Source organism: Oncorhynchus keta, unplaced genomic scaffold (assembly GCF_023373465.1).
Source record: "Oncorhynchus keta strain PuntledgeMale-10-30-2019 unplaced genomic scaffold, Oket_V2 Un_scaffold_180_pilon_pilon, whole genome shotgun sequence".
NCBI classification, from domain to species: Eukaryota; Metazoa; Chordata; class Actinopteri; order Salmoniformes; family Salmonidae; genus Oncorhynchus; species Oncorhynchus keta.
Genome location: NW_026290834.1, coordinates 390102 through 462190, shown reverse-complemented (window position 1 = coordinate 462190; position 72089 = coordinate 390102). Strand labels below are relative to the sequence as shown.

The 72089-nt window shown below is 45.4% G+C and overlaps 2 protein-coding genes and 1 long non-coding RNA gene across 53 annotated transcripts in view; 2 read left to right on the top strand and 1 right to left on the bottom strand.

The window, feature by feature from the left end:
- Positions 1–33262: 33262 nt before the first annotated feature.
- LOC127927851 (tetraspanin-8-like) lies at positions 33263–48640 on the bottom strand. The gene is made up of 9 exons (XM_052514569.1): positions 48447–48640; positions 48056–48124; positions 47420–47536; positions 46984–47058; positions 42426–42521; positions 40353–40469; positions 36843–36899; positions 36467–36550; positions 33263–34162 (listed from the first exon to the last, which is right to left on the bottom strand). The coding sequence occupies exons 1-9, from the start codon at positions 48504–48506 to the stop codon at positions 34001–34003; spliced, it is 837 nt and encodes a 278-aa protein (XP_052370529.1). The 5' UTR covers positions 48507–48640; the 3' UTR covers positions 33263–34000.
- LOC127927852 (uncharacterized) lies at positions 34178–36285 on the top strand. Of its 50 annotated transcripts, none has more exons than XR_008129258.1 (8): positions 34178–34357; positions 34413–34522; positions 34578–34797; positions 34852–35073; positions 35185–35295; positions 35350–35516; positions 35572–36066; positions 36183–36285. It is a non-coding gene; the product is annotated as an uncharacterized LOC127927852 (long non-coding RNA). The 50 variants fall into 50 exon arrangements; XR_008129286.1 differs by having other exon boundaries at positions 34413–34577; positions 34633–34797; XR_008129277.1 differs by having other exon boundaries at positions 34413–34632; positions 34743–34797.
- Positions 48641–68757: 20117 nt separating the features above from the next.
- The window catches only part of ptprr (protein tyrosine phosphatase receptor type R), a 144082-nt gene continuing 140750 nt past the window's right edge, over positions 68758–72089 (top strand). For both annotated transcript variants that reach the window (XM_052514554.1, XM_052514553.1), the window contains exon 1: positions 68758–69091. In XM_052514554.1, the coding sequence (XP_052370514.1) occupies positions 69028–69091 (64 nt within the window). In that variant the 5' untranslated portion in view covers positions 68758–69027. The remainder of the gene's footprint in view (positions 69092–72089) is intronic.

Sequence of the window (72089 nt, the reverse complement as noted above, 5' to 3'; positions counted from 1 at the left end):
GTTCCTCAGTTATCCAACTCTAACTAAAATGTTCTGTTCCTCAGTTATCCAACTCTAACTAACATGTTCTGTTCCTCAGTTATCCAACTCGTAACTAACATGTTCTGTTCCTCAGTTATCCAACTCTAACTAACATGTTCTGTTCCTGTTATCCAACTCTAACTAACATGTTCTACTCCTCAGTTATCCAACTCTAACTAACATGTTCTACTCCTCAGTTATCCAACTCTAACTAACATGTTCTGTTCCTCAGTTATCCAACTCTAACATGTTCTGTTCCTCAGTTATCCAACTCTAACTAACATGTTCTGTTCCTCAGTTATCCAACTCTAACTAACATGTTCTGTTCCTCAGTTATCCAACTCTAACTAACATGTTCTGTTCCTCAGTTATCCAACTCTAACTAACATGTTCTGTTCCTCAGTTATCCAACTCTAACTAACATGTTCTGTTCCTCAGTTATCCAACTCTAACTAACATGTTCTGTTCCTCAGTTATCCAACTCTAACTAACATGTTCTACTCCTCAGTTATCCAACTCTAACTAACATGTTCTGTTCCTCAGTTATCCAACTCTAACTAACATGTTCTACTCCTCAGTTATCCAACTCTAACTAACATGTTCTGTTCCTCAGTTATCCAACTCTAACTAACATGTTCTGTTCCTCAGTTATCCAACTCTAACTAACATGTTCTACTCCTCAGTTATCCAACTCTAACTAACATGTTCTGTTCCTCAGTTATCCAACTCTAACTAACATGTTCTGTTCCTCAGTTATCCAACTCTAACTAACATGTTCTACTCCTCAGTTATCCAACTCTAACTAACATGTTCTGTTCCTCAGTTATCCAACTCTAACTAACATGTTCTGTTCCTCAGTTATCCAACTCTAACTAACATGTTCTGTTCCTCAGTTATCCAACTCTAACTAACATGTTCTACTCCTCAGTTATCCAACTCTAACTAACATGTTCTGTTCCTCAGTTATCCAACTCTAACTAACATGTTCTGTTCCTCAGTTATCCAACTCTAACTAACATGTTCTGTTCCTCAGTTATCCAACTCTAACTAACATGTTCTGTTCCTCAGTTATCCAACTCTAACTAACATGTTCTGTTCCTCAGTTATCCAACTCTAACTAACATGTTCTGTTCCTCAGTTATCCAACTCTAACTAACATGTTCTACTCCTCAGTTATCCAACTCTAACTAACATGTTCTGTTCCTCAGTTATCCAACTCTAACTAACATGTTCTGTTCCTCAGTTATCCAACTCTAACTAACATGTTCTGTTCCTCAGTTATCCAACTCTAACTAACATGTTCTGTTCCTCAGTTATCCAACTCTAACTAACATGTTCTGTTCCTCAGTTATCCAACTCTAACTAACATGTTCTGTTCCTCAGTTATCCAACTCTAACTAACATGTTCTGTTCCTCAGTTATCCAACTCTAACTAACATGTTCTGTTCCTCAGTTATCCAACTCTAACTAACATGTTCTGTTCCTCAGTTATCCAACTCTAACTAACATGTTCTGTTCCTCAGTTATCCAACTCTAACTAACATGTTCTGTTCCTCAGTTATCCAACTCTAACTAACATGTTCTGTTCCTCAGTTATCCAACTCTAACTAACATGTTCTGTTCCTCAGTTATCCAACTCTAACTAACATGTTCTGTTCTGTTCTCAGTTATCCAACTCTAACTAACATGTTCTACTCCTCAGTTATCCAACTCTAACTAACATGTTCTAACTCCTCAGTTATCCAACTCTAACTAACATGTTCTGTTCCTCAGTTATCCAACTCTAACTAACATGTTCTGTTCCTCAGTTATCCAACTCTAACTAACATGTTCTGTTCCTCAGTTATCCAACTCTAACTAACATGTTCTGTTCCTCAGTTATCCAACTCTAACTAACATGTTCTGTTCCTCAGTTATCCAACTCTAACTAACATGTTCTGTTCCTCAGTTATCCAACTCTAACTAACATGTTCTGTTCCTCAGTTATCCAACTCTAACTAACATGTTCTGTTCCTCAGTTATCCAACTCTAACTAACATGTTCTGTTCCTCAGTTATCCAACTCTAACTAACATGTTCTGTTCCTCAGTTATCCAACTCTAACTAACATGTTCTGTTCCTCAGTTATCCAACTCTAACTAACATGTTCTGTTCCTCAGTTATCCAACTCTAACTAACATGTTCTGTTCCTCAGTTATCCAACTCTAACTAACATGTTCTGTTCCTCAGTTATCCAACTCTAACTAACATGTTCTGTTCCTCAGTTATCCAACTCTAACTAACATGTTCTACTCCTCAGTTATCCAACTCTAACTAACATGTTCTGTTCCTCAGTTATCCAACTCTAACTAACATGTTCTGTTCCTCAGTTATCCAACTCTAACTAACATGTTCTGTTCTGTTCTCAGTTATCCAACTCTAACTAACATGTTCTGTTCCTCAGTTATCCAACTCTAACTAACATGTTCTGTTCTCCTCAGTTATCCAACTCTAACTAACATGTTCTGTTCCTCAGTTATCCAACTCTAACTAACATGTTCTGTTCCTCAGTTATCCAACTCTAACTAACATGTTCTGTTCCAGTTAGTTATCCAACTCTAACATGTTCTGTTCCTCAGTTATCCAACTCTAACTAACATGTTCTGTTCCTCAGTTATCCAACTCTAACTAACATGTTCTGTTCCTCAGTTATCCAACTCTAACTAACATGTTCTACTCCTCAGTTATCCAACTCTAACTAACATGTTCTACTCCTCAGTTATCCAACTCTAACTAACATGTTCTGTTCCTCAGTTATCCAACTCTAACTAACATGTTCTGTTCCTCAGTTATCCAACTCTAACATGTTCTGTTCCTCAGTTATCCAACTCTAACTAACATGTTCTGTTCCTCAGTTATCCAACTCTAACTAACATGTTCTGTTCCTCAGTTATCCAACTCTAACTAACATGTTCTGTTCCTCAGTTATCCAACTCTAACTAACATGTTCTGTTCCTCAGTTATCCAACTCTAACTAACATGTTCTGTTCCTCAGTTATCCAACTCTAACTAACATGTTCTGTTCCTCAGTTATCCAACTCTAACTAACATGTTCTACTCCTCAGTTATCCAACTCTAACTAACATGTTCTGTTCCTCAGTTATCCAACTCTAACTAACATGTTCTACTCCTCAGTTATCCAACTCTAACTAACATGTTCTGTTCCTCAGTTATCCAACTCTAACTAACATGTTCTGTTCCTCAGTTATCCAACTCTAACTAACATGTTCTGTTCCTCAGTTATCCAACTCTAACTAACATGTTCTGTTCCTCAGTTATCCAACTCTAACTAACATGTTCTGTTCCTCAGTTATCCAACTCTAACTAACATGTTCTGTTCCTCAGTTATCCAACTCTAACTAACATGTTCTGTTCCTCAGTTATCCAACTCTAACTAACATGTTCTGTTATCCTCAGTTATTCTGTTCCTCAACTCTAACTAACATGTTCTGTTCCTCAGTTATCCAACTCTAACTAACATGTTCTGTTCCTCAGTTATCCAACTCTAACTAACATGTTCTGTTCCTCAGTTATCCAACTCTAACTAACATGTTCTGTTCCTCAGTTATCCAACTCTAACTAACATGTTCTGTTCCTGTTATCCTCTAACTAACATGTTCTGTTCCTCAGTTATCCAACTCTAACTAACATGTTCTGTTCCTCAGTTATCCAACTCTAACTAACATGTTCTGTTCCTCAGTTATCCAACTCTAACTAACATGTTCTGTTCCTCAGTTATCCAACTCTAACTAACATGTTCTGTTCCTCAGTTATCCAACTCTAACTAACATGTTCTGTTCCTCAGTTATCCAACTCTAACTAACATGTTCTGTTCCTCAGTTATCCAACTCTAACTAACATGTTCTGTTCCTCAGTTATCCAACTCTAACTAACATGTTCTGTTCCTCAGTTATCCAACTCTAACTAACATGTTCTGTTCCTCAGTTATCCAACTCTAACTAACATGTTCTGTTCCTCAGTTATCCAACTCTAACTAACATGTTCTGTTCCTCAGTTATCCAACTCTAACTAACATGTTCTGTTCCTCAGTTATCCAACTCTAACTAACATGTTCTACTCCTCAGTTATCCAACTCTAACTAACATGTTCTGTTCCTCAGTTATCCAACTCTAACTAACATGTTCTACTCCTCAGTTATCCAACTCTAACTAACATGTTCTGTTCCTCAGTTATCCAACTCTAACTAACATGTTCTGTTCCTCAGTTATCCAACTCTAACTAACATGTTCTGTTCCTCAGTTATCCAACTCTAACTAACATGTTCTGTTCCTCAGTTATCCAACTCTAACTAACATGTTCTGTTCCTCAGTTATCCAACTCTAACTAACATGTTCTGTTCCTCAGTTATCCAACTCTAACTAACATGTTCTGTTCCTCAGTTATCCAACTCTAACTAACATGTTCTGTTCTGTTCCTCAGTTATCCAACTCTAACTAACATGTTCTGTTCCTCAGTTATCCAACTCTAACTAACATGTTCTGTTCCTCAGTTATCCAACTCTAACTAACATGTTCTGTTCCTCAGTTATCCAACTCTAACTAACATGTTCTGTTCCTCAGTTATCCAACTCTAACTAACATGTTCTGTTCCTCAGTTATCCAACTCTAACTAACATGTTCTGTTCCTCAGTTATCCAACTCTAACTAACATGTTCTGTTCCTCAGTTATCCAACTCTAACTAACATGTTCTGTTCCTCAGTTATCCAACTCTAACTAACATGTTCTGTTCCTCAGTTATCCAACTCTAACTAACATGTTCTGTTCCTCAGTTATCCAACTCTAACTAACATGTTCTGTTCCTCAGTTATCCAACTCTAACTAACATGTTCTGTTCCTCAGTTATCCAACTCTAACTAACATGTTCTGTTCCTCAGTTATCCAACTCTAACTAACATGTTCTGTTCCTCAGTTATCCAACTCTAACTAACATGTTCTGTTCCTCAGTTATCCAACTCTAACTAACATGTTCTGTTCCTCAGTTATCCAACTCTAACTAACATGTTCTGTTCCTCAGTTATCCAACTCTAACTAACATGTTCTGTTCCTCAGTTATCCAACTCTAACTAACATGTTCTGTTCCTCAGTTATCCAACTCTAACTAACATGTTCTGTTCCTCAGTTATCCAACTCTAACTAACATGTTCTGTTCCTCAGTTATCCAACTCTAACTAACATGTTCTGTTCTCAGTTATCCAACTCTAACTAACATGTTCTGTTCTAACTAACATGTTCTGTTCCTCAGTTATCCAACTCTAACTAACATGTTCTGTTCCTCAGTTATCCAACTCTAACTAACATGTTCTGTTCCTCAGTTATCCAACTCTAACTAACATGTTCTGTTCCTCAGTTATCCAACTCTAACTAACATGTTCTGTTCCTCAGTTATCCAACTCTAACTAACATGTTCTGTTCCTCAGTTATCCAACTCTAACTAACATGTTCTGTTCCTCAGTTATCCAACTCTAACTAACATGTTCTGTTCCTCAGTTATCCAACTCTAACTAACATGTTCTGTTCCTCAGTTATCCAACTCTAACTAACATGTTCTGTTCCTCAGTTATCCAACTCTAACTAACATGTTCTGTTCCTCAGTTATCCAACTCTAACTAACATGTTCTGTTCCTCAGTTATCCAACTCTAACTAACATGTTCTGTTCTCAGTTATCCAACTCTAACTATGTTCTGTTCCTCAGTTATCCAACTCTAACTAACATGTTCTGTTCCTCAGTTATCCAACTCTAACTAACATGTTCTGTTCCTCAGTTATCCAACTCTAACTAACATGTTCTGTTCCTCAGTTATCCAACTCTAACTAACATGTTCTGTTCCTCAGTTATCCAACTCTAACTAACATGTTCTGTTCCTCAGTTATCCAACTCTAACTAACATGTTCTGTTCCTCAGTTATCCAACTCTAACTAACATGTTCTGTTCCTCAGTTATCCAACTCTAACTAACATGTTCTGTTCCTCAGTTATCCAACTCTAACTAACATGTTCTGTTCCTCAGTTATCCAACTCTAACTAACATGTTCTGTTCCTCAGTTATCCAACTCTAACTAACATGTTCTGTTCCTCAGTTATCCAACTCTAACTAACATGTTCTGTTCCTCAGTTATCCAACTCTAACTAACATGTTCTGTTCCTCAGTTATCCAACTCTAACTAACATGTTCTGTCTCAGTTATCCAACTCTAACTAACATGTTCTGTTCCTCAGTTATCCAACTCTAACTAACATGTTCTGTTCCTCAGTTATCCAACTCTAACTAACATGTTCTGTTCCTCAGTTATCCAACTCTAACTAACATGTTCTGTTCCTCAGTTATCCAACTCTAACTAACATGTTCTGTCCTCAGTTATCCAACTCTAACTAACATGTTCTGTTCCTCAGTTATCCAACTCTAACTAACATGTTCTGTTCTCTCAGTTATCCAACTCTAACTAACATGTTCTGTTCCTCAGTTATCCAACTCTAACTAACATGTTCTGTTCCTCAGTTATCCAACTCTAACTAACATGTTCTGTTCCTCAGTTATCCAACTCTAACTAACATGTTCTGTTCCTCAGTTATCCAACTCTAACTAACATGTTCTACTCCTCAGTTATCCAACTCTAACTAACATGTTCTGTTCCTCAGTTATCCAACTCTAACTAACATGTTCTGTTCCTCAGTTATCCAACTCTAACTAACATGTTCTGTTCCTCAGTTATCCAACTCTAACTAACATGTTCTGTTCCTCAGTTATCCAACTCTAACTAACATGTTCTTCCTCAGTTATCCAACTCTAACTAACATGTTCTGTTCCTCAGTTATCCAACTCTAACTAACATGTTCTGTTCCTCAGTTATCCAACTCTAACTAACATGTTCTGTTCCTCAGTTATCCAACTCTAACTAACATGTTCTGTTCCTCAGTTATCCAACTCTAACTAACATGTTCTGTTCCTCAGTTATCCAACTCTAACTAACATGTTCTGTTCTCAGTTATCCAACTCTAACTAACATGTTCTGTTCCTCAGTTATCCAACTCTAACTAACATGTTCTGTTCCTCAGTTATCCAACTCTAACTAACATGTTCTGTTCCTCAGTTATCCAACTCTAACTAACATGTTCTGTTCCTCAGTTATCCAACTCTAACTAACATGTTCTGTTCCTCAGTTATCCAACTCTAACTAACATGTTCTGTTCCTCAGTTATCCAACTCTAACTAACATGTTCTGTTCCTCAGTTATCCAACTCTAACTAACATGTTCTACTCCTCAGTTATCCAACTCTAACTAACATGTTCTGTTCCTCAGTTATCCAACTCTAACTAACATGTTCTGTTCCTCAGTTATCCAACTCTAACTAACATGTTCTGTTCCTCAGTTATCCAACTCTAACTAACATGTTCTGTTCCTCAGTTATCCAACTCTAACTAACATGTTCTGTTCCTCAGTTATCCAACTCTAACTAACATGTTCTGTTCCTCAGTTATCCAACTCTAACTAACATGTTCTGTTCCTCAGTTATCCAACTCTAACTAACATGTTCTGTTCCTCAGTTATCCAACTCTAACTAACATGTTCTGTTCCTCAGTTATCCAACTCTAACTAACATGTTCTACTCCTCAGTTATCCAACTCTAACTAACATGTTCTGTTCCTCAGTTATCCAACTCTAACTAACATGTTCTGTTCCTCAGTTATCCAACTCTAACTAACATGTTCTGTTCCTCAGTTATCCAACTCTAACTAACATGTTCTGTCCTCAGTTATCCAACTCTAACTAACATGTTCTGTTCCTCAGTTATCCAACTCTAACTAACATGTTCTGTTCCTCAGTTATCCAACTCTAACTAACATGTTCTGTTCCTCAGTTATCCAACTCTAACTAACATGTTCTGTTCCTCAGTTATCCAACTCTAACTAACATGTTCTGTTCCTCAGTTATCCAACTCTAACTAACATGTTCTGTTCCTCAGTTATCCAACTCTAACTAACATGTTCTGTTCCTCAGTTATCCAACTCTAACTAACATGTTCTGTTCCTCAGTTATCCAACTCTAACTAACATGTTCTGTTCCTCAGTTATCCAACTCTAACTAACATGTTCTGTATCCTCAGTTATCCAACTCTAACTAACATGTTCTGTTCCTCAGTTATCCAACTCTAACTAACATGTTCTGTTCCTCAGTTATCCAACTCTAACTAACATGTTCTACTCCTCAGTTATCCAACTCTAACTAACATGTTCTGTTCCTCAGTTATCCAACTCTAACTAACATGTTCTGTTCCTCAGTTATCCAACTCTAACTAACATGTTCTGTTCCTCAGTTATCCAACTCTAACTAACATGTTCTGTTCCTCAGTTATCCAACTCTAACTAACATGTTCTGTTCCTCAGTTATCCAACTCTAACTAACATGTTCTGTTCCTCAGTTATCCAACTCTAACTAACATGTTCTGTTCCTCAGTTATCCAACTCTAACTAACATGTTCTGTTCCTCAGTTATCCAACTCTAACTAACATGTTCTGTTCCTCAGTTATCCAACTCTAACTAACATGTTCTACTCCTCAGTTATCCAACTCTAACTAACATGTTCTACTCCTCAGTTATCCAACTCTAACTAACATGTTCTGTTCCTCAGTTATCCAACTCTAACTAACATGTTCTGTTCCTCAGTTATCCAACTCTAACTAACATGTTTAACATGTTCTGTTCCTCAGTTATCCAACTCTAACTAACATGTTCTGTTCCTCAGTTATCCAACTCTAACTAACATGTTCTGTTCCTCAGTTATCCAACTCTAACTAACATGTTCTGTTCCTCAGTTATCCAACTCTAACTAACATGTTCTGTTCCTCAGTTATCCAACTCTAACTCTTATCCAACTCTAACAACATGTTCTGTTCCTCAGTTATCCAACTCTAACTAACATGTTCTGTTCCTCAGTTATCCAACTCTAACTAACATGTTCTACTCCTCAGTTATCCAACTCTAACTAACATGTTCTGTTCCTCAGTTATCCAACTCTAACTAACATGTTCTGTTCCTCAGTTATCCAACTCTAACTAACATGTTCTGTTCCTCAGTTATCCAACTCTAACTAACATGTTCTGTTCCTCAGTTATCCAACTCTAACTAACATGTTCTGTCCTCAGTTATCCAACTCTAACTAACATGTTCTGTTCCTCAGTTATCCAACTCTAACTAACATGTTCTGTTCCTCAGTTATCCAACTCTAACTAACATGTTCTGTTCCTCAGTTATCCAACTCTAACTAACATGTTCTGTTCCTCAGTTATCCAACTCTAACTAACATGTTCTGTTCCTCAGTTATCCAACTCTAACTAACATGTTCTACTCCTCAGTTATCCAACTCTAACTAACATGTTCTGTTCCTCAGTTATCCAACTCTAACTAACATGTTCTGTTCCTCAGTTATCCAACTCTAACTAACATGTTCTGTTCCTCAGTTATCCAACTCTAACTAACATGTTCTGTTCCTCAGTTATCCAACTCTAACTAACATGTTCTACTCCTCAGTTATCCAACTCTAACTAACATGTTCTACTCCTCAGTTATCCAACTCTAACTAACATGTTCTACTCCTCAGTTATCCAACTCTAACTAACATGTTCTGTTCCTCAGTTATCCAACTCTAACTAACATGTTCTGTTCCTCAGTTATCCAACTCTAACTAACATGTTCTGTTCCTCAGTTATCCAACTCTAACTAACATGTTCTGTTCCTCAGTTATCCAACTCTAACTAACATGTTCTGTTCCTCAGTTATCCAACTCTAACTAACATGTTCTGTTCCTCAGTTATCCAACTCTAACTAACATGTTCTGTTCCTCAGTTATCCAACTCTAACTAACATGTTCTGTTCCTCAGTTATCCAACTCTAACTAACATGTTCTGTTCCTCAGTTATCCAACTCTAACTAACATGTTCTGTTCCTCAGTTATCCAACTCTAACTAACATGTTCTGTTCCTCAGTTATCCAACTCTAACTAACATGTTCTGTTCCTCAGTTATCCAACTCTAACTAACATGTTCTGTTCCTCAGTTATCCAACTCTAACTAACATGTTCTGTTCCTCAGTTATCCAACTCTAACTAACATGTTCTGTTCCTCAGTTATCCAACTCTAACTAACATGTTCTATCTCCTCAGTTATCCAACTCTAACTAACATGTTCTGTTCCTCAGTTATCCAACTCTAACTAACATGTTCTGTTCCTCAGTTATCCAACTCTAACTAACATGTTCTGTTCCTCAGTTATCCAACTCTAACTAACATGTTCTGTTCCTCAGTTATCCAACTCTAACTAACATGTTCTGTTCCTCAGTTATCCAACTCTAACTAACATGTTCTGTTCCTCAGTTATCCAACTCTAACTAACATGTTCTGTTCCTCAGTTATCCAACTCTAACTAACATGTTCTGTTCCTCAGTTATCCAACTCTAACTAACATGTTCTGTTCCTCAGTTATCCAACTCTAACTAACATGTTCTGTTCCTCAGTTATCCAACTCTAACTAACATGTTCTGTTCCTCAGTTATCCAACTCTAACTAACATGTTCTACTCCTCAGTTATCCAACTCTAACTAACATGTTCTGTTCCTCAGTTATCCAACTCTAACTAACATGTTCTGTTCCTCAGTTATCCAACTCTAACTAACATGTTCTGTTCCTCAGTTATCCAACTCTAACTAACATGTTCTGTTCCTCAGTTATCCAACTCTAACTAACATGTTCTGTTCCTCAGTTATCCAACTCTAACTAACATGTTCTGTTCCTCAGTTATCCAACTCTAACTAACATGTTCTGTTCCTCAGTTATCCAACTCTAACTAACATGTTCTGTTCCTCAGTTATCCAACTCTAACTAACATGTTCTGTTCCTCAGTTATCCAACTCTAACTAACATGTTCTGTTCCTCAGTTATCCAACTCTAACTAACATGTTCTGTTCCTCAGTTATCCAACTCTAACTAACATGTTCTGTTCCTCAGTTATCCAACTCTAACTAACATGTTCTGTTCCTCAGTTATCCAACTCTAACTAACATGTTCTGTTCCTCAGTTATCCAACTCTAACTAACATGTTCTGTTCCTCAGTTATCCAACTCTAACTAACATGTTCTGTTCCTCAGTTATCCAACTAACATGTTCTAGTTATCCAACATGTTCTACTCCTCAGTTATCCAACTCTAACTAACATGTTCTGTTCCTCAGTTATCCAACTCTAACTAACATGTTCTGTTCCTCAGTTATCCAACTCTAACTAACATGTTCTGTTCCTCAGTTATCCAACTCTAACTAACATGTTCTGTTCCTCAGTTATCCAACTCTAACTAACATGTTCTGTTCCTCAGTTATCCAACTCTAACTAACATGTTCTGTTCCTCAGTTATCCAACTCTAACTAACATGTTCTGTTCCTCAGTTATCCAACTCTAACTAACATGTTCTGTTCCTCAGTTATCCAACTCTAACTAACATGTTCTGTTCCTCAGTTATCCAACTCTAACTAACATGTTCTGTTCCTCAGTTATCCAACTCTAACTAACATGTTCTGTTCCTCAGTTATCCAACTCTAACTAACATGTTCTGTTCCTCAGTTATCCAACTCTAATCCAACTAACATGTTCTACTCCTCAGTTATCCAACTCTAACTAACATGTTCTGTTCCTCAGTTATCCAACTCTAACTAACATGTTCTGTTCCTCAGTTATCCAACTCTAACTAACATGTTCTGTTCCTCAGTTATCCAACTCTAACTAACATGTTCTGTTCCTCAGTTATCCAACTCTAACTAACATGTTCTGTTCCTCAGTTATCCAACTCTAACTAACATGTTCTGTTCCTCAGTTATCCAACTCTAACTAACATGTTCTGTTCCTCAGTTATCCAACTCTAACTAACATGTTCTGTTCCTCAGTTATCCAACTCTAACTAACATGTTCTGTTCCTCAGTTATCCAACTCTAACTAACATGTTCTGTTCCTCAGTTATCCAACTCTAACTAACATGTTCTACTCCTCAGTTATCCAACTCTAACTAACATGTTCTGTTCCTCAGTTATCCAACTCTAACTAACATGTTCTGTTCCTCAGTTATCCAACTCTAACTAACATGTTCTGTTCCTCAGTTATCCAACTCTAACTAACATGTTCTGTTCCTCAGTTATCCAACTCTAACTAACATGTTCTGTTCCTCAGTTATCCAACTCTAACTAACATGTTCTGTTCCTCAGTTATCCAACTCTAACTAACATGTTCTCAGTTCCTCAGTTATCCAACTCTAACTAACATGTTCTGTTCCTCAGTTATCCAACTCTAACTAACATGTTCTGTTCCTCAGTTATCCAACTCTAACTAACATGTTCTGTTCCTCAGTTATCCAACTCTAACTAACATGTTCTGTTCCTCAGTTATCCAACTCTAACTAACATGTTCTGTTCCTCAGTTATCCAACTCTAACTAACATGTTCTGTTCCTCAGTTATCCAACTCTAACTAACATGTTCTACTCCTCAGTTATCCAACTCTAACTAACATGTTCTGTTCCTCAGTTATCCAACTCTAACTAACATGTTCTGTTCCTCAGTTATCCAACTCTAACTAACATGTTCTGTTCCTCAGTTATCCAACTCTAACTAACATGTTCTGTTCCTCAGTTATCCAACTCTAACTAACATGTTCTGTTCCTCAGTTATCCAACTCTAACTAACATGTTCTGTTCCTCAGTTATCCAACTCTAACTAACATGTTCTGTTCCTCAGTTATCCAACTCTAACTAACATGTTCTGTTCCTCAGTTATCCAACTCTAACTAACATGTTCTGTTCCTCAGTTATCCAACTCTAACTAACATGTTCTGTTCCTCAGTTATCCAACTCTAACTAACATGTTCTGTTCCTCAGTTATCCAACTCTAACTAACATGTTCTGTTCCTCAGTTATCCAACTCTAACTAACATGTTCTGTTCCTCAGTTATCCAACTCTAACTAACATGTTCTGTTCCTCAGTTATCCAACTCTAACTAACATGTTCTGTTCCTCAGTTATCCAACTCTAACTAACATGTTCTGTTCCTCAGTTATCCAACTCTAACTAACATGTTCTGTTCCTCAGTTATCCAACTCTAACTAACATGTTCTGTTCCTCAGTTATCCAACTCTAACTAACATGTTCTGTTCCTCAGTTATCCAACTCTAACTAACATGTTCTGTTCCTCAGTTATCCAACTCTAACTAACATGTTCTACTCCTCAGTTATCCAACTCTAACTAACATGTTCTACTCCTCAGTTATCCAACTCTAACTAACATGTTCTGTTCCTCAGTTATCCAACTCTAACTAACATGTTCTGTTCCTCAGTTATCCAACTCTAACTAACATGTTCTGTTCCTCAGTTATCCAACTCTAACTAACATGTTCTGTTCCTCAGTTATCCAACTCTAACTAACATGTTCTGTTCCTCAGTTATCCAACTCTAACTAACATGTTCTGTTCCTCAGTTATCCAACTCTAACTAACATGTTCTGTTCCTCAGTTATCCAACTCTAACTAACATGTTCTGTTCCTCAGTTATCCAACTCTAACTAACATGTTCTGTTCCTCAGTTATCCAACTCTAACTAACATGTTCTGTTCCTTATCAGTTATCCAACTCTAACTAACTAACATGTTCTGTTCCTCAGTTATCCAACTCTAACTAACATGTTCTGTTCCTCAGTTATCCAACTCTAACTAACATGTTCTGTTCCTCAGTTATCCAACTCTAACTAACATGTTCTGTTCCTCAGTTATCCAACTCTAACTAACATGTTCTGTTCCTCAGTTATCCAACTCTAACTAACATGTTCTGTTCCTCAGTTATCCAACTCTAACTAACATGTTCTGTTCCTCAGTTATCCAACTCTAACTAACATGTTCTGTTCCTCAGTTATCCAACTCTAACTAACATGTTCTGTTCCTCAGTTATCCAACTCTAACTAACATGTTCTGTTCCTCAGTTATCCAACTCTAACTAACATGTTCTGTTCCTCAGTTATCCAACTCTAACTAACATGTTCTGTTCCTCAGTTATCCAACTCTAACTAACATGTTCTGTTCCTCAGTTATCCAACTCTAACTAACATGTTCTGTTCCTCAGTTATCCAACTCTAACTAACATGTTCTGTTCCTCAGTTATCCAACTCTAACTAACATGTTCTGTTCCTCAGTTATCCAACTCTAACTAACATGTTCTGTTCCTCAGTTATCCAACTCTAACTAACATGTTCTGTTCCTCAGTTATCCAACTCTAACTAACATGTTCTGTTCCTCAGTTATCCAACTCTAACTAACATGTTCTGTTCCTCAGTTATCCAACTCTAACTAACATGTTCTGTTCCTCAGTTATCCAACTCTAACTAACATGTTCTGTTCCTCAGTTATCCAACTCTAACTAACATGTTCTGTTCCTCAGTTATCCAACTCTAACTAACATGTTCTGTTCCTCAGTTATCCAACTCTAACTAACATGTTCTGTTCCTCAGTTATCCAACTCTAACTAACATGTTCTGTTCCTCAGTTATCCAACTCTAACTAACATGTTCTGTTCCTCAGTTATCCAACTCTAACTAACATGTTCTACTTCCTCAGTTATCCAACTCTAACTAACATGTTCTGTTCCTCAGTTATCCAACTCTAACTAACATGTTCTGTTCCTCAGTTATCCAACTCTAACTAACATGTTCTGTTCCTCAGTTATCCAACTCTAACTAACATGTTCTGTTCCTCAGTTATCCAACTCTAACTAACATGTTCTGTTCCTCAGTTATCCAACTCTAACTAACATGTTCTGTTCCTCAGTTATCCAACTCTAACTAACATGTTCTGTTCCTCAGTTATCCAACTCTAACTAACATGTTCTGTTATCTCTAACATGTTCTGTTCCTCAGTTATCCAACTCTAACTAACATGTTCTGTTCCTCAGTTATCCAACTCTAACTAACATGTTCTGTTCCTCAGTTATCCAACTCTAACTAACATGTTCTGTTCCTCAGTTATCCAACTCTAACTAACATGTTCTGTTCCTCAGTTATCCAACTCTAACTAACATGTTCTGTTCCTCAGTTATCCAACTCTAACTAACATGTTCTTCAGTTATCCAACTCTAACTAACATGTTCTGTTCCTCAGTTATCCAACTCTAACTAACATGTTCTGTTCCTCAGTTATCTCAACTCTAACAACTCTAACTAACATGTTCTGTTCCTCAGTTATCCAACTCTAACTAACATGTTCTGTTCCTCAGTTATCCAACTCTAACTAACATGTTCTGTTCCTCAGTTATCCAACTCTAACTAACATGTTCTGTTCCTCAGTTATCCAACTCTAACTAACATGTTCTGTTCCTCAGTTATCCAACTCTAACTAACATGTTCTGTTCCTCAGTTATCCAACTCTAACTAACATGTTCTGTTCTCAGTTATCCAACTCTAACTAACATGTTCTGTTCCTCAGTTATCCAACTCTAACTAACATGTTCTGTTCCTCAGTTATCCAACTCTAACTAACATGTTCTGTTCTCAGTTATCCAACTCTAACTAACATGTTCTGTTCCTCAGTTATCCAACTCTAACTAACATGTTCTGTTCCTCAGTTATCCAACTCTAACTAACATGTTCTGTTCCTCAGTTATCCAACTCTAACTAACATGTTCTGTTCCTCAGTTATCAACTCTAACTAACATGTTCTGTTCCTCAGTTATCCAACTCTAACTAACATGTTCTGTTCCTCAGTTATCCAACTCTAACTAACATGTTCTGTTCCTCAGTTATCCAACTCTAACTAACATGTTCTGTTCCTCAGTTATCCAACTCTAACTAACATGTTCTGTCCTCAGTTATCCAACTCTAACTAACATGTTCTGTTCCTCAGTTATCCAACTCTAACTAACATGTTCTGTTCCTCAGTTATCCAACTCTAACTAACATGTTCTGTTCCTCAGTTATCCAACTCTAACTAACATGTTCTGTTCCTCAGTTATCCAACTCTAACTAACATGTTCTGTTCCTCAGTTATCCAACTCTAACTAACATGTTCTACTCCTCAGTTATCCAACTCTAACTAACATGTTCTGTTCCTCAGTTATCCAACTCTAACTAACATGTTCTGTTCCTCAGTTATCCAACTCTAACTAACATGTTCTGTTCTCCTCAGTTATCCAACTCTAACTAACATGTTCTGTTCCTCAGTTATCCAACTCTAACTAACATGTTCTGTTCCTCAGTTATCCAACTCTAACTAACATGTTCTGTTCCTCAGTTATCCAACTCTAACTAACATGTTCTGTTCCTCAGTTATCCAACTCTAACTAACATGTTCTGTTCCTCAGTTATCCAACTCTAACTAACATGTTCTGTTCCTCAGTTATCCAACTCTAACTAACATGTTCTGTTCCTCAGTTATCCAACTCTAACTAACATGTTCTGTTCCTCAGTTATCCAACTCTAACTAACATGTTCTACTCCTCAGTTATCCAACTCTAACTAACATGTTCTGTTCCTCAGTTATCCAACTCTAACTAACATGTTCTGTTCCTCAGTTATCCAACTCTAACTAACATGTTCTGTTCCTCAGTTATCCAACTCTAACTAACATGTTCTGTTCCTCAGTTATCCAACTCTAACTAACATGTTCTGTTCCTCAGTTATCCAACTCTAACTAACATGTTCTGTTCCTCAGTTATCCAACTCTAACTAACATGTTCTGTTCCTCAGTTATCCAACTCTAACTAACATGTTCTGTTCCTCAGTTATCCAACTCTAACTAACATGTTCTGTTCCTCAGTTATCCAACTCTAACTAACATGTTCTGTTCCTCAGTTATCCAACTCTAACTAACATGTTCTGTTCCTCAGTTATCCAACTCTAACTAACATGTTCTGTTCCTCAGTTATCCAACTCTAACTAACATGTTCTGTTCCTCAGTTATCCAACTCTAACTAACATGTTCTGTTCCTCAGTTATCCAACTCTAACTAACATGTTCTACTCCTCAGTTATCCAACTCTAACTAACATGTTCTGTTCCTCAGTTATCCAACTCTAACTAACATGTTCTGTTCCTCAGTTATCCAACTCTAACTAACATGTTCTGTTCCTCAGTTATCCAACTCTAACTAACATGTTCTGTTCCTCAGTTATCCAACTCTAACTAACATGTTCTGTTCCTCAGTTATCCAACTCTAACTAACATGTTCTGTTCCTCAGTTATCCAACTCTAACTAACATGTTCTGTTCCTCAGTTATCCAACTCTAACTAACATGTTCTGTTCCTCAGTTATCCAACTCTAACTAACATGTTCTGTTCCTCAGTTATCCAACTCTAACTAACATGTTCTACTCCTCAGTTATCCAACTCTAACTAACATGTTCTGTTCCTCAGTTATCCAACTCTAACTAACATGTTCTGTTCCTCAGTTATCCAACTCTAACTAACATGTTCTGTTCCTCAGTTATCCAACTCTAACTAACATGTTCTGTTCCTCAGTTATCCAACTCTAACTAACATGTTCTGTTCCTCAGTTATCCAACTCTAACTAACATGTTCTGTTCCTCAGTTATCCAACTCTAACTAACATGTTCTGTTCCTCAGTTATCCAACTCTAACTAACATGTTCTGTTCCTCAGTTATCCAACTCTAACTAACATGTTCTGTTCCTCAGTTATCCAACTCTAACTAACATGTTCTGTTCCTCAGTTATCCAACTCTAACTAACATGTTCTGTTCCTCAGTTATCCAACTCTAACTAACATGTTCTGTTCCTCAGTTATCCAACTCTAACTAACATGTTCTGTTCCTCAGTTATCCAACTCTAACTAACATGTTCTGTTCCTCAGTTATCCAACTCTAACTAACATGTTCTGTTCCTCAGTTATCCAACTCTAACTAACATGTTCTGTTCCTCAGTTATCCAACTCTAACTAACATGTTCTGTTCCTCAGTTATCCAACTCTAACTAACATGTTCTGTTCCTCAGTTATCCAACTCTAACTAACATGTTCTGTTCTCAGTTATCCAACTCTAACTAACATGTTCTGTTCCTCAGTTATCCAACTCTAACTAACATGTTCTGTTCCTCAGTTATCCAACTCTAACTAACATGTTCTGTTCCTCAGTTATCCAACTCTAACTAACATGTTCTGTTCCTCAGTTATCCAACTCTAACTAACATGTTCTGTTCCTCAGTTATCCAACTGTAACTAACATGTTCTGCTCCTCAGTTATCCAACTCTAACTAACATGTTCTGTTCCTCAGTTATCCAACTCTAACTAACATGTTCTACTCCTCAGTTATCCAACTCTAACTAACATGTTCTGTTCCTCAGTTATCCAACTCTAACTAACATGTTCTACTCCTCAGTTATCCAACTCTAACTAACATGTTCTACTCCTCAGTTATCCAACTCTAACTAACATGTTCTACTCCTCAGTTATCCAACTCTAACTAACATGTTCTGTTCCTCAGTTATCCAACTCTAACTAACATGTTCTGTTCCTCAGTTATCCAACTCTAACTAACATGTTCTGTTCCTCAGTTATCCAACTCTAACTAACATGTTCTGTCCTCAGTTATCCAACTCTAACTAACATGTTCTACTCCTCAGTTATCCAACTCTAACTAACATGTTCTGTTCCTCAGTTATCCAACTCTAACTAACATGTTCTGTTCCTCAGTTATCCAACTCTAACTAACATGTTCTGTTCCTCAGTTATCCAACTCTAACTAACATGTTCTGTTCCTCAGTTATCCAACTCTAACTAACATGTTCTGTTCCTCAGTTATCCAACTCTAACTAACATGTTCTACTCCTCAGTTATCCAACTCTAACTAACATGTTCTGTTCCTCAGTTATCCAACTCTAACTAACATGTTCTGTTCTTCAGTTATCCAACTCTAACTAACATGTTCTACTCCTCAGTTATCCAACTCTAACTAACATGTTCTACTCCTCAGTTATCCAACTCTAACTAACATGTTCTGCTCCTCAGTTATCCAACTCTAACTAACATGTTCTGTTCCTCAGTTATCCAACTCTAACTAACATGTTCTACTCCTCAGTTATCCAACTCTAACTAACATGTTCTACTCCTCAGTTATCCTCAACTAACATGTTATCAGTTATCCAACTCTAACTAACATGTTCTGTTCCTCAGTTATCCAACTCTAACTAACATGTTCTACTCCTCAGTTATCCAACTCTAACTAACATGTTCTGTTCCTCACATGTTCTGTTCCTCAGTTATCCAACTCTAACTAACATGTTCTGTTCCTCAGTTATCCAACTCTAACTAACATGTTCTACTCCTCAGTTATCCAACTCTAACTAACATGTTCTGTTCCTCAGTTATCCAACTCTAACTAACATGTTCTGTTCCTCAGTTATCCAACTCTAACTAACATGTTCTGTTCCTCAGTTATCCAACTCTAACTAACATGTTCTGTCCTCAGTTATCCAACTCTAACTAACATGTTCTGTTCCTCAGTTATCCAACTCTAACTAACATGTTCTGTTCCTCAGTTATCCAACTCTAACTAACATGTTCTGTTCCTCAGTTATCCAACTCTAACTAACATGTTCTGTTCCTCAGTTATCCAACTCTAACTAACATGTTCTGTCCTCAGTTATCCAACTCTAACTAACATGTTCTGTTCCTCAGTTATCCAACTCTAACTAACATGTTCTGTTCCTCAGTTATCCAACTCTAACTAACATGTTCTGTTCCTCAGTTCCTCAGTTATCCAACTCTAACTAACATGTTCTGTTCCTCAGTTATCCAACTCTAACTAACATGTTCTGTTCCTCAGTTATCCAACTCTAACTAACATGTTCTGTTCCTCAGTTATCCAACTCTAACTAACATGTTCTGTTCCTCAGTTATCCAACTCTAACTAACATGTTCTGTTCCTCAGTTATCCAACTCTAACTAACATGTTCTGTTCCTCAGTTATCCAACTCTAACTAACATGTTCTGTTCCTCAGTTATCCAACTCTAACTAACATGTTCTGTTCCTCAGTTATCCAACTCTAACTAACATGTTCTGTTCCTCAGTTATCCAACTCTAACTAACATGTTCTGTTCCTCAGTTATCCAACTCTAACTAACATGTTCTGTTCCTCAGTTATCCAACTCTAACTAACATGTTCTGTTCCTCAGTTATCCAACTCTAACTAACATGTTCTGTTCCTCAGTTATCCAACTCTAACTAACATGTTCTGTTCCTCAGTTATCCAACTCTAACTAACATGTTCTGTTCCTCAGTTATCCAACTCTAACTAACATGTTCTGTTCCTCAGTTATCCAACTCTAACTAACATGTTCTGTTCCTCAGTTATCCAACTCTAACTAACATGTTCTGTTCCTCAGTTATCCAACTCTAACTAACATGTTCTGTTCCTCAGTTATCCAACTCTAACTAACATGTTCTGTTCCTCAGTTATCCAACTCTAACTAACATGTTCTGTTCCTCAGTTATCCAACTCTAACTAACATGTTCTGTTCCTCAGTTATCCAACTCTAACTAACATGTTCTGTTCCTCAGTTATCCAACTCTAACTAACATGTTCTGTTCCTCAGTTATCCAACTCTAACTAACATGTTCTGTTCCTCAGTTATCCAACTCTAACTAACATGTTCTGTTCCTCAGTTATCCAACTCTAACTAACATGTTCTGTTCCTCAGTTATCCAACTCTAACTAACATGTTCTACTCCTCAGTTATCCAACTCTAACTAACATGTTCTGTTCCTCAGTTATCCAACTCTAACTAACATGTTCTGTTCCTCAGTTATCCAACTCTAACTAACATGTTCTGTTCCTCAGTTATCCAACTCTAACTAACATGTTCTACTCCTCAGTTATCCAACTCTAACTAACATGTTCTGTTCCTCAGTTATCCAACTCTAACTAACATGTTCTGTTCCTCAGTTATCCAACTCTAACTAACATGTTCTGTTCCTCAGTTATCCAACTCTAACTAACATGTTCTGTTCCTCAGTTATCCAACTCTAACTAACATGTTCTGTTCCTCAGTTATCCAACTCTAACTAACATGTTCTGTTCCTCAGTTATCCAACTCTAACTAACATGTTCTGTTCCTCAGTTATCCAACTCTAACTAACATGTTCTGTTCCTCAGTTATCCAACTCTAACTAACATGTTCTGTTCCTCAGTTATCCAACTCTAACTAACATGTTCTGTTCCTCAGTTATCCAACTCTAACTAACATGTTCTACTTCCTCAGTTATCCAACTCTAACTAACATGTTCTGTTCCTCAGTTATCCAACTCTAACTAACATGTTCTGTTCTCAGTTATCCAACTCTAACTAACATGTTCTGTTCCTCAGTTATCCAACTCTAACTAACATGTTCTGTTCCTCAGTTATCCAACTCTAACTAACATGTTCTGTTCCTCAGTTATCCAACTCTAACTAACATGTTCTGTTCCTCAGTTATCCAACTCTAACTAACATGTTCTGTTCCTCAGTTATCCAACTCTAACTAACATGTTCTGTTCCTCAGTTATCCAACTCTAACTAACATGTTCTGTTCCTCAGTTATCCAACTCTAACTAACATGTTCTGTTCCTCAGTTATCCAACTCTAACTAACATGTTCTGTTCCTCAGTTATCCAACTCTAACTAACATGTTCTGTTCCTCAGTTATCCAACTCTAACTAACATGTTCTGTTCCTCAGTTATCCAACTCTAACTAACATGTTCTGTTCTCAGTTATCAGTTATCCAACTCTAACTAACATGTTCTGTTCCTCAGTTATCCAACTCTAACTAACATGTTCTGTTCCTCAGTTATCCAACTCTAACTAACATGTTCTGTTCCTCAGTTATCCAACTCTAACTAACATGTTCTGTTCCTCAGTTATCCAACTCTAACTAACATGTTCTGTTCCTCAGTTATCCAACTCTAACTAACATGTTCTGTTCCTCAGTTATCCAACTCTAACTAACATGTTCTGTTCCTCAGTTATCAACTCTAACTAACATGTTCTGTTCCTCAGTTATCCAACTCTAACTAACATGTTCTGTTCCTCAGTTATCCAACTCTAACTAACATGTTCTGTTCCTCAGTTATCCAACTCTAACTAACATGTTCTGTTCCTCAGTTATCCAACTCTAACTAACATGTTCTGTTCCTCAGTTATCCAACTGTTCTGTAACTAACATGTTCTGTTCCTCAGTTATCCAACTCTAACTAACATGTTCTACTCCTCAGTTATCCAACTCTAACTAACATGTTCTGCTCCTCAGTTATCCAACTCTAACTAACATGTTCTGTTCCTCAGTTATCCAACTCTAACTAACATGTTCTGTTCCTCAGTTATCCAACTCTAACTAACATGTTCTGTTCCTCAGTTATCCAACTCTAACTAACATGTTCTGTTCCTCAGTTATCCAACTCTAACTAACATGTTCTGTTCCTCAGTTATCCAACTCTAACTAACATGTTCTACTCCTCAGTTATCCAACTCTAACTAACATGTTCTGTTCCTCAGTTATCCAACTCTAACTAACATGTTCTGTTCCTCAGTTATCCAACTCTAACTAACATGTTCTGTTCCTCAGTTATCCAACTCTAACTAACATGTTCTGTTCCTCAGTTATCCAACTCTAACTAACATGTTCTGTTCCTCAGTTATCCAACTCTAACTAACATGTTCTGTTCCTCAGTTATCCAACTCTAACTAACATGTTCTACTCCTCAGTTATCCAACTCTAACTAACATGTTCTGTTCCTCAGTTATCCAACTCTAACTAACATGTTCTGTTCCTCAGTTATCCAACTCTAACTAACATGTTCTGTTCCTCAGTTATCCAACTCTAACTAACATGTTCTGTTCCTCAGTTATCCAACTCTAACTAACATGTTCTGTTCCTCAGTTATCCAACTCTAACTAACATGTTCTGTTCCTCAGTTATCCAACTCTAACTAACATGTTCTGTTCCTCAGTTATCCAACTCTAACTAACATGTTCTGTTCTCCTCAGTTATCCAACTCTAACTAACATGTTCTGTTCCTCAGTTATCCAACTCTAACTAACATGTTCTGTTCCTCAGTTATCCAACTCTAACTAACATGTTCTGTTCTCCTCAGTTATCCAACTCTAACTAACATGTTCTGTTCCTCAGTTATCCAACTCTAACTAACATGTTCTGTTCCTCAGTTATCCAACTCTAACTAACATGTTCTGTTCCTCAGTTATCCAACTCTAACTAACATGTTCTGTTCCTCAGTTATCCAACTCTAACTAACATGTTCTGTTCCTCAGTTATCCAACTCTAACTAACATGTTCTGTTCCTCAGTTATCCAACTCTAACTAACATGTTCTGTTCTCAGTTATCCAACTCTAACTAACATGTTCTGTTCCTCAGTTATCCAACTCTAACTAACATGTTCTGTTCCTCAGTTATCCAACTCTAACTAACATGTTCTGTTCCTCAGTTATCCAACTCTAACTAACATGTTCTGTTCCTCAGTTATCCAACTCTAACTAACATGTTCTGTTCCTCAGTTATCCAACTCTAACTAACATGTTCTGCTTCTCAGTTATCCAACTCTAACTAACATGTTCTGTTCCTCAGTTATCCAACTCTAACTAACATGTTCTGTTCCTCAGTTATCCAACTCTAACTAACATGTTCTGTTCCTCAGTTATCCAACTCTAACTAACATGTTCTACTCCTCAGTTATCCAACTCTAACTAACATGTTCTGTTCCTCAGTTATCCAACTCTAACTAACATGTTCTACTCCTCAGTTATCCAACTCTAACTAACATGTTCTACTCCTCAGTTATCCAACTCTAACTAACATGTTCTACTCCTCAGTTATCCAACTCTAACTAACATGTTCTGTTCCTCAGTTATCCAACTCTAACTAACATGTTCTACTCCTCAGTTATCCAACTCTAACTAACATGTTCTACTCCTCAGTTATCCAACTCTAACTAACATGTTCTACTCCTCAGTTATCCAACTCTAACATGTTCTACTCCTCAGTTATAATAACTACCTGGACAGCCTGATAACTACAAAGCAGCCTGATGCGTTTAGTCGTGTGACTGCGGTGGTCTCCGCAACTCCTTGCTTAGTCTTTGCCCAGTTCACCCACTCTGCTGGTGCTTCCTGTTGACTGCAATGGCCTTTTTTTCGGCCACAAGAGGGAAGTAGATATCACTTTATAAAATCCTACACATCAAACCGATCAACAACAAGCCATGTAATCACTTGTGGGACAAATGCACATTATTTTATATCTGGGTGTCAGAGATGACTGTTTTAGTAGAAACCTATACCCTGGTAGGCCAGTCTCTTAGTGATTTCCTGTCTGTTTCTGTTCATTGTCATGACGATGTGATGATAGAAGAATTGGTCTCCTACTAAAAAGACAAGTCTGAAACATCTTTTTGGGACAATATCTCAGTCCCAAATAGCACCCTACTTCTGACATAGTGCACTATGTTTTGCTCTGGTCAGGGCAAAGGGTTTCATTTTGGGAGGCAGAGACTGTCTCACCTTCTTCCTCTGTGATGTCACATGTCTCAGGCATGATCACACCTGCATGGATATGAACCGGCCTCACTCTCCTTCTGAAGGATACCAATGGTCTCTCTCAAATGTATGTCTTCTGCTATCATTCTACCTCTCTCTGGGGTCATCCTCTCTCTGTGTTCATCCTTCATCTCTTTCTCCCTTTCTCTGTCCTCTCTCCTTTGTCTCTGTCTCACACTGTCTCCCACAACTGTCCTCCTCTCTCTCTCTCTCTCTCTCTCTCTCTCTGTCTCTGTCTCTCTCTCTGTCTCTCTGTCTCTCTCTCTCTCTCTCTGTCTCTCTCTGTCTCTCTCTGTCTCTCTTCTCTCTGTCTCTGTCTCTGTCTCTGTCTCTCTCTGTCTCTCTGTCTCTGTCTGTCTCTCTGTCTCTGTCTCTCTCTGTCTCTGTCTCTCTCTCGCTCTGTCTCTCTCTCTGTCTCTCTCTCTGTCTCTCTCTGTGTCTCTCTCTGTCTCTCTTTGTCTCTCTGTCTCTGTCTCTGTCTCTCTCTGTCTCTGTCTCTCTCTGTCTCTCTCTGTCTCTGTCTTTCTCTGTCTCTGTCTCTGTCTCTCGCTGTCTCTGTCTCTCGCTGTCTCTGTCTCTGTCTCTCTCTCTGTCTCTCTCTCTGTCTCTCTCAATTCAATTCAATTCAAGGGGCTTTATTGACATGGGAAACATGTGTTAACATTGCCAAAGCAAGTGAGGTAGATAATATACAAAAGTGAAATAAACAATAAAAATGTACAATAAACATTACACATACAGAAGTTTCAAAACAATAAAGCCATACAAATGTCATATTATATATATATTTATATATACAGTGTTGTAACAATGTACAAATGTTTAAAGTACACAAGGGAAAATAAATAAGCATAAATATGGGTTGTATTTACAATGGTGTTTGTTCTTCACTGGTTGACCTTTTCTTGTGGCAACAGGTCACATATCTTGCTGCTGTGATGGAACACTGTGGAATTTCACCCAGTAGATATGAGAGTTTATCAAAATGTGATTTGTTTTCAAATTCTTTGTGGATCTGTGTTATCTGAGGGAAATATGTGTCTCTAATATGATCATACATTGGGCAGGAGGTTAGGAAGTGCAGCTCAGTTTCCACCTCATTTTGTGGGCAGTGAGCACATAGCCTGTCTTCTCTTGAGAGCCATGTCTACATACGGCCTTTCTCAATAGCAAGGCTATGCTCACTGAGTCTGTACATAGTCAAAGCTTTCCTTAAGTTTGGGTCAGTCACAGTGGTCAGGTGTTCTGCCACTGTGTACTCTCTCTTTAGAGCCAAATAGCATTCTAGTTTGCTCAGTTTTTTTGTTAATTCTTTCCAATGTGTCAAGTAGTTATCTTTTTGTTTTCTCATGATTTGGTTGGGTCTAATTGTGCTGCTGTCCTGGGGATCTGTGGGGTGTGTTTGTGAACAGAGCCCCAGGACCAGCTTGCTTAGGGGACTCTTCTCCAGGTTCATCTCTCTGTAGGTGATGGCTTTGTTAAGGAAGGTTTGGGAATCGCTTCCTTTTAGGTGGTTGTAGAATTTAACGGCTATTTTCTGGATTTTGATAATTAGTGGTTATTGGCCTAATTCTGCTCTACATGCATTATTTGGTGTTCTACGTTGTACACGGGGGATATTTTTGCAGAATTCTGCATGCAGTCTCAATTTGGTGTTTGTCCCATTTTGTGAAGTCTTGGTTGGTGAGCGGACCCCAGACCTCACAACCATAAAGGGCAAATTCAAGTATTTTTAGCCAGATCCTAATTGGTATGTTGAAATGTATGTTCCTTTTGATGGCATAGAATGCCCTTCTTGCCTTGTCTCTCAGATCGTTCACAGATTTGTGGAAGTTACCTGTGGCGCTGATGTTTAGGCCAAGGTATGTATAGTTTGTGTGCTTTCGGGCAACGGTGTCTAGATGAAATTTGTATTTGTGGTCCTGGCGACTGGACCTTTTTTGGAACACCATTATTTTGGTCTTACTGAGATTTACTGTCAGAAGATCTAGGTGCTGCTGTAGGCCCTCCTTGGTTGGTGACAGAAGCACCAGATCATCAGCAAACAGTAGACATTTGACTTCGGATTCTAGTAGGGTGAGGCCGGGTGCTGCAGACTTTTCTAGTGCCCGCACACTCTCTCTCTCTGTCTCCCTCTCTCTGTCTGTCTCTGTCTCTCTCTCTCTGTATCCCTCGGGTGTTTTAGTCGGGGTTCTCTGCTCCCTCCCTCACCTGTCTCTTCCCTCGGGTGTTTTAGTCGGGGTTCTCCTCTGTTCCCTCACCTGTCTCTTCCCTCGGGTGTTTTAGTCGGGGTTCTCCTCTGTTCCCTCACCTGTCTCTTCCCTCTGGTGTTTTAGTCGGGGTTCTCTGCTGTCCCTCACCTGTCTCTTCCCTCGGGTGTTTTAGTCGGGGTTCTCCTCTGTTCCCTCACCTGTCTCTTCCCTCGGGTGTTTTAGTCGGGGTTCTCCTCTGCTCCCTCACCTGTCTCTTCCTCTGGTGTTTTAGTCAGGGTTCTCCTCTGCTCCCTCACCTGTCTCTTCCCTCTGGTGTTTTAGTCAGGGTTCTCCTCTGCTCCCTCACCTGTCTCTTCCTCACGGGGTTCTCCTCTGCTCCCTCACCTGTCTCTTCCCTCGGGTGTTTTAGTCGGGGTTCTCCTCTGTTCCCTCACCTGTCTCTTCCCTCGGGTGTTTTAGTCGGGGTTCTCCTCTGTTCCCTCACCTGTCTCTTCCCTCTGGTGTTTTAGTCGGGGTTCCCCCTCACCTGTCTCTTCCTCAGGTGTTTTAGTCGGGGTTCTCCTCTGCTCCTCACCTGTCTCTTCCCTCAGGTGTTTTAGTCGGGGTTCTCCTCTGTTCCCTCACCTGTCTCTTCCCTCAGGTGTTTTAGTCGGGGTTCTCCTCTGCCCTCCCTCCTTCACCTGTCTCTTCCCTCAGGTGTTTTAGTCAGGGTTCTCCTCTGTTCCCTCACCTGTCTCTTCCTCTGGTGTTTTAGTCAGGGTTCTCCTCTGTTCCCTCACCTGTCTCTTCCCTCAGGTGTTTTAGGTGTTTTAGTCCCTCACCTGTTCCCTCTGTTCTCCTCTCCCTCACCTGTCTCTTCCCTCAGGTGTTTTAGTCAGGGTTCTCCTCTGTTCCCTCACCTGTCTCTTCCCTCAGGTGTTTTAGTCGGGGTTCTCCTCTGCCCTCACCTGTCTCTTCCCTCTTCCCTCTGGTGTTTTAGTCGGGGTTCTCCTCTGTTCCCTCACCTGTCTCTTCCCTCAGGTGTTTTAGTCTCTTCCTCGGGTTTTAGTCGGGGTTCTCCTCTGCTCCCTCACCTGTCTCTTCCCTCAGGTGTTTTAGTCGGGGTTCTCCTCTGCTCCCTCACCTGTCTCTTCCCTCAGGTGTTTTAGTCGGGGTTCTCCTCTGTTCCCTCACCTGTCTCTTCCCTCAGGTGTTTTAGTCGGGGTTCTCCTCTGTTCCCTCACCTGTCTCTTCCCTCAGGTGTTTTAGTCGGGGTTCTCCTCTGCTCCCTCACCTGTCTCTTCCCTCAGGTGTTTTAGTCGGGGTTCTCCTCTGCTCCCTCACCTGTCTCTTCCCTCGGGTGTTTTAGTCCTTCTCCTCTGGTCTCTTCCCTCAGGTGTTTTAGTCGGGGTTCTCCTCTGTTCCCTCACCTGTCTCTTCCTCTCAGGTGTTTTAGTCGGGGTTCTCCTCTGTTCCCTCACCTGTCTCTTCCCTCAGGTGTTTTAGTCGGGTTCTCCTCTGTTCTCCTCTGGTGTTTTAGTCCCTCACCTGTCTCTTCCTCTGGTGTTTTAGTCGGGTTCTCCTCTGTTCCCTCCCTGTCTCTTCCCTGTGTCCCTCCCCTCACCTGTCTCTTCCCTCTGTGTTTTAGTCGGGGTTCTCCTCTGCTCCCTCACCTGTCTCTTCCCTCAGGTGTTTTAGTCGGGGTTCTCCTCTGTTCCCTCCCTCTCTTCCCTGTTTTAGTCTTCTTCCTGTTCCCTCACCTGTCTCTTCCCTCAGGTGTTTTAGTCGGGGTTCTCCTCTGCTCCCTCACCTGTCTCTTCCCTCAGGTGTTTTAGTCGGGGTTCTCCTCTGTTCCCTCACCTGTCTCTTCCTCGGGTGTTTTAGTCGGGGTTCTCCTCTGTTCCCTCACCTGTCTCTTCCCTCAGGTGTTTTAGTCAGGGTTCTCCTCTGCTCCCTCACCTGTCTCTTCCTCACCTCCTCTGCTTCCCTGTCTCTTCCCTCAGGTGTTTTAGTCGGGTTCTCCTCTGCTCCCTCACCTGTCTCTTCCCTCAGGTGTTTTAGTCGGGGTTCTCCTCTGCTCCCTCACCTGTCTCTTCCTCAGGTGTTTTAGTTCTCCTCTGGGGTTCTCCTCTGTTCCCTCACCTGTCTCTTCCCTCGGGTGTTTTAGTCGGGTTCTCCTCTGCTCCCTCACCTGTCTCTTCCCTCAGGTGTTTTAGTCGGGTTCTCCTCTGCTCCCTCACCTGTCTCTTCCCTCAGGTGTTTTAGTCAGGGTTCTCCTCTGTTCCCTCACCTGTCTCTTCCCTCGGGTGTTTTAGTCGGGGTTCTCCTCTGTTCCCTCACCTGTCTCTTCCCTCAGGTGTTTTAGTCGGGGTTCTCCTCTGCTCCCTCACCTGTCTCTTCCCTCTCTTCCCTCAGGTGTTTTAGTCGGGTTCTCCTCTGTTCCTCCCTCACCTGTCTCTTCCCTCAGGTGTTTTAGTCAGGGTTCTCCTCTGCTCCCCCTCACCTGTCTCTTCCCTCAGGTGTTTTAGTCGGGGTTCTCCTCTGTTCCCTCACCTGTCTCTTCCCTCAGGTGTTTTAGTCGGGTTCTCCTCTGCTCCCTCACCTGTCTCTTCCCTCTGGTGTTTTAGTCAGGGTTCTCCTCTGCCCTCCCCTCACCTGTCTCTTCCCTCAGGTGTTTTAGTCGGGGTTCTCCTCTGCTCCCTCACCTGTCTCTTCCCTCAGGTGTTTTAGTCCTCTCACCTGTCTCTTCCCTCAGGTGTTTTAGTCGGGGTTCTTCCTCTGTTTTAGTCGGGTTCTCCTCCCCTCACCTGTCTCTTCCCTCAGGTGTTTTAGTCGGGGTTCTCCTCTGCTCCCTCACCTGTCTCTTCCCTCAGGTGTTTTAGTCAGGGTTCTCCTCTGTTCCCTCACCTGTCTCTTCCCTCGGGTGTTTTAGTCGGGGTTCTCCTCTGCTCCCTCACCTGTCTCTTCCCTCGGGTGTTTTAGTCGGGTTCTCCTCTGTTCCCTCACCTGTCTCTTCCCTCAGGTGTTTTAGTCGGGGTTCTCCTCTGTCCCTCACCTGTCTCTTCCCTCGGGTGTTTTAGTCGGGGTCCTCTGTTCCTCTGTCTCCCCCTCAGGTGTTTTACTGTTCCCTCACCTGTCTCTTCCCTCAGGTGTTTTAGTCAGGGTTCTCTCTGCTCCCTCACCTGTCTCTTCCCTCGGGTGTTTTAGTCGGGGTTCTCCTCTGCTCCCTCACCTGTCTCTTCCCTCAGGTGTTTTAGTCGGGGTTCTCCTCTGCTCCCTCACCTGTCTCTTCCCTCGGGTGTTTTAGTCGGGGTTCTCCTCTGCTCCCTCACCTGTCTCTTCCCTCAGGTGTTTTAGTCGGGGTTCTCCTCTGTTCCCTCACCTGTCTCTTCCCTCGGGTGTTTTAGTCGGGGTTCTCCTCTGCTCCCTCACCTGTCTCTTCCCTCAGGTGTTTTAGTCGGGGTTCTCCTCTGCTCCCTCACCTGTCTCTTCCCTCAGGTGTTTTAGTCGGGGTTCTCCTCTGTTCCCTCACCTGTCTCTTCCCTCAGGTGTTTTAGTCGGGGTTCTCCTCTGGTCTCTTCCCTCGGTGTTTTAGTCTCTTCCCTCTGGGTTCTCCTCTGCTCCCTCACCTGTCTCTTCCCTCAGGTGTTTTAGTCGGGGTTCTCCCTGTCTCTCTGGTGAGTTCTCCCTCCCTCACCTGTCTCTTCCCTCAGGTGTTTTAGTCAGGGTTCTCCTCTGCTCCCTCACCTGTCTCTTCCCTCAGGTGTTTTAGTCGGGGTTCTCCTCTGCTCCCTCACCTGTCTCTTCCCTCAGGTGTTTTAGTCGGGGTTCTCCTCTGCTCCCTCACCTGTCTCTTCCCTCTGGTGTTTTAGTCGGGTTCTCCTCTGCTCCCTCCCTCACCTGTCTCTTCCCTCAGGTGTTTTAGTCGGGGTTCTCCTCTGCTCCCTCACCTGTCTCTTCCCTCAGGTGTTTTAGTCGGGGTTCTCCTCTGCTCCCTCCCTCACCTGTCTCTTCCCTCAGTTTTAGTGTTTTCAGTCTCTTCCCTCAGGGGTTCTCCTCTGTTCCCTCACCTGTCTCTTCCCTCAGGTGTTTTAGTCGGGGTTCTCCTCTGCTCCCTCCCTCACCTGTCTCTTCCCTCAGGTGTTTTAGTCTGGGTTCTCCTCTGTTCCCTCACCTGTCTCTTCCCTCAGGTGTTTTAGTCGGGGTTCTCCTCTGCTCCCCCTCACCTGTCTCTTCCCTCAGGTGTTTTAGTCGGGGTTCTCCTCTGCTCCCTCACCTGTCTCTTCCCTCAGGTGTTTTAGTCAGGGTTCTCCTCTGCTCCCTCCCTCACCTGTCTCTTCCCTCAGGTGTTTTAGTCGGGGTTGTCCTCTGCTCCCTCCCTCACCTGTCTCTTCCCTCAGGTGTTTTAGTCGGGGTTCTCCTCTGCTCCCTCACCTGTCTCTTCCCTCGGGTGTTTTAGTCGGGGTTCTCCTCTGCTCCCTCACCTGTCTCTTCCCTCAGGTGTTTTAGTCGGGGTTCTCCTCTGCTCCCTCACCTGTCTCTTCCCTCAGGTGTTTTAGTCGGGGTTCTCCTCTGCTCCCTCCCTCACCTGTCTCTTCCCTCTGGTGTTTTAGTCGGGGTTCTCCTCTGTTCCCTCACCTGTCTCTTCCCTCAGGTGTTTTAGTCGGGGTTCTCCTCTGTTCCCTCACCTGTCTCTTCCCTCGGGTGTTTTAGTCGGGTTCTCCTCTGCTCCCTCCCTCACCTGTCTCTTCCTCAGGTGTTTTAGTCGGGTTCTCCTCTGTTCCCTCACCTGTCTCTTCCCTCTGGTGTTTTAGTCGGGGTTCTCCTCTGCTCCCTCCCTCACCTGTCTCTTCCCTCGGGTGTTTTAGTCGGGTTCTCCTCTGCTCCCTCACCTGTCTCTTCCCTCAGGTGTTTTAGTCGGGGTTCTCCTCTGCTCCCTCCCTCACCTGTCTCTTCCCTCAGGTGTTTTAGTCGGGTTCTCCTCTGCTCCCTCACCTGTCTCTTCCCTCGGGTGTTTTAGTCGGGGTTCTCCTCTGCTCTGCTCCCTCACCTGTCTCTTCCCTCGGGTGTTTTAGTCGGGGTTCTCCTCTGCTCCCTCACCTGTCTCTTCCCTCAGGTGTTTTAGTCTGGGTTCTCTCCTCTCTCAGTAGCTCCAGGTTTGTAGACAATAACATCTAGAGTTTTTATTCAACTGAATTGGAACTTAACCTTTTGCGACGAGCAATCCCGTATCCGGGAGCGTAATTATAGCCTCAAGCTCATTACCATAACGCAACGTTAACTATTCATGAAAATCGCAAATGAAATGAAATAAATATATTGGCTCACAAGCTTAGCCTTTTGTTAACAACACTGTCATCTCAGATTTTCAAAAAATGATTTTCAACCATAGCTACACAAGCATTTGTGTAAGAGTATTGATAGCTAGCATAGCATTAAGCCTAGCATTCAGCAGGCAACATTTTCACAAAAACAAGAAAAGCATTCAAATAAAATCATTTACCTTTGAAGAACTTCAGATGTTTTCAATGAGGAGACTCTCAGTTAGATAGCAAATGTTCAGTTTTTCCCAAAATATTATTTGTGTAGGAGAAATCGCTCCGTTTTGTTCATCAAGTTTGGCTAAGAAAAAAACCTGAAAATTCAGTCATTACAACGCAAACTTTTTTCCAAATTAACTCCATAATATCGACAGAAACATGGCAAACGTTGTTTAGAATCAATCCTCAAGGTGTTTTTCACATATCTATTCGATGATAAATCACTCGTTGCAGTTTGGTTTCTCCTCTGTTCAAAATGGAAACATGCGCGCACCTGGAGATTACGCAATAGTTTCGACGGAGGACACCGAGCAGACACCTGGTAAATGTAGTCCCTTATGGTCAATTTTCCAATGATATGCCTACAAATACATCACAATGCTGCAAACACCTTGGGGAAACGACAGAAAGTGTAGGCTCATTCCTTGCTCATTCACAGCCATATAAGGAGACATTGGAACACAGCTCATTCAAAATCTGTCTCACTTCCTGCATGAAATTTCATCTTGGTTTCGCCTGTAGCATTAGTTCTGTGACACTCACAGACAATATCGTTGCAGTTTTGGAAACTTCAGTGTTTTCTTTCCAAAGCTGTCAATTATATGCAGTCGAGCATCTTTTCGTGACAAAATATCTTGTTTAAAACGGGGAACGTTTTTCATCCAAAAATGAAATACTGCCCCCAGAGTTTCAAGAGGTTAATATGCAAAGCATCTAAAATAGAATGTTTTCTCAAAAGAGGAAATCATTTCAAAATTCTAATATATATATATATATATATATATTCCTCAAAAGAGTTGTAAATACATTCCAAATTATAATATATTTGTACAAAAAGAGACACATGTAGAAGACAGATGCTTTATTTAGAAACATAGAGAGCAAAACAGTTGGCATGTTGTATATTTCATATAAGGATTTACAGTTCATAGCAAAACACTTAACGTTGTTCCATTTCATTGCAAAAAGCTACAGGACTTCTGTCAGCGGCAGATATTTATTTCCCTGTTTCTCTTTGTCAACCTTCCCTTTCGTTTCCCTTTTTATTATTGCAGTTTCAAGGCAAATTATTTGACATTCAAAGTCCTATGGAAATGACATTCTGTCCTTACTATCTCAGAGTTGTTCTCTCTTTGTGATATCCTCTTTTCAAAACGCCCTGCCGGCTCACTGTGTCTCATTCTGCAAATAAAACGTAACGTTCTCCAACCATTTTACTCAGAACTCGCTGCATATGTATAAAACCACCGGTGGTGATTCTCTTTAAACGTAGAACTCAAAATCAAAGCAAATTACACACAGAAGGAAGCAGCACCTTCCTTTTTGGTTTGACAGTCAGAAAGAGAGTTAAAGGAGACCTCTCGTTGAAAAACACACAACAACAACCATAAGAAGATGTGGGAGTCTGGACACCATAGAAATAGATCACTAGAAAGACAATCCCCATTCAACTATATTGATCATACCCCATGGTTGTGGGGGCTTTAACCATTCTAGTAGTTCTATTTCTATGCTGAGCCAGACTGAACAACAGCCTAAAACCATGTCATCTAACTAACCACATCCTGAACCTCAGTCTGCTTTTTCACTTCTCAGGCTTCTCAGGCTCGTTGTAAAGCTCGGTGTACTTGGGTGGGTGGGAACTGAAGCCGAACTTGGATGAGCTGACACTGAACACCACAGGAACCGCTCCGGTAGAGCTCCTCAGCTGAGCCAGCAGGACGGCAGACATCACCGCTCCCAGGAGCTGGAGAACAACACAACGACATGAACTAAAGACAACCACGCGGGGGACTAGTAGAGATATTCAACTGACAGTGTGATGTGTAAGGTGACAGCAAGCCAGGGGACTAGTAGAGATATTCAACTGACAGTGTGATGTGTAAGGTGAGAAATGCCGGGGGACTAGTAGAGATATTCAACTGACAGTGTGATGTGTAAGGTGAGAAATGCCGGGGGACTAGTAGAGATATTCAACTGACAGTGTGATGTGTAAGGTGTGAAATGCCGGGGGACTAGTAGAGATATTCAACTGACAGTGTGATGTGTAAGGTGTGAAATGCCGGGGGACTAGTAGAGATATTCAACTGACAGTGTGATGTGTAAGGTGAGAAATGCCGGGGGACTAGTAGAGATATTCAACTGACAGTGTGATGTGTAAGGTGTGAAATGCCGGGGGACTAGTAGAGATATTCAACTGACAGTGTGATGTGTAAGGTGAGAAATGCCGGGGGACTAGTAGAGATATTCAACTGACAGTGTGATGTGTAAGGTGAGAAATGCCGGGGGACTAGTAGAGATATTCAACTGACAGTGTGATGTGTAAGGTGTGAAATGCCGGGGGACTAGTAGAGATATTCAACTGACAGTGTGATGTGTAAGGTGTGAAATGCCGGGGACTAGTAGAGATATTCAACTGACAGTGTGATGTGTAAGGTGAGAAATGCCGGGGGACTAGTAGAGATATTCAACTGACAGTGTGATGTGTAAGGTGACAGCAAGCCAGGGGACTAGTAGAGATATTCAACTGACAGTGTGATGTGTAAGGTGAGAAATGCCGGGGGACTAGTAGAGATATTCAACTGACAGTGTGATGTGTAAGGTGACAGCAAGCCAGGGGACTAGTAGAGATATTCAACTGACAGTGTGATGTGTAAGGTGACAGCAAGCCAGGGGACTAGTAGAGATATTCAACTGACAGTGTGATGTGTAAGGTGAGAAATGCCGGGGGACTAGTAGAGATATTCAACTGACAGTGTGATGTGTAAGGTGTGAAATGCCGGGGGACTAGTAGAGATATTCAACTGGCAGTGTGATGTGTAAGGTGACAGCAAGCCAGGGGACTAGTAGAGATATTCAACTGGCAGTGTGATGTGTAAGGTGAGAAAGCCAGGGGACTAGTAGAGATATTCAACTGACAGTGTGATGTGTAAGGTGACAGCAAGCCAGGGGACTAGTAGAGATATTCAACTGACAGTGTGATGTGTAAGGTGAGAAATGCCGGGGGACTAGTAGAGATATTCAACTGACAGTGTGATGTGTAAGGTGACAGCAAGCCAGGGGACTAGTAGAGATATTCAACTGACAGTGTGATGTGTAAGGTGAGAAATGCCAGGGGACTAGTAGAGATATTCAACTGACAGTGTGATGTGTAAGGTGAGAAATGCCGGGGGACTAGTAGAGATATTCAACTGACAGTGTGATGTGTAAGGTGAGAAATGCCGGGGGACTAGTAGAGATATTCAACTGGCAGTGTGATGTGTAAGGTGAGAAATGCCGGGGGACTAGTAGAGATATTCAACTGGCAGTGTGATGTGTAAGGTGAGAAATGCCGGGGGACTAGTAGAGATATTCAACTGGCAGTGTGATGTGTAAGGTGAGAAATGCCGGGGGACTAGTAGAGATATTCAACTGACAGTGTGATGTGTAAGGTGAGAAATGCCGGGGGACTAGTAGAGATATTCAACTGGCAGTGTGATGTGTAAGGTGAGAAATGCCGGGGGACTAGTAGAGATATTCAACTGGCAGTGTGATGTGTAAGGTGAGAAATGCCGGGGGACTAGTAGAGATATTCAACTGGCAGTGTGATGTGTAAGGTGAGAAATGCCGGGGGACTAGTAGAGATATTCAACTGGCAGTGTGATGTGTAAGGTGAGAAATGCAGTGTGATGTGTAAGGGGGACTAGTAGAGATATTCAACTGGCAGTGTGATGTGAGAAATGCCGGGGGACTAGTAGAGATATTCAACTGGCAGTGTGATGTGTAAGGTGAGAAATGCCGGGGGACTAGTAGAGATATTCAACTGGCAGTGTGATGTGTAAGGTGAGAAATGCCGGGGGACTAGTAGAGATATTCAACTGGCAGTGTGATGTGTAACAGTGATAAATGCCGGGGGACTAGTAGAATGAGTGTGAAATGCCGTGTGAAATGACTAGTAGAGATATTCAACTGACAGTGTGATGTGTAAGGTGAGAAATGCCAGGGGACTAGTAGAGATATTCAACTGACAGTGTGATGTGTAAGGTGAGAAATGTAAAGAATGCACGCTCACAGCCAGAGCAGCGAATCCGAAGGAAACGCCCAACAGGATGTCCAGAGCTTTAGCCAGGTAGCCCTCGAGGATGGGGAAGCAGGTCTGTGGGACAGAGGTCCGTTAATACTCATTGGACCACAGATCACAACTCAGTCATGTGGTACTAGCGATGCCAAGGTCACGGGTTCAATTCCCGCAGGGATCACGGAAAAACTCAAAATGTGCAGACTGAAAAAGAGTGTCTGTGTAATTAACGTGACTCAGATCATGGCTCAACAGAAGAGCTTCATTCTCCACAGTGTGCTGCTCTCTGATCAGTGACAAAAGCAACCGGTTCTGTCTAGGAATGTAGACTGTTGATCTACAGATAACAGAAAAGGGAAGCTGGTCCAACCTGTTTGTAGATCAGCTTCTGGTGTCCAGTCATCCTGAACTCTGAAAAGAACAACAACTGAAAAACAGAAGAAGAAGAAAAACTGACAAGACGTATTTATGTCTCTAACAGACATAACCCTTAATGAATGTCTCTAACAGACATAACCCTTAATGAATGTCTCTAACAGACATAACCCTTAATGAATGTCTCTAACAGACATAACCCTTAATGAATGTCTCTAACAGACATAACCCTTAATGAATGTCTCTAACAGACATAACCCTTAATGAATGTCTCTAACAGACATAACCCTTAATGAATGTCTCTAACAGACATAACCCTTAATGAATGTCTCTAACAGACGTAACCCTTAATGAATGTCTCTAACAGACGTAACCCTTAATGAATGTCTCTAACAGACGTAACCCTTAATGAATGTCTCTAACAGACATAACCCTTAATGAATGTCTCTAACAGACATAACCCTTAATGAATGTCTCTAACAGACATAACCCTTAATGAATGTCTCTAACAGACATAACCCTTAATGAATGTCTCTAACAGACATAACCCTTAATGAATGTCTCTAACAGACATAACCCTTAATGAATGTCTCTAACAGACATAACCCTTTAATGAATGTCTCTAACAGACATAACCCTTAATGAATGTCTCTAACAGACATAACCCTTAATGAATGTCTCTAACAGACATAACCCTTAATGAATGTCTCTAACAGACATAACCCTTAATGAATGTCAACAGACATAACCCTTAATGAATGTCCCTAAACAGACATAACCCTTAATGAATGTCTCTAACAGACATAACCCTTAATGAATGTCTCTAACAGACATAACCCTTAATGAATGTCTCTAACAGACATAACCCTTAATGAATGTCTCTAAGACAGACAGTAACCCTTAATGAATGTCTCTAACAGACATAACCCTTAATGAATGTCTCTAACAGACATAACCCTTAATGAATGTCTCTAACAGACATAACCCTGAATGTCTCTAACAGACGTAACCCTTAATGAATGTCTCTAACAGACATAACCCTTAATGAATGTCTCTAACAGACATAACCCTTAATGAATGTCTCTAACAGACATAACTCCTTAATGAATGAACAGACATAACCCTTAATGAATGTCTCTAACAGACATGTCTCTAACCCTTTAATGAATGTCTCTAACAGACATAACCCTTAATGAATGTCTCTGACAATGAATGTCTAACCCTTAATGAATGTCTCTAACAGACATAACCCTTAATGAATGTCTCTAACAGACAAACCCTTAATGAATGTCTCTAACAGACATAACCCTTAATGAATGTCTCAGACAAACCCTTAATGAATGTCTCTGACAGACATAACCCTTAATGAATGTCTCTAACAGACCTTAATGAATGTCTCTAACAGACATAACCCTTAATGAATGTCTCTAACAGACGTAACCCTTATGAATGTCTCTAACAGACATAACCCTTAATGAATGTCTCTAACAGACGTAACCCTTAATGAATGTCTCTAACAGACATAACCCTTATGAATGTCTCTAACAGACATAACCCTTATGAATGTCTCTAACAGACATAACCCTTATGAATGTCTCTAACAGACATAACCCTTATGAATGTCTCTAACAGACATAACCCTTATGAATGTCTCTAACAGACATAACCCTTATGAATGTCTCTAACAGACGTAACCCTTATGAATGTCTCTAACAGACATAACCCTTATGAATGTCTCTAACAGACATAACCCTCAACTCAACACAAAGAATGTCTCTAAGAGACATAACCCTTAATGAATGTCTCTAACAGACATAACCTAACCAAATGAATGTCTCTAACAGAATGTCAAACCCTTAATGAATGTCTCTAACAGACATAACCCTTAATGAATGTCTCTAACACAATGAATGTCTCTAACAGACATAACCCTTATGAATGTCTCTAACAGACATAACCCTTATGAATGTCTCTAACAGACGTAACCCTTAATGAATGTCTCTAACAGACATAACCCTTATGAATGTCTCTAACAGACATAACCCTTATGAATGTCTCTAACAGACATAACCCTTAATGAATGTCTCTAACAGACATAACCCTTAATGAATGTCTCTAACAGACATAACCCTTAATGAATGTCTCTAACAGACATAACCCTTATGAATGTCTCTAAGACAGACATGTCTGAGAACAGAATGTCTCTAACTAACCCTTAATGAATGTCTCTAACAGACATAACCCTCAACAATGAATGTCTCTAACAGACGTAACCCTTAATGAATGTCTCTAACAGACGTAACCCTTAATGAATGTCTCTAACAGACAAACCCTTAATGAATGTCTCTAACAGACGAATAAACCCTTAATGAATGTCTCTAACAGACATAACCCTCAATGAATGTCTCAGACGTAACAGACATAACAGACCCCTTAATGAATGTCTCTAACAGACATAACCCTTAATGAATGTCTCTAACAGACATAACCCTTAATGAATGTCTCTAACAGACATAACCCTTAATGAATGTCTCTAACAACAGACATAACCCTTAATGAATGTCTCTAACAGACATAACCCTTAATGAATGTCTCTAACAGACGTAACCCTTAATGAATGTCTCTAACAGACATAACCCTTAATGAATGTCTCTAACAGACAAACCCTTGAATGAATGAATCTCTAACAGACAGGACCCTTAATGAATGTCTCTAACAGACATAACCCTTAATGAATGTCTCTAACAGACATAACCCTTAATGAATGTCTCTAAACAGAATGTCATAACCCAAATGAATGTCTCTAACAGACATAACCCTTAATGAATGTCTCTAACAGACAACCCTAACCTCAACAGACAAAGGAATGTCTCTAACAGACATAACCCTTAATGAATGTCTCTAACAGACATAACCCTTAATGAATGTCTCTAACAGACATAACCCTTATGAATGTCTCTAACAGACATAACCCTTATGAATGTCTCTAACAGACATAACCCTTATGAATGTCTCTAACAGACATAACCCTTATGAATGTCTCTAACAGACATAACCCTTATGAATGTCTCTAACAGACATAACCCTTATGAATGTCTCTAACAGACATAACCCTTATGAATGTCTCTAACAGACATAACCCTTATGAATGTCTCTAACAGACATAACCCTTATGAATGTCTCTAACAGACATAACCCTTATGAATGTCTCTAACAGACATAACCCTTAATGAATGTCTCTAACAGACATAACCCTTATGAATGTCTCTAACAGACATAACCCTTAATGAATGTCTCTGACAGACGTAACCCTTAATGAATGTCTCTAACAGACATAACCCTTAATGAATGTATCTAACAGACATAACCTGAAGGGTTAAAAGGTGTCTGGTCCATGGTAGACCAGGATGTAAACCTATGATAAGAACTGAGAAGAAGAAGGAGGAGACTATTGACTATAAAGCTACATCATCAGTCCTGTCATGTAGAGTTGATCTGAACTCACCCGGTATGGAATGTTCAGGCATGTACCCTCCATCTGATCTTCCTCCCCCTGACAGAGACAGGAGTCAGGGACGTTGTTGCCCCAGTCTGTGTAACTGAACAGCCCACAGCACTTCAACTGTTAAAAAACACACACACACAGTCAGTCAGCGTATCGGACAAACGGACATGTTGAGAACAGTAAACTAGTTGAACCACGAGGTCAACCTCAACACAAAGGACATGTTGAGAACAGTAAACTAGTTGAACCACGAGGTCAACCTCAACACAAAGGACATGTTGAGAACAGTAAACTAGTTGAACCAGGAGGTCAACCTCAACACAAAGGACATAAAGTAAGTTGAACCACGAGGTCAACCTCAACACAAAGGACATGTTGAGAACAGTAAACTAGTTGAACCACGAGGTCAACCTCAACACAAAGGACATGTTGAGAACAGTAAACTAGTTGAACCACGAGGTCAACCTCAACACAAAGGACATGTTGAGAACAGTAAACTAGTTGAACCACGAGGTCAACCTCAACACAAAGGACATGTTGAGAACAGTAAACTAGTTGAACCACGAGGTCAACCTCAACACAAAGGACATGTTGAGAACAGTAAACTAGTTGAACCACGAGGTCAACCTCAACACAAAGGACATGTTGAGAACAGTAAACTAGTTGAACCACGAGGTCAACCTCAACACAAAGGACATGTTGAGAACAGTAAACTAGTTGAACCACGAGGTCAACCTCAACACAAAGGACATGTTGAGAACAGTAAACTAGTTGAACCACGAGGTCAACCTCTTCCTCATTACTGCTGGTTAGAGTCAACAAAACAAGGTGGTCCTTCTGTAGCTCAGTTGGTAGAGCATGGCGCTTGTAACAAAGCCAGGAGAAGTAAACTAGTTCATCCCAGGACCACCCAAAGGACATGTTGAGAATGTATGCACACATGACTGTAAGTCAGCTTTGGATAAAAGCGTCTGATAAATGGCATATATTATTATATTATATATTATTATTATTATTACAAGGGCTGTTATGCCCAGCAGTGTCTGGACCTACTTGGAAGGAACACTTCATTTTGGGGGTTTGGGAAGACAGTAGACTCATTGGTCAAGGGTAGGGATCAAGTATAATATAATAATATATGCCATTTAGCAGACGCTTTTATCCAAAGCGACTTACAGTCATGTGTGCATACATTCTACGTATGGGTGGTCCCGGGAATCGAACCCACTACCCTGGCGTTACAAGCGCCATGCTCTACCAACTGAGCTACAGAAGGACAAGTGAACACTATAGTGTGTTGTTACAGGAAGTTAACATTACCGAGGTACATGTTGTAAACTAGAATGTAAAGTCTCAAAACTATAATGAATGATATTATTGTAAATCTTTTTTTATTTTTTTAATTTTACCCCTTTTTCTTGGTATCCAATTGTTGTAGTAGCTACTATCTTGTCTCATCGCTACAACTCCCGTATAACACATCAGTACCACTCGGGAGATACTGAAGGTTGAAAGTCATACTAGTATAACCTCCGATACACAACCTGTAGCACTGCTTCTTAACACAGTGCGCATCCAACACATCAGTACCACTGCCAGCCTGCACCAGTATGCGCATCAGAGGAAACACCGTATAACACATGCACCCGGCCACCTTGTCCTGCTACTAGCGCACTGCGCCCAGCCCAGCCACAGGAGTCGCTGGTGCGCGTGAGACATCAGTACCACTGGCTGTAGTCCTACCGACCAAGCCCTCCCTAACCCGGGCTGAGTCCTGTCTACTAGTATAACACATCAGTACCACTGGCTGTAGTCCTGCCCCACGGACCTCCCGGTCGCGGCCGGTTACGACAGAGCCTGGGCGTGAACCCAGGGACTCTGATGGCACAGCTGGCGCTGCAGTACAGCGCCCTGAACCACTGCGCCACCCGGGAGGGATTATTGTAAATCTTAGTGAAATATTTCCGGCTGATGATTCATGGAAAAGACAGAATAGATCCCAAACAGGATCCTTTGATATAAGGACATGTCAAGTATATTGTGGTGAAATGATTGATGGAAATGTCTCTGTACATTCAGCTGAATCCTCTCAGTGAACTGTCTAACATCAGGGGAGGCTTCGTTCAGAGGCAGGCCCTCACGGAACTTCTCCTCCACGATCTGCATCATCTGCAAAACAAACACTGGTGTCAACGATGGCCTTGACAGAACACACACACACACACACACACACACACACACACTGTAGTCCTGTCTACTAGTATAACACATCAGTACCACTGGCTGTAGTCCTGTCTACTAGTATAACACATCAGTACCACTGGCTGTAGTCCTGTCTACTAGTATAACACATCAGTACCACTGGCTGTATCCTGTCTACCAGTATAACACATCAGTATCACTGGCTGTAGTCCTGTCTACCAGTATAACACATCAGTACCACTGGCTGTAGTCCTGTCTACTAGTATAACACATCAGTACCACTGGCTGTAGTCCTGTCTACTAGTATAACACATCAGTACCACTGGCTGTAGTCCTGTCTACTAGTATAACACATCAGTATTACAGTACCACTGGCTGTAGTCCTGTCTACCAGTATAACACATCAGTACCACTGGCTGTAGTCCTGTCTACCAGTATAACACATCAGTACCACTGGCTGTAGTCCTGTCTACCAGTATAACACATCAGTACCACTGGCTGTAGTCCTGTCTACTAGTATAACACATCAGTATCACTGGCTGTAGTCCTGTCTACTAGTATAACACATCAGTACCACTGGCTGTAGTCCTGTCTACTAGTATAACACATCAGTACCACTGGCTGTAGTCCTGTCTACTAGTATAACACATCAGTACCACTGGCTGTAGTCCTGTCTACTAGTATAACACATCAGTACCACTGGCTGTAGTCCTGTCTACTAGTATAACACATCAGTACCACTGGCTGTAGTCCTGTCTACTAGTATAACACATCAGTACCACTGGCTGTAGTCCTGTCTACTAGTATAACACATCAGTACCACTGGCTGTAGTCCTGTCTACTAGTATAACACATCAGTACCACTGGCTGTAGTCCTGTCTACCAGTATAACACATCAGTACCACTGGCTGTAGTCCTGTCTACCAGTATAACACATCAGTACCACTGGCTGTAGTCCTGTCTACTAGTATAACACATCAGTACCACTGGCTGTAGTCCTGTCTACCAGTATAACACATCAGTACCACTGGCTGTAGTCCTGTCTACTAGTATAACACATCAGTACCACTGGCTGTAGTCCTGTCTACCAGTATAACACATCAGTACCACTGGCTGTAGTCCTGTCTACTAGTATAACACATCAGTACCACTGGCTGTAGTCCTGTCTACCAGTATAACACATCAGTACCACTGGCTGTAGTCCTGTCTACCAGTATAACACATCAGTACCACTGGCTGTAGTCCTGTCTACCAGTATAACACATCAGTACCACTGGCTGTAGTCCTGTCTACTAGTATAACACATCAGTACCACTGGCTGTAGTCCTGTCTACTAGTATAACACATCAGTACCACTGGCTGTAGTCCTGTCTACCAGTATAACACATCAGTACCACTGGCTGTAGTCCTGTCTACCAGTATAACACATCAGTACCACTGGCTGTAGTCCTGTCTACCAGTATAACACATCAGTACCACTGGCTGTAGTCCTGTCTACTAGTATAACACATCAGTACCACTGGCTGTAGTCCTGTCTACCAGTATAACACATCAGTATTACAGTACCACTGGCTGTAGTCCTGTCTACCAGTATAACACATCAGTACCTTCCTGTCTACCAGTATAACACATCAGTACCACTGGCTGTAGTCCTGTCTACTAGTATAACACATCAGTACCACTGGCTGTAGTCCTGTCTACTAGTATAACACTCTAAACAAGGGCACCCTCATAGACGTCATCCTGACCAACTGGCCCTCCAAATATACCTCCGCTGTCTTCAACCAGGATCTCAGCGATCACTGCCTCATCGCCTGTATCCGCCACGGAGCCGCAGTCAAACGACCACCCCTCATCACTGTCAAACGCTCCCCAAAACACTTCTGTGAGCAGGCCTTTCTAATCGACCTGGCCCGGGTATCCTGGAAGGACATTGACCTCATCCCGTCAGTTGAGGATGCATGGTCATTCTTTAAAAGTAACTTCCTCACCATTTTAGATAAGCATGCTCCGTTCAAAAAATGCAGAACCAAGAACAGATACAGCCCTTGGTTCACTCCAGACCTGACTGCCCTCGACCAGCACAAAAACATCCTGTGGCGGACTGCAATAGCATCGAATAGCCCCGTGATATGCAACTGTTCAGGAAGTCAGGAACCAATACACGCAGTCAGTCAGGAAAGCTAAGGCCAGCTTCTTCAGGCAGAAGTTTGCATCCTGTAGCTCCAACTCCAAAAAGTTCTGGGACACTGAAGTCCATGGAGAACAAGAGCACCTCCTCCCAGCTGCCCACTGCACTGAGGCTAGGTAACACGGTCTCCACCGATAAATCCATGATTATCGAAAACTTCAATAAGCACTTCTCAACGGCTGGCCATGCCTTCCGCCTGGCTACTCCAACCTCGGCCAACAGCTCCGCCCCCCGTAGTTCCTCACCCAAGCCTCTCCAGGTTCTCCTTTACCCAAATCCAGATAGCAGATGTTCTGAAAGAGCTGCAAAACCTGGACCCGTACAAATCAGCTGGGCTTGACAATCTGGACCCGCTATTTCTGAAACTATCTGCCGCCATTGTCGCAACCCCATTACCAGCCTGTTCAACCTCTCTTTCATATCGTCTGAGATCCCCAAGGATTGGAAAGCTGCCGCAGTCATCCCCCTCTTCAAAGGGGAGACACCCTGGACCCAAACTGTTACAGACCTATATCCATCCTGCCCTGCCTATCTAAGGTCTTCGAAAGCCAAGTCAACAAACAGGTCACTGACCATCTCGAATCCCACCGTACCTTCTCCGCTGTGCAATCTGGTTTCAGAGCCGGTCACGGGTGCACCTCAGCCACGCTCAAGGTACTAAACGATATCATAACCGCCATCGATAAAAGACAGTACTGTGCAGCCGTCTTCATCGACCTCGCCAAGGCTTTCGACTCTGTCAATCACCATATTCTTATCGGCAGACTCAACAGCCTCGGTTTTTCGGATGACTGCCTTGCCTGGTTCACCAATTACTTTGCAGACAGAGTTCAGTGTGTCAAATCGGAGGGCATGCTGTCCGGTCCTCTGGCAGTCTCTATGGGGGTGCCACAGGGTTCAATTCTCGGGCCGACTCTTTTCTCTGTATATATCAATGATGTTGCTCTTGCTGCGGGCGATTCCCTGATCCACCTCTACGCAGACGTCACCATTCTATATACTTTCGGCCCGTCATTGGACACTGTGCTATCAAACCTCCAAACGAGCTTCAATGCCATACAGCACTCCTTCCGTGGCCTCCAACTGCTCTTAAACGCGAGTAAAACCAAATGCATGCTTTTCAACCGATCGCTGCCTGCACCCGCATGCCCGACTAGCATCACCACCCTGGATGGTTCCGACCTTGAATATGTGGACATCTATAAGTACCTAGGTGTCTGGCTAGACTGCAAACTCTCCTTCCAGACTCACATCAAACATCTCCAATCGAAAATCAAATCAAGAGTCGGCTTTCTATTCCGCAACAAAGCCTCCTTCACTCACGCTGCCAAGCTTACCCTAGTAAAACTGACTATCCTACCGATCCTCGACTTCGGCGATGTCATCTACAAAATGGCTTCCAACACTCTACTCAGCAAACTGGATGCAGTCTATCACAGTGCCATCCGTTTTGTCACTAAAGCACCTTATACCACCCACCACTGCGACTTGTATGCTCTAGTCGGCTGGCCCTCACTACATATTCGTCGCCAGACCCACTGGCTCCAGGTCATCTACAAGTCCATGCTAGGTAAAGCTCCGCCTTATCTCAGTTCACTGGTCACGATGGCAACACCCATCCGTAGCACGCGCTCCAGCAGGTGTATCTCACTGATCATCCCTAAAGCCAACACCTCATTTGGCCGCCTTTCGTTCCAGTACTCTGCTGCCTGTGACTGGAACGAATTGCAAAAATCGCTGAAGTTGGAGACTTTTATCTCCCTCACCAACTTCAAACATCAGCTATCCGAGCAGCTAACCGATCGCTGCAGCTGTACATAGTCTATAGGTAAATAGCTCACCCATTTTCACCTACCTCATTCCCATACTGTTTTTATTTATTTACTTTTCTGCTCTTTTGCACACCAATATCTCTCTACCTGTACATGACCATCTGATCATTTATCACTCCAGTGTTAATATGCAAAATTGTATTATTCGCCTACCTCCTCATGCCTTTTGCACACATTGTATATAGACTGCCCATTTTTTCTACTGTGTTATTGACTTGCTAATTGTTTACTCCATGTGTAACTCTGTGTTGTCTGTTCACACTGCTATGCTTTATCTTGGCCAGGTCGCAGTTGCAAATGAGAACTTGTTCTCAACTAGCCTACCTGGTTAAATAAAGGTGAAATAAAAATAAATAAAAAAACACATCAGTATTACAGGACAGACATTATTATTAACCAACAATACCTCAGGACGGTACATGGCTGTGGGCACCGCCAGACGCAGGAGGCCGAAGCAGCAAATAAAACAGGCCACCAGAAACTAGAGACAGAAAGTGAAAGAGAGAGAGAGACTTAAACAATTTTCTGTCCAATAAAGTTACTGTGTGACTCAGTGAATCGTTGAACAAAACAGGTTACGAAACGATAAGTGTCTTTCCTAACCCAATGTCGTAATACGATATAAAACAGGATATCAGGGTGGTTTCCCAGACACAGACTGAGCCTAGTTCTGGACTAAAAAGCAAGCTCAAGTAGGTATCTTCATTGAAAACGAGTTTTTAGTCCAGGACTGGGGTTAATCTGTGTTAGGGAAACCGTGACATATTGTATATTGTTCTGTCTCTATGGTCGTAGACGTCTGTTTGAATGTGAACGCAGCTCGTCGCAGTAGACCCTCTCACCACGATCAGGGGAATTCTCTTCTCTCTGTGTGCTCCGTGCGCCCCGAGCAGAGACATGGCCATGGTGATGCCTCCTACCAGATACATCACCAGAAACCCTTTGGTCTGGTTCTCAAACTGAAAAACAACACAACATCCATCGTGTGTCTCAGCGTACCATTATGACGTCATAATAGCAATGCCTACGTTCCTAATAGGGAAAAATCACATCTTTTATTATTGCACGGTAGACCTAGAATTCTTGTATAGGACAGTACTTTAGGAACATTGACTTTGTACACGAGAGTTCACTTTGTGTATATATAGCTCACCAATAAGGAAGTATAGTTATAGTCTACTACATAAACGGTTGACACATGAACCTGTTTTTCAGATGCTGAAGCGTTTAATGCTTATGAGTAACTGTTTGTTTCCACTTTTGTTTTTTCAAAATAGAGAAATTATATAATCAAAATGAATTATCTTTGGTAAGAATTCATTCAATATCCATATATATCTATTCGTAAAATTAAGTTTGAATGTAATTTCAACTGAGCCCATTTAGCTCTTGTCTAGGGTGTTACGTGTGCGGTTTTAAACTTCTTCAAAGCTCAAACCGCATGTAACGCCACGGACCAGAGCTAGATCCCATTTTACCTCTGAAGTGCTGTCATTGTAGGCGAATTGACCCAGAAGTCCCAGGCCGATAATCACACCTCCAACGATCTAAAGAAAAACATCCCATTCACTATCATAACATAATGTAATAAAACACGTCTTTAAAGCCATAGTTAACGGATGTGAAGTTGGATTATACAACATGGACAGACACGTAGGAAAGTGGATAGAAACCATATAATTTCACACAGACAGGCTACAAACATTTTGAAACTAACTTTTATGGGCAGAAGTGTTTGGTGAAGAAGATACACGAACTTGTTGTTTTGCTGCGCAGTTGATTTACAATCGAAAGTAACCTTAAAGTATCGCCTACTGAGTTAATCACATGTTCCTACTTGTATTTACAAATAAAGAGTTGCTAACTTACCGCAAACAGCAGGTTGAAGAAGACAAAAAGCCGTTGGAAACAGCTATTAAGTTTAGCCATTGTCGTGTTTATCAGGTACACACTTCAGCTCTCAGAAAACGAACTCTACCTGTCCGTGCTGTTCGTGAGTGTGTCCGTTTTCCGGGTAGCTGATGTGGTCCGCAGTACTGAGTTAGTTCCTGTAAATTACACTGTCACCAACGATGTATGTAAACCCTGGATTGCTGATTGTATTTATTGCCATTATAAGCCTTTGAAGCCAACGGTCGGCCATATTGGAACTCCCCGGTGCGGCCCAGTCCTCCACAAGAATGAATGGAGATCTACAGTATTTATAAATAAAGGACAAAATTACATGTATTTAATACTTTTTCTTGTTGTAGTTGGGACAGTATCATTAGTCATCAAAAAAATATATACTTTAAGGGAAAGTTTTTATTTTTTTTCTCAATTTTTTGTTTGTATAAATAGCTCACATGATTTCATTTGAACGTATGCATTAAGGTGTCGGTAATGGAATAAATGCTTTTCTAAAGATTCCAAAATACAATTACAACTGTGGGGGAATGTCAAGATGGAGGTTCAATGGCTTCAACACACACCCCCTTAAATCATCTAGTGTATATATATATATAAGTCACATACCGTAAACTTTTTTTTTCTGTAAATATAAAAAAAAGTACATTTCAAATTACAACACAATAACAACAAAAACATAGGACATCACTACACGTAAGCACAGACAGAAGGAGTAAACACAGACATGTCACAGGGCCTATAAAGCTGAAGCATCCGTTTAGATTTCTAACGTTTTCTCACCACCAAATGGTAGTTCAGTCGTGGGTATATGAGTGGGAGAGGATGGAACTACGTGAAACTGGGCAGACGTTCTGGTACTTTTCTCATCGATGAAACATTTGACCTCAATATATTTTTCTGTTCCCTAAACTACAATATATTACAAACACAGTGAAGTAAGTTTTAAAGACTTGACGCTTCTCCAAATATTTAAATGGAATTGTTTAGAAAGAGTGCAAGGTCGAATTGAATTTGTGCACAAGCGCACTTCACAGAGTAGGCGTTCCCTAATGAAAATATGCAAATACACGCTACAACGCGCCAATAGGATCTCGCTAGCTCTTGCTTGGCTTTAACCACCTTGCTTGTTCTGCCCACTCTTCTTTATTTGCTCCCACTATAAACGGCACAGATGAACTATCTTGGGTTAGTTATATTTCGCTGTATCTAGGCCTGTCCTGCATCATCTAAAGTATTTTTCCAGTGTTTACAAACTTGCCTACCGACATTTCACTGCATGGATATAGCAGAACGAATATGAAAATATAGTTTTTTACAAAGATACATTACACCAACTCTAGACTCAAATCAAATGTGAAAGTTTATTAAATCAAATGTTATATTATTTTCTCTCTCTCTCTCTCTCTCTCTCTCTCTCTCTCTCTCTCTCTCTCTCTCTCTCTCTCTCTCTCTCTCTCTCCTCAGTTCTTTGCTCTGTGTTTGTATGTTAGCACCCATCCCTATCCCCAGCCCTAGCCCCAGCCCCAGGCCTAGCCCAATCCCTAGCCCCAGCCCTAACCCTAGCCCCATTCCCAGCCCCAGCCCCCATTCCCTAGCCCCAGCCCCAGCCCCCCCAGCCCCAGCCCCAGTCCCCAGCCCCAGCCCCATCCCCAGCCCCAGCCCCAGCCCCAGCCCCAGCCCTAGCCCCAGCCCCATCCCCAGCCCCAGCCCCATGCCCATCCCCAGCCCCAGCCCCAGCCCCAGCCCCCCCTAGCCCCCCCTAGCCCCAGCCCCAGCCCCCCCAGTCCCAGCCCCAGTCCCCAGCCCCAGCCCCCCAGCCCCAGCCCCCAGTCCCCAGCCCCCCTGCCCCCAGCCCCCCCAGCCCCCCTAGCCCCAGCCCCAGCCCCAGCCCCAGCCCCAGCCCCAGTCCCCAGCCCCCAGCCCCAGCCCCAGCCCCAGCCCCCAGCCCCAGCCCCAGCCCCCAGCCCCCCAGCCCCCAGCCCCCCAGCCCCAGCCCCCAGCCCCCCAGCCCCCAGCCCCAGCCCCAGCCCCCAGCCCCCAGTCCCCAGCCCCCAGCCCCAGCCCCCAGCCCCCAGTCCCCAGCCCCAGCCCCCAGCCCCCAGTCCCCAGCCCCCAGCCCCAGCCCCCAGCCCCCAGTCCCCAGCCCCAGCCCCCAGCCCCCAGCCCCAGCCCCCAGCCCCCAGTCCCCAGCCCCAGCCCCCAGCCCCAGCCCCAGCCCCAGCCCCAGTCCCCAGCCCCAGCCCCCAGCCCCCAGTCCCCAGCCCCAGCCCCCAGCCCCCAGCCCCCAGCCCCCAGCCCCAGCCCCAGCCCCCAGCCCCAGTCCCCAGCCCCCAGCCCCAGCCCCCAGTCCCCAGCCCCAGCCCCCAGTCCCCAGCCCCCAGCCCCCAGCCCCAGCCCCAGCCCCCAGCCCCAGCCCCCCAGCCCCCAGCCCCCAGTCCCCAGCCCCCAGTCCCCAGCCCCAGTCCCCATTCCCAGCCCCCCCTAGTCCCCAGCCCCCCCAGCCCCCCTAGCCCCAGCCCCAGCCCCAGCCCCCAGCCCCAGCCCCCCCAGCCCCAGTCCCCAGCCCCAGCCCCAGCCCCAGCCCCAGCCCCCCCAGCCCCAGCCCCCCAGCCCCAGCCCCAGTCCCCAGCCCCAGCCCCAGCCCCCAGCCCCAACCCCAGCCCCCCCAGCCCCAGAGCCCCAGCCCCAGCCCCCCCAGCCCCAGCCCCAGCCCCCCAGCCCCCCCCAGCCCCCAGCCCCAGCCCCAGCCCCAGCCCCCCCAGCCCCCAGCCCCCAGCCCCCCCCCAGCCCCAGCCCCAGCCCCCAGCCCCCAGCCCCCAGCCCCCAGCCCCCAGCCCCCAGTCCCCAGTCCCCAGCCCCAGCCCCCAGCCCCCCCCAGTCCCCAGTCCCCAGCCCCCAGTCCCCAGTCCCCAGCCCCCAGTCCCCAGTCCCCAGCCCCAGCCCCCAGCCCCCAGTCCCCAGCCCCCAGCCCCCAGTCCCCAGTCCCCAGCCCCAGCCCCAGCCCCCAGCCCCAGCCCCAGCCCCAGCCCCCAGCCCCCAGTCCCCAGCCCCCAGCCCCAGTCCCCAGCCCCCAGTCCCCAGCCCCAGCCCCAGCCCCCAGCCCCCCCAGCCCCCAGTCCCCAGTCCCCAGCCCCAGTCCCCAGCCCCCAGCCCCAGCCCCCAGCCCCCAGCCCCCAGCCCCAGCCCCAGTCCCCCCCCAGCCCCAGCCCCAGTCCCCAGCCCCCAGCCCCCAGCCCCCAGTCCCCAGCCCCCCCCAGCCCCCAGTCCCCAGCCCCAGTCCCCAGTCCCCAGTCCCCAGCCCCCAGCCCCAGTCCCCAGCCCCCAGTCCCCAGCCCCCAGCCCCCAGTCCCCAGCCCCCAGTCCCCAGCCCCAGTCCCCAGCCCCCAGTCCCCAGCCCCAGCCCCAGCCCCAGCCATGCTGTGAACGCTTGTTTCTCTAGTTGGATTTTCTTGATGTACTCTGGTTTTGTTCTTGGAACACAGGCAGCACCTACACAGGTCCCAGCTCCAGAACACAGGCAGCACTGATACTGGTCCCAGCTAATGGAACACAGGCAGCACCGATACTGGTCCCAGCTAATGGAACACAGGCAGCACCGATACTGGTCCCAGCTAATGGAACACAGGCAGCACTGATACTGGTCCCAGCTAATGGAACACAGGCAGCACCTACACAGGTCCCAGCTCCAGAACACAGGCAGCACCGATACTGGTCCCAGCTAATGGAACACAGGAAGCACTGATACTAGTCCCAGCTAATGGAACACAGGAAGCACCTACACCGGTCCCAGCTAATGGAACACAGGCAGCACTGATACTGGCCCCAGCTAAAGGAACACAGGCAGCACCGATACTGGTCCCAGCTAAAGGAACACAGGCAGCACCGATACTGGTCCTAGCTAAAGGAACACAGGCAGCACCTACACAGGTCCCAGCTAATGGAACACAGGCAGCACCTACACAGGTCCCAGCTCCAGAACACAGGCAGCACCGATACTGGTCCCAGCTAAAGGAACACAGGCAGCACCGATACTGGTCCTAGCTAAAGGAACACAGGCAGCACCTACACAGGTCCCAGCTAATGGAACACAGGCAGCACCTACACAGGTCCCAGCTCCAGAACACAGGCAGCACCGATACTGGTCCCAGCTAATGGAACACAGGAAGCACTGATACTGGTCCCAGCTAATGGAACACAGGAAGCACCTACACCGGTCCCAGCAGCTAAAGGAACACAGGCAGCACTGATACTGGTCCCAGCTAATGGAACACAGGCAGCACCGATACTGGTCCTAGCTAAAGGAACACAGGCAGCACCTACACAGGTCCCAGCTAATGGAACACAGGCAGCACCTACACAGGTCCCAGCTCCAGAACACAGGCAGCACTGATACTGGTCCCAGCTAATGGAACACAGGCAGCACCGATACTGGTCCCAGCTAATGGAACACAGGCAGCACTGATACTGGTCCCAGCTAATGGAACACAGGCAGCACTGATACTGGTCCCAGCTAATGGAACACAGGTAGCACTGATACTGGTCCCAGCTAATGGAACACAGGCAGCACCTACACAGGTCCCAGCTCCAGAACACAGGCAGCACCGATACTGGTCCCAGCTAATGGAACACAGGAAGCACTGATACTGGTCCCAGCTAATGGAACACAGGAAGCACCTACACCGGTCCCAGCTAATGGAACACAGGCAGCACTGATACTGGTCCCAGCTAAAGGAACACAGGCAGCACCGATACTGGTCCCAGCTAAAGGAACACAGGCAGCACCGATACTGGTCCTAGCTAAAGGAACACAGGCAGCACCTACACAGGTCCCAGTTAATGGAACACAGGCAGCACCTACACAGGTCCCAGCTCCAGAACACAGGCAGCACCGATACTGGTCCCAGCTAAAGGAACACAGGCAGCACCGATACTGGTCCTAGCTAAAGGAACACAGGCAGCACCTACACAGGTCCCAGCTAATGGAACACAGGCAGCACCTACACAGGTCCCAGCTCCAGAACACAGGCAGCACCTACACAGGTCCCAGCTCCAGAACACAGGCAGCACCGATACTGGTCCCAGCTAAAGGAACACAGGCAGCACTGATACTGGTCCCAGCTAACGGAACACAGGCAGCACTGATACTGGTCCCAGCTAATGGAACACAGGCAGCACCGATACTGGCCCCAGCTAAAGGAACACAGGCAGCACTGATACTGGTCCCAGCTAAAGGAACACAGGCAGCACTGATACTGGTCCCAGCTAAAGGAACACAGGCAGCACCTACACAGGTCCCAGCTAATGGAACACAGGCAGCACTGATACTGGTCCCAGCTAAAGGAACCCAGGCAGCACTGATACTGGTCCCAGCTCCAGAACACAGGCAGCACTGATACTGGTCCCAGCTAAAGGAACCCAGGCAGCACTGATACTGGTCCCAGCTCCAGAACACAGGCAGCACTGATACTGGTCCCAGCTAAAGGAACACAGGCAGCACTGATACTGGTCCCAGCTAAAGGAACCCAGGCAGCACTGATACTGGTCCCAGCTAATGGAACACAGGCAGCACTGATACTGGTCCCAGCTAAAGGAACACAGGCAGCACTGATACTGGTCCCAGCTAAATGAACACAGGCAGCACCTACACAGGTCCCAGCTAAAGGAACCCAGGCAGCACTGATACTGGTCCCAGCTCCAGAACACAGGCAGCACTGATACTGGTCCCAGCTAATGGAACACAGGCAGCACTGATACTGGTCCCAGCTAAAGGAACACAGGCAGCACTGATACTGGTCCCAGCTAATGGAACACAGGCAGCACTGATACTGGTCCCAGCTAAAGGAACACAGGCAGCACTGATACTGGTCCCAGCTAATGGAACACAGGCAGCACTGATACTGGTCCCAGCTCCAGAACACAGGCAGCACTGATACTGGTCCCAGCTAATGGAACACAGGCAGCACTGATACTGGTCCCAGCTAAAGGAACACAGGCAGCACTGATACTGGTCCCAGCTAAAGGAACACAGGCAGCACTGATACTGGTCCCAGCTAATGGAACACAGGCAGCACTGATACTGGTCCCAGCTAATGGAACACAGGCAGCACTGGTCCCAGCTAATGGAACACAGGCAGCACTGATGGTCCCAGCTAATGGAACACAGGCAGCACTGATACTGGTCCCAGCTAATGGAACACAGGCAGCACCTACACAGGTCCCAGCTCCAGAACACAGGCAGCACCGATACTGGTCCCAGCTAATGGAACACAGGAAGCACTGATACTGGTCCCAGCTAATGGAACACAGGAAGCACCTACACCGGTCCCAGCTAATGGAACACAGGCAGCACTGATACTGGTCCCAGCTAAAGGAACACAGGCAGCACTGATACTGGTCCCAGCTAATGGAACACAGGCAGCACTGATACTGGTCCCAGCTAACAGGTGGAACACAGGCAGCACCTACACAGGTCCCAGCTCCAGAACACAGGCAGCACCGATACTGGTCCCAGCTAAAGGAACACAGGCAGCACCGATACTGGTCCTAGCTAAAGGAACACAGGCAGCACCTACACAGGTCCCAGCTAATGGAACACAGGCAGCACCTACACAGGTCCCAGCTCCAGAACACAGGCAGCACCGATACTGGTCCCAGCTAATGGAACACAGGAAGCACTGATACTGGTCCCAGCTAATGGAACACAGGAAGCACCTACACCGGTCCCAGCTAAAGGAACACAGGCAGCACTGATACTGGTCCCAGCTAATGGAACACAGGCAGCACCGATACTGGTCCTAGCTAAAGGAACACAGGCAGCACCTACACAGGTCCCAGCTAATGGAACACAGGCAGCACCTACACAGGTCCCAGCTCCAGAACACAGGCAGCACTGATACTGGTCCCAGCTAATGGAACACAGGCAGCACCGATACTGGTCCCAGCTAATGGAACACAGGCAGCACTGATACTGGTCCCAGCTAATGGAACACAGGCAGCACTGATACTGGTCCCAGCTAATGGAACACAGGCAGCACTGATACTGGTCCCAGCTAATGGAACACAGGCAGCACCTACACAGGTCCCAGCTCCAGAACACAGGCAGCACCGATACTGGTCCCAGCTAATGGAACACAGGAAGCACTGATACTGGTCCCAGCTAATGGAACACAGGAAGCACCTACACCGGTCCCAGCTAATGGAACACAGGCAGCACTGATACTGGTCCCAGCTAAAGGAACACAGGCAGCACCGATACTGGTCCCAGCTAAAGGAACACAGGCAGCACCGATACTGGTCCTAGCTAAAGGAACACAGGCAGCACCTACACAGGTCCCAGCTAATGGAACACAGGCAGCACCTACACAGGTCCCAGCTCCAGAACACAGGCAGCACCGATACTGGTCCCAGCTAAAGGAACACAGGCAGCACCGATACTGGTCCCAGCTAAAGGAACACAGGCAGCACCTACACAGGTCCCAGCTAATGGAACACAGGCAGCACCTACACAGGTCCCAGCTCCAGAAACACAGGCAGCACCTACACAGGTCCCAGCTCCAGAACACAGGCAGCACCGATACTGGTCCCAGCTAAAGGAACACAGGCAGCACTGATACTGGTCCCAGCTAACGGAACACAGGCAGCACTGATACTGGTCCCAGCTAATGGAACACAGGCAGCACCGATACTGGTCCCAGCTAAAGGAACACAGGCAGCACTGATACTGGTCCCAGCTAAAGGAACACAGGCAGCACTGATACTGGTCCCAGCTAAAGGAACACAGGCAGCACCTCCCCCAGCTAAAGGAACACAGGCAGCACCTACTGGTCCCAGCAGGTCCCAGCTAATGGAACACAGGCAGCACTGATACTGGTCCCAGCTAAAGAACACAGGCAGCACTGATACTGGTCCCAGCTAAAGGAACACAGGCAGCACTGATACTGGTCCCAGCTAAAGAACACAGGCAGCACTGATACTGGTCCCAGCTAAAGGAACAGGCTAAAGGTCCCAACACAGGCAGCACTGATACTGGTCCCAGCTAAAGGAACACAGGCAGCACTGATACTGGTCCCAGCTAAAGGAACACAGGCAGCACTGATACTGGTCCCAGCTAAAGGAACACAGGCAGCACTGATACTGGTCCCAGCTAAAGGAACACAGGCAGCACTGATACTGGTCCCAGCTAAGAACACACAGGCAGCACTGATACTGGTCCCAGCTAATGGAACACAGGCAGCACTGATACTGGTCCCAGCTAAAGGAACACAGGCAGGTCCCACTGATACTGGTCCCAGCTAAAGGAACACAGGCAGCACTGATACTGGTCCCAGCTAATGGAACACAGGCAGCACTGATACTGGTCCCAGCACTGATACTGGTCCCAGCTAATGAACACAGGCAGCACTGATACTGGTCCCAGATACTGGTCCCAAAGGAACACAGGCAGCACTGATACTGGTCCCAGCTAATGGAACACAGGCAGCACTGATACTGGTCCCAGCTCCAGAACACAGGCAGCACTGATACTGGTCCCAGCTAAAGGAACACAGGCAGCACTGATACTGGTCCCAGCTAATGGAACACAGGCAGCACTGATACTGGTCCCAGCTAAAGGAACACAGGCAGCACTGATACTGGTCCCAGCTAATGGAACACAGGCAGCACTGATACTGGTCCCAGCTCCAGAACACAGGCAGCACTGATACTGGTCCCAGCTAATGGAACACAGGCAGCACTGATACTGGTCCCAGCTAAAGGAACACAGGCAGCACTGATACTGGTCCCAGCTAAAGGAACACAGGCAGCACTGATACTGGTCCCAGCTAATGGAACACAGGCAGCACTGATACTGGTCCCAGCTAAAGGAACACAGGCAGCACTGATACTGGTCCCAGCTAAAGGAACACAGGCAGCACTGATACTGGTCCCAGCTAATGGAACACAGGCAGCACTGATACTGGTCCCAGCTAATGGAACACAGGCAGCACTGATACTGGTCCCAGCTAATGGAACACAGGCAGCACTGATACTGGTCCCAGCTAATGGAACACAGGCAGCACTGATACTGGTCCCAGCTAATGGAACACAGGCAGCACTGATACTGGTCCCAGCTAATGGAACACAGGCAGCACTGATACTGGTCCCAGCTCCAGAACACAGGCAGCACTGATACTGGTCCCAGCTAAAGGAACACAGGCAGCACCTACACGGGTCCCAGCTCAGGAAGGTATTTTTACATTGTAGATAATTGCTGTTGGTGTGATTTAGTAGTAGTTTGTGTGATTAGTAGTAGTTTGTGTGATTAGTAGTAGTTTGTGTGATTAGTAGTAGTTTGTGTGATTAGTAGAAGTTTGTCCTGTGGCTGGTTCTGGGGAACTGTCTGCTAGAAAGCTTGTGGCTGGAAATCACAGATATGCTAACAGCACGAAGATGATGAAGAGGCGTCAGAGAAGAGGAAGTGATGCCAACAGCGGTTGAGAATGTCAAAACACTTGGGTCCTGCTTAGCAGAAAATCATGACCTTAATCAGGGTGAAAGGGCCTATCGAAAATGCTGTCATATTAGTGGAAAACTGCTGAAGTATATAATTGTATGGATGGGAGGAGTTTTGGCAGGAGAGAGTGCTGAGGACGGGGGGAGTTTTGACAGGAGAGAGTGTTGAGGACAGGGGGAGTTTTGACAGGAGAGAGTGTTGAGGACAGGGGGAGTTTTGACAGGAGAGAGTGCTGAGGAAGGGGGGAGTATTGACAGGAGAGAGTGCTGAGGAAGGGGGGAGTATTGACAGGAGAGAGAGCTGAGGACGGGGGGAGTTTTGACAGGAGAGAGTGCTGAGGACGGGGGGAGTTTTGACAGGAGAGAGTGCTGAGGACGGGGGGAGTTTTGACAGGAGAGAGTGTTGAGGACGGGGGGAGGGTTGACAGGAGAGAGTGTTGAGGACGGGGGGGTTGACAGGAGAGAGTGTTGAGGATGGGGGGGGTTGACAGGAGAGAGTGGTGAGGACGGGGGGGGGTTGACAGGAGAGAGTGTGAGGACGGGGGGAGGTGACAGGAGAGAGTGTTGAGGACGGGGGGTTGACAGGAGAGAGTGTTGAGGACGGGGGGGGTTGACAGGAGAGAGTGATGAGGACGGGAGTATTGACAGGAGAGAGTGATGAGGACGGGGGAGTTTTGACAGGAGAGAGTGCTGAGGACGGGGGGTTGACAGGAGAGAGTGTTGAGGACGGGGGGTTGACAGGAGAGAGTGCTGAGGACGGGGGGAGTTTTGACAGGAGAGAGTGCTGAGGACGGGGGAGTTTTGACAGGAGAGAGTGTTGAGGACGGGGGAGTTTTGACAGGAGAGAGTGCTGAGGACGGGGGGAGGGTTGACAGGAGAGAGTGCTGAGGACGGGGGGGGGATTTGACAGGAGAGAGTGCTGAGGACGGGGGGAGTTTTGACAGGAGAGAGTGCTGAGGACGGGGGGGGATTTGACAGGAGAGAGTGCTGAGGACGGGGGGAGTTTTGACAGGAGAGAGTGCTGAGGACGGGGGGAGTTTTGACAGGAGAGAGTGCTGAGGACGGGGGGGGTTTTGTCAGGAGAGAGTGCTGAAGACGAGGGGGTTGACAGGAGAGAGTGCTGAGGACGGGGGGACTTTTGACAGGAGAGAGTGCTGAGGACGCGGGTGGGGAGTTTTGACAGGAGAGAGTGCTGAGGACGGGGGGTTGACAGGTGAGAGTGTTGAGGACGGGGGGGGTATGACAGGAGAGGGTGCTGAGCACGGGGGGAGTTTTGTCAGGAGAGAGTGCTGAAGATGAGGGGGTTGACAGGAGAGAGTGCTGAGGACGGGGGGAGTTTTGACAGGAGAGAGTGCTGAGGACGGGGGGGGGGAGTTTTGACAGGAGAGAGTGCTGAGGACGGGGGGTTGACAGGTGAGAGTGTTGAGGACGGGGGGTTTGACAGGAGAGGGTGCTGAGGGGGGGGGTTGACAGGAGAGAGTGCTGAGGACGGGGGGATTTTGACAGGAGAGAGTGCTGAGGACTGGGGGGGTTGACAGGAGAAAGTGCTGAGGACGGGGGGAGTTTTGACAGGAGAGAGTGCTGAGGACGGGGGGAGTTTTGACAGGAGAGATTGCTGAGGACGGGGGGTTTTGACAGGAGAGAGTGCTGAGGACGAGGGGGGGTTGACAGGAGAGAGTGCTGAGGACGGGGGGAGTTTTGACAGGAGAGAGTGCTGAGGACGGGGGGGAGTTTTGACAGGAGAGAGTGCTGAGGACAGGGGGGTGGAGTATTGACAGGAGAGAGTGTTGAGGACGGGAGAAGTTTTGACAGGAGAGAGTGTTGAGGACGGGGGGGGTTGACAGGAGAGAGTGCTGAGGACGGGGGGATTTTGACAGGAGAGAGTGCTGAGGACGAGGGGGTTGACAGGAGAGAGTGCTGAGGACGGGGGAGTTTTGACAGGAGAGAGTGCTGAGGACGGGGGGAGTTTTGACAGGAGAGAGTGCTGAGGACGGGGGGAGTTTTGACAGGAGAGAGTGTTGAGGACAGGGGGAGTTTTGACAGGAGAGAGTGCTGAGGACGAGGGGGGGTTGACAGGAGAGAGTGCTGAGGACGGGGGGAGTTTTGACAGGAGAGATTGCTGAGGACGAGGGGGGGTTGACATAAGAGAGTGCTGAGGACGAGGGGGGGTTGACAGGAGAGAGTGCTGAGGACGAGGGGGGGTTGACAGGAGAGAGTGTTGCATCACTCGAAAGGCCCGTATTCAGCTGTTGATTCTTTTGGGTATTTGAGTATTCTGTGATAAACAAGTTTATTGCAAATTGAGTTAAACTTTCAGTATGCAACACCTACACTGAGCTCCACTGGACAGGAAGGTTTGGAACACTGAGCTCCACTGGACAGGAAGGTTTGGAACACTGAGCTCCACTGGACAGGAAGGTTTGCAGCACTGAGCTCCACTGGACAGGAAGGTTTGGAACACTGAGCTCCACTGGTCAGGAAGGTATGAAACACCTACACTGAGCTCCACTGGTCAGGAAGGTATGCAGCACTGAGCTCCACTGGACAGGAAGGTTTGGAACACTGAGCTCCACTGGTCAGGAAGGTATGCAACACCTACACTGAGCTCCACGGGTCAGGAAGGTATGCAGCACTGAGCTCCACTGGACAGGAAGGTTTGGAACACTGAGCTCCACTGGACAGGAAGGTTTGGAACACTGAGCTCCACTGGACAGGAAGGTTTGCAGCACTGAGCTCCACTCTATAGGAAGGTATGCAGCACTGAGCTCCACTCTACAGGAAGGTTTGCAGCACAGAGCTCCACTCTACAGGAAGGTATGCAGCACTGTGCTCCACTCTACAGGAAGGTTTGCAGCACTGAGCTCCACTCTACAGGAAGGTATGCAGCACTGACCTCCACTAGACAGGAAGGTTTGCAGCACTGAGCTCCACTCTACAGGAAGGTATGCAGCACTGAGCTCCACTCTACAGGAAGGTTTGCAGCACTGAGCTCCACTCTACAGGAAGGTATGCAGCACTGAGCTCCACTCTACAGGAATTTTTGCAGCACTGAGCTCCACAGGACAGGAAGGTATGCAGCACTGAGCTCCACTGGACTGGAAGGTATGCAGCACTGAGCTCCACTCTACAGGAAGGTATGCAGCACTGAGCTCCACTCTACAGGAAGGTATGCAGCACTGAGCTCCACTCTACAGGAAGGTATGCAGCACTGAGCTCCACTGGACAGGAAGGTATGCAGCACTGAGCTCCACTGGACAGAAAGGTTTGCAGCACTGAGCTCCACTGGACAGGAAGGTTTGCAGCACTGAGCTCCACTGGACAGGAAGGTATGCAGCACTGAGCTCCACTGGACAGGAAGGTATGCAACACCTACACTGAGCTCCACTCTACAGGAAGGTTTGCAGCACTGAGCTCCACTGGACAGGAAGGTTTGCAGCACTGAGCTCCACTCTACAGGAAGGTATGCAACACTGAGCTACACTGGACAGGAAGGTATGCAACACCTACACTGAGCTCCACTCTACAGGAAGGTATGCAGCACTGAGCTCCACTCTACAGGAAGGTATGCAACACTGAGCTCCACTGGACAGGAAGGTATGCAACACCTACACTGAGCTCCACTCTACAGGAAGGTATGCAGCACTGAGCTCCACTCTACAGGAAGGTATGCAGCACTGAGCTCCACTCTACAGGAAGGTATGCAGCACTGAGCTCCACTCTACAGGAAGGTTTGCAGCACTGAGCTCCACTCTACAGGAAGGTATGCAACACCTACACTGAGCTCCACTCTACAGGAAGGTATGCAACACCTACACTGAGCTCCACTCTACAGGAAGGTATGCAACACCTACACTGAGCTCCACTCTACAGGAAGGTATGCAACACCTACACTGAGCTCCACTCTACAGGAAGGTATGCAACACCTACACTGAGCTCCACTCTACAGGAAGGTATGCAACATCTACACTGAGATCCACTCTACAGGAAGGTATGCAACACCTACACTGAGCTCCACTCTACAGGAAGGTATGCAACACCTACACTGAGCTCCACTCTACAGGAAGGTATGCAACACCTACACTGAGCTCCACTGGACAGGAAGGTTTGCAACACTGAGCTCCACTCTACAGGAAGGTATGCAGCACTGAGCTCCACTCTACAGGAAGGTTTGCAACACTGAGCTCCACTCTACAGGAAGGTTTGCAACACTGAGCTCCACTCTACAGGAAGGTATGCAACACTGAGCTCCTCTGGACAGGAAGGTATGCAGCACTGAGCTCCACTGGACAGGAAGGTATGCAGCACTGAGCTCCACTGGACAGGAAGGTTTGCAGCACTGAGCTCCACTCTACAGGAAGGTATGCAACACTGAGCTCCACTGAACAGGAAGGTATGCAACACTGAGCTCCACTGGACAGGAAGGTTTGCAGCACTGAGCTCCACTCTACAGGAAGGTATGCAGCACTGAGCTCCACTGGACAGGAAGGTTTGCAGCACTGAGCTCCACTGGACAGGAAGGTATGCAGCACTGAGCTCCACTAGACAGGAAGGTTTGCAGCACTGAGCTCCACTCTACAGGAAGGTATGCAGCACTGAGCTCCACTCTACAGGAAGGTATGCAGCACTGAGCTCCACTCTACAGGAAGGTTTGCAGCACTGAGCTCCACTCTACAGGAAGGTATGCAGCACTGAGCTCCACTCTACAGGAATTTTTTCAGCACTGAGCTCCACTCTACAGGAAGGTATGCAGCACTGAGCTCCACTCTACAGGAAGGTTTGCAGCACTGAGCTCCACTGGACAGGAAGGTTTGCAGCACTGAGCTCCACTGGACAGGAAGGTTTGCAGCACTGAGCTCCATTGGACAGGAAGGTATGCAGCACTGAGCTCCACTGGACCGGAAGGTATGCAGCACTGAGCTCCACTCTACAGGAAGGTATGCAGCACTGAGCTCCACTCTACAGGAAGGTATGCAGCACTGAGCTCCACTCTACAGGAAGGTATGCAGCACTGAGCTCCACTGGACAGGAAGGTATGCAGCACTGAGCTCCACTGGACAGAAAGGTTTGCAGCACTGAGCTCCACTGGACAGGAAGGTATGCAACACCTACACTGAGCTCCACTCTACAGGAAGGTTTGCAGCACTGCGCTCCACTGGACAGGAAGGTTTGCAGCACTGAGCTCCACTCTACAGGAAGGTTTGCAGCACTGAGCTCCACTCTACAGGAAGGTATGCAGCACTGAGCTCCACTCTACAGTAAGATATGCAACACTGAGCTACACTGGACAGGAAGGTATGCAACACCTACACTGAGCTCCACTCTACAGGAAGGTATGCAGCACTGAGCTCCACTCTACAGGAAGGTATGCAGCACTGAGCTCCACTCTACAGGAAGGTATGCAGCACTGAGCTCCACTCTACAGGAAGGTTTGCAGCACTGAGCTCCACTCTACAGGAAGGTATGCAACACCTACACTGAGCTCCACTCTACAGGAAGGTATGCAACACCTACACTGAGCTCCACTCTACAGGAAGGTATGCAACACCTACACTGAGCTCCACTCTACAGGAAGGTATGCAACACCTACACTGAGCTCCACTCTACAGGAAGGTATGCAACACCTACACTGAGCTCCACTCTACAGGAAGGTATGCAACACCTACACTGAGCTCCACTCTACAGGAAGTGATGCAACACCTACACTGAGCTCCACTCTACAGGAAGGTATGCAACACACCTACAGGAAGGTATGCAACACCTGACTCCACTCTACAGGAAGGTATGCAACACCTGACTGAGCTCCACTCTACAGGAAGGTATGCAACACCTACACTGAGATCCACTCTACAGGAAGGTATGCAACACCTCCACTGGACAGGAAGGTTTGCAACACTGAGCTCCACTCTACAGGAAGGTATGCAGCACTCCACTACAGGAAGGTTTGCAGCACTGAGCTCCACTCTACAGGAAGGTTTGCAGCACTGAGCTCCACTCTACAGGAAGGTTTGCAACACTGAGCTCCACTCTACAGGAAGGTTTGCAACACTGAGCTCCACTCTACAGGAAGGTATGCAACACTGAGCTCCACTGGACAGGAAGGTATGCAGCACTGAGCTCCACTGGACAGGAAGGTATGCAGCACTGAGCTCCACTGGACAGGAAGGTTTGCAGCACTGAGCTCCACTCTACAGGAAGGTATGCAGCACTGAGCTCCACTGGACAGGAAGGTTTGCAACACTGAGCTCCACTGGACAGGACGGTATGCAGCACTGAGCTCCACTAGACAGGAAGGTTTGCAGCACTGAGCTCCACTCTACAGGAAGGTATGCAGCACTGAGCTCCACTCTACAGGAAGGTATGCAGCACTGAGCTCCACTCTACAGGAAGGTTTGCAGCACTGAGCTCCACTCTACAGGAAGGTTTTCAGCACTGAGCTCCACTCTACAGGAAGGTATGCAGCACTGAGCTCCACTCTACAGGAAGGTTTGCAGCACTGAGCTCCACTGGACAGGAAGGTTTGCAGCACTGAGCTCCACTGGACAGGAAGGTTTGCAGCACTGAGCTCCACTGGACAGGAAGATATGCAGCACTGAGCTCCACTGGACAGGAAGGTATGCAGCACTGAGCTCCACTCTACAGGAAGGTATGCAGCACTGAGCTCCACTCTACAGGAAGGTATGCAGCACTGAGCTCCACTCTACAGGAAGGTATGCAGCACTGAGCTCCACTGGACAGGAAGGTATGCAGCAATGAGCTCCACTGGACAGAAAGGTTTGCAGCACTGAGCTCCACTGGACAGGAAGGTATGCAACACCTAGACTGAGCTCCACTCTACAGGAAGGTTTGCAGCACTGCGCTCCACTGGACAGGAAGGTTTGCAGCACTGAGCTCCACTCTACAGGAAGGTTTGCAGCACTGAGCTCCACTCTACAGGAAGGTATGCAGCACTGAGCTCCACTCACTGAGCTCCACTCTACAGGAAGGTATGCACAGGAAGGAAGGTATGCAACACTGAGCTCCACTCTACAGGAAGATATGCAACACTGAGCTCCACTCTACAGGAAGGTATGCAGCACTGAGCTCCACTCTACAGGAAGGTATGCAGCACTGAGCTCCACTCTACAGGAAGGTATGCAGCACTGAGCTCCACTCTACAGGAAGGTATGCAGCACTGAGCTCCACTCTACAGGAAGGTATGCAACACCTACACTGAGCTCCACTCTACAGGAAGGTATGCAACACCTACACTGAGCTCCACTCTACAGGAAGGTGTGCAACACCTACACTGAGCTCCACTCTACAGGAAGGTATGCAACACCTACACTGAGCTCCACTCTACAGGAAGGTATGCAACACCTACACTGAGCTCCACTCTACAGGAAGGTATGCAACACCTACACTGGGAAGGTATGCAACACCTACACTGAGCTCCACTCTACAGGAAGGTATGCAACACCTACACTGAGCTCCACTCTACAGGAAGGTATGCAACACCTACACTGAGCTCCACTCTACAGGAAGGTATGCAACACCTACACTGAGCTCCACTCTACAGGAAGGTATGCAACACCTACACTGAGCTCCACTCTACAGGAAGGTATGCAACACCTACACTGAGCTCCACTCTACAGGAAGGTATGCAACACCTACACTGAGCTCCACTCTACAGGAAGGTATGCAGCACAGGAAGGTATGCAGCACTGAGCTCCACTCTACAGGAAGGTTTGCAACACTGAGCTCCACTCTACAGGAAGGTTTGTAACACTGAGCTCCACTCTACAGGAAGGTTTGCAACACTGAGCTCCACTCTACAGGAAGGTTTGCAACACTGAGCTCCACTCTACAGGAAGGTTTGCAACACTGAGCTCCACTCTACAGGAAGGTTTGCAGCACTGAGCTCCACTCTACAGGAAGGTTTGCAACACTGAGCTCCACTCTACAGGAAGGTTTGCAACACTGAGCTCCACTCTACAGGAAGGTTTGCAACACTGAGCTCCACTCTACAGGAAGGTATGCAGCACTGAGCTCCACTCTACAGGAAGGTTTGCAGCACTGAGCTCCACTGGACAGGAAGGTTTGCAGCACTGAGCTCCACTGGACAGGAAGGTTTGCAGCACTGAGCTCCACTGGACAGGAAGGTATGCAGCACTGAGCTCCACTGGACCGGAAGGTATGCAGCACTGAGCTCCACTCTACAGGAAGGTATGCAGCACTGAGCTCCACTCTACAGGAAGGTATGCAGCACTGAGCTCCACTCTACAGGAAGGTATGCAGCACTGAGCTCCACTGGACAGGAAGGTATGCAGCACTGAGCTCCACTGGACAGGAAGGTATGCAACACCTACACTGAGCTCCACTCTACAGGAAGGTATGCAGCACTGAGCTCCACTGGACAGGAAGGTATGCAACACCTACACTGAGCTCCACTCTACAGGAAGGTTTGCAGCACTGAGCTCCACTCTACAGGAAGGTATGCAGCACTGAGCTCCACTCTACAGGAAGATATGCAACACTGAGCTCCACTCTACAGGAAGATATGCAACACTGAGCTCCACTCTACAGGAAGGTATGCAGCACTGAGCTCCACTCTACAGGAAGGTATGCAGCACTGAGCTCCACTCTACAGGAAGGTATGCAGCACTGAGCTCCACTCTACAGGAAGGTTTGCAGCACTGAGCTCCACTCTACAGGAAGATATGCAACACTGAGCTCCACTCTACAGGAAGGTATGCAACACCTACACTGAGCTCCACTCTACAAGAAGGTATGCAACACCTACACTGAGCTCCACTCTACAGGAAGGTATGCAGCACTGAGCTCCACTCTACAGGAAGGTATGCAGCACTGAGCTCCACTCTACAGGAAGGTTTGCAGCACTGAGCTCCACTCTACAGGAAGATATGCAACACTGAGCTCCACTCTACAGGAAGGTATGCAACACCTACACTGAGCTCCACTCTACAGGAAGGTTTGCAACACTGAGCTCCACTCTACAGGAAGGTTTGCAACACTGAGCTCCACTCTACAGGAAGGTATGCAGCACTGAGCTCCACTCTACAGGAAGGTTTGCAACACTGAGCTCCACTCTACAGGAAGGTTTGTAACACTGAGCTCCACTCTACAGGAAGGTTTGCAACACTGAGCTCCACTCGACAGGAAGGTTTGCAACACTGAGCTCCACTCTACAGGAAGGTTTGCAGCACTGAGCTCCACTCTACATGAAGGTTTGCAACACTGAGCTCCACTGGTATTTAAGTCATTAGAATTGATGTATTACCTTCTGTTTGACTTGGCACTAAGCTCCTGCTGTATTGGAGAGTTCTCTGCAGGCAGAATGATTATACTGTAGTTCAAAGTGCTCTAAAACGGGAAAGGAACCCCATAGGGAATGACTGGGTTTCTGTAGTTTGGGCTGTTGTTTTTGTGGTCTGGGCTTGCCTGCCAGAGTCACCACTAACTCCAACTACTCAATACATCACAGTGTCAGCTCTGCTTGTTCTCTCTCTCTGTCTCTCTGTCTCTCTCTCTCTCTCTCTCTCTCTCTCTCTCTCTCTCTCTCTCTCTCTCTCTCTCTCTGTCTCTGTCTCTCTCTGTCTCTCTCTCTCTCTCTGTCTCTCTCTCTCTCTGTCTCTCTCTCTCTCTCTCTCTCTCTCTCTCTCTCTCTCTCTCTCTCTCTCTCTCTCTCTCTCTCTCTCTCTGTCTCTCTCTCTGTCTCTCTCTCTGTCTCTTTCTCTGTCTCTCTCTCTCTCTCTCTCTCTCTGTCTCTCTCTCTCTCTGTCTCTCTCTCTCTCTCTCTCTCTCTCTCTCTCTCTCTCTCTCTCTCTCTCTCTCTCTCTCTGTCTCTCTCTCTGTCTCTCTATCTCTCTCTCTCTCTGTCTCTCTCTCTGTCTCTGTCTCTCTCTGTCTCTCTCTCTCTCTCTCTCTCTCTCTCTCTCTCTCTCTCTCTGTCTCTCTCTCTCTCTCTCTCTCTCTCTCTCTGTCTCTCTCTCTGTCTCTGTCTCTCTCTGTCTCTCTCTCTCTCTGTCTCTCTCTCTCTCTCTCTGTCTCTCTCTCTGTCTCTCTCTCTGTCTCTCTCTCTGTCTCTTTCTCTGCATGACGTATCAATGTACATATTGCCAAAGCTTACTTTGGAGAGTTACAATATTAACATAATTACATTTATAATAATCATTATTGACAACAGTTACAACAATAATCAAGGGTCAAAATAACCATACATTGAACAATAACAATGGTATAGAGGACATGTGCAGGTTGGTTGGTCTGTCAGACACTGTCCCTCATCTTATGGCAGGCAGCAATGTAGTGTGCTGCCAACCCACAGCTCTCTGCCTCCTCCCCCAACAGCAAGGGTAGCTTATTCTCATCAGAGATGTCTTCAAAAACTCCAATAAAGGTTTTACATTTGGGGAAACGACACTCTCTAATTGTTTGATATTTTTAACATTTTGTCATTGTTGCACAGCCTCTCCTCTACAGGGAGCTGGGCTTGGTAATGATATGAGAGGGTGTGTGTGTGTCTTTTCAATGCATTTTCAGAGAGGAGAGAATATGACTTTGTGCTGGCTAATCTTTATATTGCATTTAGAGGGGGTTGATGGGGTGTATAGTTTACTGTTCGAATTTCACATTTTTACAATCTTGCTCATTTCCATTTTGATCAACCTTAGCGAATGAAAGGGCAAGAATGCAACGTCTGCCACGCCCACTGTAGCGCAGCGTGGAATCTTGCTTCGCGTTGATGCAGACAACTAGTTCCACAAGGCGAACCCGGTCCGAGTAACCGCAGCCTCGAGCCCAGATGCGACTCTGTCTCCTCTGGGGCGCGTTGGGCGGGAGGCTATGATAAAGACTGAACTTGGTAACTTGCACACAGTATAACATAAACGCAATTGAATGCAAGTTATAGCAGGGTTGGATCGTTGTAATTCTCGACATTGAACCCTGATATTAACCTCACCAGCAGCCGAAACAGACAGACAAAAAGGACCGCTTCTTGTTCCTCCCGAATCGCCTTTGAATGTGAGCTGTCCGCGGTACCTGGACGGGAAAGATGCAGCAAAGAAGATGCGGCTTTTTAATGGTTTTATTCTTTTTACTACAGATGGGGAACGCAGGTAAGTGGCGCAGATTAGGGCACCAATAACCCAGCAAGCATTCAAATAGATTCAATGAATGTCATCACTGACTGGTGTTGTAGCTTATTGTCCAGTTAGTGCACAGAAACACCTATACCATAACAATGCAACTCCATAACCTATGCTTTCAGCATCACGCATAGCAGGCGCATCTGTATGTAGTTTATACGGGGTTGTAATGGTATTTGTTTTGTCAGGTGCTGCGTGCATGTTGTTGCTGCATGCATGATTTATGCCAATGATGAGCATGCAAATGCATAAAGCTCGAGGCTGAAAGCCGATCGAATAGAATCCCACCTCTAATCCAATAAGGAAGCGTGTTTTCAGGACCATGGCTAGCAACCGGCCGAAAACAACACTACTGTCGTTAGGGAGAAAATGTCTCAACTGTGCTTGTGAAAGAGGAAGGGTCGCGCAGCAGTAATGACCTGGATGAAGGATTTAGCCTGTATTGTGAACGGTGTTAGTCTGAAGACAACACCGTAGTATACACGCAGCAGACGGATGAAGGATTTAGCCTGTATTGTGAACGGTGTTAGTCTGAAGACAACACCGTAGTATACACGCAGCAGACGGATGAAGGATTTAGCCTGTATTGTGAACGGTGTTAGTCTGAAGACAATGCCACGTATTATACACGTTGTTTTACAGAGAATGTACAATCAAATAATTACCGAGTTTACTATTGTGATATTCTACATCGATTTTACGGCTGGCATTACTGTATCATACTGATACACAGTTTATTACAGGTTAAGAGGGAGAAAGAGAGAGGGGGGAGAGGAGGAGAGGAGAGAGGGGGAGAGAGGGGGGAGGAGAGGAGAGAGGAGGAGAGAGGGGGGAGAGGAGGAGAGGAGAGAGGAGGAGAGGAGAGGGGGGGAGAGGAGGGGGGAGGAGAGGAGAGGAGAGGAGAGAGGAGGAGAGGAGAGAGGGGGAGAGAGGGGGAGAGAGAGAGAGGAGGAGAGGAGAGAGGGGGAGAGGAGGAGAGGAGAGAGGAGGAGAGGAGAGAGGGGGAGAGGAGGAGAGGAGACAGGAGGAGAGGAGAGAGGAGGAGGGGAGAGAGGGGGAGAGAGAGAGAGGAGGAGAGGAGAGAGGGGGAGAGGAGGAGAGGAGAGAGGGGGAGAGGAGGAGAGGAGAGAGGGAGGAGAGGAGAGAGGGGGAGAGGAGGAGAGGAGAGAGGAGGAGAGGAGAGAGGAGGAGAGGAGAGAGGGGGAGAGGAGGAGAGGAGAGGAGAGGAGAGAGGAGGAGAGGAGAGAGGGGGAGAGGAGGAGAGGAGACAGGAGGAGAGGAGAGAGGGGGAGAGGAGGAGAGGAGAGGAGAGAGGAGGAGAGGAGAGAGGGGGAGAGGAGGAGAGGAGACAGGAGGAGAGGAGAGAGGGGGAGAGGAGGAGAGGAGACAGGAGGAGAGGAGAGAGGAGGAGAGGAGAGAGAGAGAGAGACATGTAGATAGACTACATGTATTTATTCTGCTCTTAGTCTATACCAGAAGACCATTGATAAACCTGTCATTGTGACTCAGAGAGATACTGTAAAACCAACGCAGCCTGTAAACTAGATGTCTAGAGAAGATCATCTGGCTGTTACCATAGAGATCTTTTTAAATTCCACTAGCATTCTAATTCCTAACTCTATGCTTGTCACTCAGTGAAGGTCAATGGGAAAAACCCATGTGATTGGCAGCTGTTGACCTCCAGGCCTACGCCCCTGAGTTCTAGAATGCTTATTCTGTTCTACACTCTCAGAAGAAGCCGAAATGATTCCTAAAATCAGAGCTTTCATTCTTTTCACTGGCATCAGATATAGTGTGATGTATTACTAGGAGGGATGACATTTCTTCTTCCCACTTCCCTTCCATACCACCTTGCTGTGCTGACACGCGTGTCTGGCACATGAGGAAATGTGATCTTTCTCTCCCCATATCTCTCTCTCTCACCCTCCCTCCCTTTCTCTCTCTCTCCCTACTGTATCTCTCTCCCTGCTGCCTGCTGCCTCCGCCTCTCAATCTGGAAAATGAATAACAACATGACATTCACTCGAGAAAGAGTGAGAGAAACAGTGAGCAGGGAGAGAGAGCAGGGAGAGAGAGCACAGAGAGCAGGGAGAGAGAGCACAGAGAGCAGGGAGAGAGAGCACAGAAGGAGAGAGCACAGAGAGAAAGAGAGAGGGAGCAGGGAGAGAGAGAGCACAGGGAGCAGGGAGAGGGAGAGAGAGCACAGAGAGCATGGAGAGAGAGCACAGAGAGCAGAGAGAGAGAGCACAGAGAGCAGGGAGAGAGAGCACAGAGAGAGCACAGAAGGAGAGAGCACAGAGAGAAAGAGAGCGGGAGCAGGGAGAGGGAGCAGGGAGAGGGAGAGAGAGCACAGAGAGCATGGAGAGAGAGCACAGAGAGCAGGGAGAGGGAGAGAGAGCACAGAGAGCATGCAGAGAGAGCACAGAGAGCAGAGAGAGAGAGCACAGAGAGCAGGGAGAGAGAGCACAGAGAGCATGGAGAGAGAGAGCACAGAGAGCAGAGAGAGAGAGCACAGAGAGCAGAGAGAGAGAGCACAGAGAGCAGAGAGAGAGAGCACAGAGAGCAGAGAGAGAGAGAGCACAGAGAGCAGGGAGAGAGAGCACAGAGAGCATGGAGAGAGAGAGCACAGAGAGCAGAGAGAGAGAGAGAGCACAGAGAGCAGAGAGAGGGAGAGAGAGCACAGAGAGCAGGGAGAGGGAGAGAGAGCACAGAGAGCATGGAGAGAGAGCACAGAGAGCAGAGAGAGAGAGCACAGAGAGCAGGGAGAGAGAGCACAGAGAGCATGGAGAGAGAGAACACAGAGAGCAGAGAGAGAGAGCACAGAGAGCAGAGAGAGAGAGCACAGAGAGCAGAGAGAGAGAGCACAGAGAGCAGAGAGAGAGAGCACAGAGAGCAGGGAGAGAGAGCACAGAGAGCATGGAGAGAGAGCACAGAGAGAGAGAGCACAGGGAGCAGGGAGAGAGAGCAC

Excerpts from the sequence above, each read along its gene's own strand:
- LOC127927851 (XM_052514569.1), bottom strand. The coding sequence starts at position 48,506 with ATGGCTAAACTTAATAGCTGTTTCCAACGGCTTTTTGTCTTCTTCAAC. Across the intron at positions 48,125-48,446 it reads TCTTCAACCTGCTGTTTGCG|ATCGTTGGAGGTGTGATTAT; the intron begins GTAAGTTAGCAA and ends GTTTTTCTTTAG. Across the intron at positions 47,537-48,055 it reads ACAATGACAGCACTTCAGAG|TTTGAGAACCAGACCAAAGG; the intron begins GTAAAATGGGAT and ends GTTGTTTTTCAG.